Raw genomic sequence first — 71,189 nt, forward strand, 5'->3', positions numbered from 1 at the left:
TTGGAGGAATCCCCGTTGTCATCGCTGTCGATGGAGGCCTCGGATGGGGATGATGAGGGTGAGGTGGGGCGAGGTCCCATAGACCATCTCCCTAGCATAGTGGAGGTGGTGCTTGGGGCATTGGCAAGTAGCCCGGCACTCCCGGGAGGAGGAGGAGAAGTGGACCTAGGGTCAGCGATTGCCTGCTCCGGGGCCGAGGCCGACACTCCTAGGGCACGGGTGTTGGGTAAATGCACCATTAGCCCGGTGGGCTTGATGGCGATGGTGGAACAAGTGGCGGCAGAGGCGACGCAACCGCCCCCGTAGAGGACCAACGGGGCGCCGGGGTCCTTTGAGGACCGACCGGCGCCGATGGACACGGAGGCGATGGCTCTACCACCGCCACCGCCTTTGCGGACGAGGGTCATCATTGCAAAGCAGTTGCTGCCCCGTTCGAGGTAGGTGTATCTTTGGTGGGGTCAAAATGCCTTCTGTTTGCTCTTTGGTCCCGTGCTAACCCTATAGGTGATTTTTCCTTAGTCGGAAGCGGCCTACGGACGAGCTTCCCTTGGCGCCCCTTAAGGCGCTCAAGGCGAGCCCCAGATCCTTCGTGCACTGGGTGGCAGAGGCACAAGCTGCTATACAACACGGCACGGCATCGGCAAGGGCCAACCCAAAGGAGCCGGCCACCCAAGGAGGGGCCGCCGAGGCGACCCCGACACAGACGAGGGAGGGAGTCCTTCCGTCCTGCGAGGGCGAGGCTCACGAGTCGGATGGGGCCAGGGTGCCCTTGGTTGCCGAGGCCCCCAGGGTCTCCGAGGCTGAGGCGATGGAGGTCGGGGCGCCCAAGACCGCAGAGACCTCAGTGGCCGCGGTCGGTGTTTCTGCGACCACCGAGGCCACGATGGCGGAGGTTGGAGCCCCCGAGACCATCGAGGCCATAATTGCAGAGGCCGAAGCCCCCAAGATCACCAAGGCCGACATGATGGCGGTGAGGCCATCTGTCCAGGAGGTGGAGATGAAGGCGGTGGAGGCCTTGGTGGTGCCCTTGGTTCAGGGCCCGCCATTATTACGAGAGAGTGCCCGGGAGGCGGAGGTCTATCCGATCTCATCCGACGATACTTCCTAGGCGCGAGAGGTGGTCGATGCTGAGGAGATTGGTGCCGTGGAATAACCTGTTCCAATCTTGGGCGAGGGAAGCTCGGCCCTCGTGCGGGCGCGACCCGAGCCTCACAGCTGGGATCATCCGCGGGTACTGTGGCGGAGCCGGGACGACCCTGAGGGGGAGCCTCTGTTCGCCCTCGAGGATGCAGCCGAGGGCAGGCACTAGGGCACCTTCGAGCAATACCGCCAACTGGCAGAGTGGTCGCTACAGACAGCGCTGTCCGTGGTGGTCGACGAACTGCCTAGAGTCGCCCAGGTTCGCGTTTTCTTTTCTCGCGCGACGTTGTCTTTTTCTCAGTTTTGTTGCAATCAATGACCCTTGTTCTGCTTCCCCAGGAGCTTGAGACCCGGTCCCTTGGGAAGTCGGTCTTTCTCCAGTGGGAGACGGGCATCTAGGACCAGCTTTAGCGGCAGAAGGGCCTTCTTGCCGGCGCCAATGAGCTCCTGTCGGCACGGAGCGCTTCGGTAGAGGACCTCCGCCTTCGTTGTGCCAACGCAAAGGTTGAGGCAGCCATGGCCCAGAAGCAGCTTGCCCCTCTGGCGGTGTGGGTCAAGGAGTTGGAGGAGGAGCTCACCTACACGGCCAGCGATCGGGATGCCTTCAGGGCCCGAGCCGTTGAAGCTATGGCCTCGGCCATGGCTCTTGCGGGGCAGCTAGGGGAGGAACAAAATGCGCACCGGCTGATGAAGGGTGCTTTGTATGAGGCCCTTGCAGCGGCCGAGGCCTTGTGAACCAAGGCTGTGGTTTGGAGGGGGACGGCCAAGGGTGAGTCATAGTCCCCTCGTTTTATTTTCTTTTCCTTATGTTCGTTCCCTAACTTCCTCATGTGACGCAGAGCTGGGGAGTGAAGCTTCCAGGGTGGCAAAGGCTTCTCGAGTCAAGGCCCAACATTTGAAATAGAAGGTCGAGGCTTCCCGGGCTGAGGCCCTGCGCTGGAAGGAGAAAGCCGAGGCCTGTCAGGTTGAGACCCGACGCTGGGAGCAGAAGGCCAAGGGTGAGTTCCGTGGGCTTCCGCCCCTAGTTTAGGTTGTTTTTTCCCTCGCTCAACCTCATTCTATTTTCCATGGTGCAGAGACAGAGGCAGAGGTTACTCAGGCAGCCGAGGCTTCCAGCATAGTGCAGACGGTGCTCGAGACCGAGATCGGGGAGCACGAGGCGCTGAAATGTGCCACCCTTTCTACCTGCGAGGCCTTGGAGGTCGAAGAGGTTCAGTCAGGTAGCTCCCTTAGGAGCTGTTTGATCGCACTGAGCAGCCAGATGCATGACTCCGAGGAGCGCTGCACATGGGTGTCAAGCGTGCGTTGGCTATCATCTCCTCTCACTACGTTGGCGTCGACCTCCCGGCCATCAGTGATGGCTATGTCTTGCCTGATGATGACGAGGAGGCCGATGCTGTGGTCACGAAGCTAATGGAGGCGGCGGAAGGCCCTGGCACAGCGCTGGCGATGCTCTTCGAAGAGGAGGTGGTCCCTCCCCTACCATCTGCCGTTGCTGGAGGCCCTGAGCCTTGACCTGGGCCCCAGGGGCCATGTAAAAACAGAGTAGGAATTATCTTTGTATCGTAACGCTTGTGGCCATCGAGGCCTTTCTTTTTGAAGTATTTGTGTTTCTTAGTTATTTTTCTCGTGTTTCCGAGCCTCTGCCCCCTGTTGCTCCTGATCAAATTTCGTTTGCAAAACACCTCCTTGGAGCCTAAGCCGTCCCTTGGGCGAGATGTAGTGAGGGAGTGCCGTAGCCCGGAGGCGTGGGCCGTCTCGCGACTCTACCGGCCTCTTGCTTAGGAAACAGACTTTGGTCCGAGGGGTTTTTACAACCGATTCGTTAGAGCATGCTAGAGACTTGGCATAGGATTTTTTTTGAAAAAACGACTGAAGAATGGTGCGTGGGACTTAGGGGGATTCCCCCATCTAGCCCCTGAGGGAGGCTTGGTTCTGCCGAGGCAGAGCCGAGTCTCCCTTACCGTGTTATTGTATTGCCAAGACCCACGATGGGCTCGGGGGGGTTTCTCGAAAAATTAGACCAACTAAAGAACGCTTTTTAATTGTATTCCGAGAAACAACATATACAATGCTTGGAAATTTAGGGATAAAAGCGACATAGCTGTTCTATGTTCCAAGCGTTGGTGAAGATTTTGCCCTTCTCGTTGGCCAGCTTGTAGGTCCCGGGCTTCAATACTTGGGCGATGATGTATGGTCTTTCCCATAGCGGGGTCAGCTTGTGGCAGCCCTTGTTGCTCTGTGCTAGCCTCAACACCAGGTCGCCTACTTCAAGTCTCGTCCTCAGACACACCGGGCCTGATAGCACCGTAGGCTCTGCTGGTATTTAGCTGAGTGTAGTAGCGCGATGTCTCGGGCTTCCTCCAGTTGATCGAGGGCATCCTCTCGGGTGGTGCGGTTACTTTGTTCGTTATAGGCTGGTAGCCTTGGGGAACCATATTCCAAGTCAGTGGGGAGGATGGCCTCGGCCCCATAGACCAGGAAGAAAGGCGTGAACCCCGTGGCTTGGCTTGGAGTGTTCCTCAGGCTCCAGATGACCGATGGGAGTTCGGCGAGCCATTTCTTGCCAAACTTTTTCAACCGGTTGTAAATTTTTGGCTTGAGGCCTTGTAGGATCATGCTGTTGGCATGTTCTACTTGGCCGTTGGTCCTTGGGTGTCCTATGACCGACCAGGCCACACGGATGTGGTGGTCGTCGCAAAACGTTAGGAACTTTTTGCCGGTGAACTATGTCCCGTTGTCGGTGATGATGGTGTTAGGAACCCCAAACCTGTGGATAATGTTAGTGAAGAATAGCACTGCCTGCTCAGATTTGATTCGATTGATCGGGTGAGCCTCGATCTATTTGGAGAACTTGTCGATTGATACCAGTAGATGGGTGTAGCCTCTGGGGGCCATTTGCAGAGGCCCGACCATGTTGAGCCCCCATACGGCAAACGGCCACGTGTTGGGGATGGTTTGGAGGGCCAGGGGCCGGGAGATGTGTTTGTCGAGCATATTACTGACATCCTTCGTAGGAGCGTATTAGCTTGGTGGCATCAGCGACCGCCGTCGGCCAGTAAAACCCTTGGCAGAAAGCATTTCCTATTAGCGTCCAAGGCGCCGCATGGTGCCCGCAGGCGCCTACGTGCAAGTCCCAAAGCAGGGCTCGACCCACCTCAGTAGTGATACATCGTTGGAGGACGCCAGAGGGACTTCGCCTGTATAATTCATCATTGTAGAGGACGTAAGTCTTGGCTCAACGCGCGAGCCATCGGGCTTTGGTTCTATCGCTAGGGAGCTCCCCCCGATCAAGCCAAACGAGGAACGGGATTCGCCAATCCACGTCCTGGTCGGTCTGCGGAGGCTCGGTGTTGACTTCCACGACCTCAGGCTCAGTCGAGGGGGTCTCGGCAATAGAGGGGGCGTCGAGCCTCATCGTGGTTTCCACAAGCGGGCCCTCCTCCGTTACCAAGGTGTAGTCAATGGAAGGTTTGTGAAGGTCTCTAGCAAATATGTTTGGGGGATCGGAGCCCGTGCCGAGGCTATCTTTGCCAGTTCGTTGGCGGCCTCATTGTACTTCCACACGATGTGGTTCAGTTCGAGACCATCGAACTTGTAGTAAGCCTCTATTTTGGGGTCGAGGCAATTTGACTCCTTCATGACTTGATCGATGATGAGCTACGAGTCGCCCCGAACGTTGAGACGTCGTACCCCGAGTTTGATGGCGACTTGCAAGCCATTGATGAGGGCCTCGTACTCGGCCATGTTGTTGGAGGCAGCGAAGTGGAGCCGCACCATGTAACGCATGTGTACTCCGAGGGGCGAGACAAAGAGGAGTCCCACGCCTGCCCCGGTCTTCATCAGAGACCCGTCGAAGTACATGGTCTAGCATTCTGTCTGGACTTGAGCAGGTGGTAATTGGGTGTTGGTCCACTCAGCCACAAAATTAGCCAAGACCTAAGACTTAATCGCTTTCCAAGGCGCAAAAGTCAATGTTTCCCCCATAAGCTCGACAGCCCACTTGGCTATCCTGCCTGAGGCATCCCGGTCATGGACTATCTTTCCCAAGGGGAAAGATGATACCACGGTCACTGGGTGAGACACGAAGTAGTGACGCAGCTTGCACCGAGCCAGGACTATAGCGTAGACCAGCTTCTGGACGTGGGGGTAACATGTTTTGGTCTTGGAGAGCACTTCGCTGATGAAGTAAATAGGTCATTGGGTGGGTAGGGCATGCCCCTCTTCCTGCCTTTCTACTACTACGGCAGCGCTGACCACTTGGGTCGTTGCGGCGATGTAGAGTAAGAGGGCCTCGTCCCTGGTTGGGGGCACTAGGATGGGAGGATTTGTGAGCAGCGCTTTGAGTCTGTCGAGGGCTTCTTTGGCCTCGGGGGTCCAAGAAAAACACTTGGATTTTCTCAAGAGTCGGTACAGAGGCAAGCCTTTTTCACCAAGGCGCGAGATGAAGCAGCTCAAGGCCGCAAGGCATCCCATGACCCTCTGTACTCCTTTGAGGTCTCTGATTGGTCCTATGCTGGTTATGGCCAAGACCTTTTCTAGGTTGGCTTCGATGCCACGTTTGGAGACTATGAATCCCAAGAGCATGCCTCGGGGGACCCCAAACACACACTTCTCAGGATTGAGCTTGATGCCCTTCTCTCTAAAGCATTTGAAGGCTATCCTTAAGTCGTCGATGAGATCCTCGGCCTTTCTAGTCTTGACCACGATGTTGTCCACATAGGCCTTGATGGTCCACCCAATGTGGTTGCCAAAGACCTGGGTCATGCACTGCTAGTACGTGGCCCCTGCGTTTCTGAGGCCGAAAGGCATAGTCACGTAGCAGTACATGCTGAATGGGGTGATGAAAGAAGTCGCAAGCTGGTCGGACTCTTTCATCTTGATTTGATGGTAACCAGAATACGCATCAAGGAAAGACAGGGTCTCGCGCCCTGCAGTGGAGTCAACAATCTGATCGATTCGGGGTAATGGGAAGGGGACTTTTGGACAGGCTTTGTTCAAACCGGTATAGTCTACACACATCCTCCATTTCCCATTTTTCTTCCTAACTAACATGGGGTTAGCCAACCACTCTGGGTGGGACACTTCCTTGATGAACCCGGCCGCCAAAAGTTTCTGCACCTCCTCCCTGATGGCCCTATGCTTTTCCTCATCGAAGCGGCGCAGGCGTTGCTTCACAGGTCTAGAGCTGGCTCAGATGTCCAAGGCATGCTCGGTGACCTCCCTCAGTATGCCCAGCATGTCTGAGGGACTCCATGCGAATATGTCGGCATTCGCACGGAGGAAGTCGATGAGCACGGCTTCCTATTTGATGTCGAGGGTGGCACTGATCCTTAGCGCCCGGTCGTCGGGGCAGGCGGGGTTGACCAGGATGAGCTTGATGGCCTCTGCAGGCTCGAATGTCCTTGTGCGACGCTTGGAGTCAGGCGCCTCGCCACTGAATTGGTCAAGGTTGGCGATGAGGTTCTCGGCCTCGGTGAGGGCCTCGGCATACTCGATGCACTCGATGTCACAGTCGTATGCATGTTCGTACGTGGACTCAATCGTGATGATACCACTGGGGCCTGGCATCTTGAGCTTGAGGTAGGTATAATTGGGAACTGCCATGAACTTGGCATAGCACGGCCGCCCCAAGATGGCGTCGTAGGTTCCTCTGAATCCGACCACCTCGAAGGTAAGGACTTCCTTACGGTAGTTGGAGGGGGTGCCAAAGTAGACGGGAAGGTCGATGCGCCCGAGGGGTCGCGTGCGTTTCCCTGGCATGATGTCATGGAAGGGTGCGATGTCGCCTTGAAGCCTCGATCGATCGATCTCCAAGAGCTCTAGGGTGTTGGCGTATAGGATATTGAGGCCGCTGCCTCCGTCCATCAACACCTTGGAGAGTCGGGTGTTGCCGATGATGGGGTTGACAATAAGTGGGTACTGCCCCGGATTCAGAACATGGTCGGGGTGGTCGTCTCGATCAAAGGTGATTGCCTCTCAAGACCAGTTGAGGTACCGGGGAGTGGCCACCTTGACCGAGAAGACCTCTCGGCATTCCCTCTTTCGCTGCCACACCGTAAGGCACACCGAGGGTCCACCGAAGATCATGAAGGCATTGTGTACCTCGGGGAACCCATCGTCCTTGTCATCGTCTCGGTCGCCGGTGCCCTTCTGCTTGGCGTCGTCGTCGGGGGGCCCGAGCCTAGCGTAGTAACGCCGCAGCATGGAGCAATCCTTGAGGGCGTGCTTGACCGGGCCTTGGTGGTAAGGGCAGGGTTTCTTAAGCATGTCATCGAAAGGTCTGGGACCCCTAGGGCCTTGAGGATTCTTGCGTTCTGTGGCCGCAACCATATTGGCCTCGAGGACGGCCCGCTTCCCCTGGTGATCCTTCTTCTTTCTTTTGGGGAGGCGGGGACCTGAAGCCTCGAGGGCCTCATCCCTCTATTTCCCCTTAGCATCATCTGTGGGGAAGATGGGCCCTACAGCCTCCTCGCCTGAGGTGAAGTTGGTGGCGATGTCAAGGAGCGTGGCGGCCGAGCGTGGCATGTTTCGGCCTAGTTCTCAGACCAAGTCTCGGCAGGTGGTGCTAGAGAGAAAAGCCTAGACAATCTCAGAGTTGCCGACGCTGGGCAACTCAGTGCATTGTTTCGAGAAGCGCCGGATGAAGTCTTGGAGAGACTCGTCTGGTTTCTGGTGACAACTCTTAAGGTCCTAGGAGTTTCTAGGGCACATGTATGTGCCTTGGAAATTCCTGACGAAGATCTAAACCAAGTCGCGCCAGTCATGGATCTGAGAGGGAGGAAGGTGCTCAAGCCAAGCTTGCGCTGAGTCTGACAAGAGCAGGGGGAGGTTGCGGATGATGAGCCGATCATCGTCCGCACCGCCTAGCTGACAAGCTAGGTGGTAATCGGCAAGCCAGAGCTCGAGGTTGGTCTCGCCGCTATATTTTGTGAGGTTGGTCGGCTGGCGAAACCAGGCTAGGAACTGAGCGTTATGGATGGCTCTACTAAAGACCCAAGGGCTAGGTGGTTTAGGAGAGGGACTGCGGTCTTCCTCACTATCATAACGGCCGCCCCGATGTGGATGGTAGCCTCGGGCGGGCCCCTCACTATTGTGGCGCCATCGTCGGCCGACCACCTCGTGGTCACCCTATGCCTCGTGTCGGTTATTGAGGCGGTCGTGGACTGGGGGGACCCTATTAGTTGCCGGCAACCGAGCGGGCTCAGGACAAACCACGGCCTCGCTATTCTACCAGCATGGTGCTAAGGGGAGGTCCGAGGCGGCTCCACACCGCCGAGAGGCGGAACTCTCTGCCTGTTGTACCGTGGCGGTCTCGTGGAGATCTCGGACCTCGCTGCGAACCCGTTGTCCTTCCATGGTGGAGGGCTTGGGCATCGCCATAGCCGCGACATTCTGGCTAGCACGATTGAAGATTGGGGGATGATCGTCCCCTTCGTCGTCGTTGATGCGATGGTGCACGTCACGAGCCCATTGCCGGGCTCCTCCTCCATCACTGCGGCCTTGCTGCTCCTACTCGAGAGTGGTTCGGAGTTGTTGCAGAAGGAGTTGATCTTGCTCAACCTTGGCCTGAAGCTCACGGAGCTGTTCCAGGTCCGGGCGTTGAAATGGTCCGAGGGCAAGGTTCTTGTTCCATGCTATCGGGGGGACGATGCGCGAAGGCATTGCATCGCCCGTTCCCTGATGAAGCGGAGTGCGGTCGTCCACCCCCTCATGTTCATCGCCCATGCTTGGCATCCCCAGTCCGACGTGGAAGCACTCACGAGTGGGATCGTAAGTACCTTCATCGTCAGAATCGGAGTAGCCAAAGCAATAGTCGCTTACGGCCAAGAAGCGACGCACAGTTTTGTGGTCGCAGAGGTTGGAGAAATCCACTCCGACCCACGCCTCGTACTCCTCCGAGGAGTCAGTGTGGGCGTGAGTCGACGCTATGGTGTCAAAGTCGAAAATGAAGCGCTGGTAGCGCTCCGAGAGATCCATGTGAGCGGAAGCGTAGGCGTAAGCATAAGATGCGGCGGCATTTCTCAACCCGAAGGGGTATGGAGACAGTGCCGCCATCGGGCTCTGTTCTGCCAGAGATAGCTCCTCAAGGATTGGTGGAGCGGAGCTTGATGTCGGGGCGTCGCCAGGTGCCACCGGCGTTTTTCCCTTGTCCATGCTTAGGCCAAACAGATCTGCAACCAGGGACCCTATGCCAACAGCTGGTCATGAGGTGCCAGCAGAGAGCGGCAAGTCACCCTAGGTTTGCGTGGCATCGGGATGATCTTGCTCACACCGTGCCTAGTGAGCGTGGCAAGAACGGCCGCTCAGGCGCCGCCTGCGCCTGGGCTACCGATGCGTGATGTCGTTATCGGTAGGCGGGGCTCGGGGTGTGAGAAGTACCATGTCGTACTCGTGCCCTAGGGACATGAACTCTAGGCTCCCAAACCACACCATCATGTCGAGACGCAGTGGTCGTGCGAGGTCTGCCATCCAGAACCTGTTGGGATGATGAAGCTGACACATAGATTCCCCTACCTAGCACGCCAACTGTCGGTGTTTCGGACCGGGGGTCCTCAACCAACCAGTAAATGTGAACTGCATGCCCCTAATCCTGGATGGTGATGCAAAGAGACACAAGGTTTATACTGGTTTAGGCAATCGATGCCCTATGTCTAGTCTAAGAGATCGATCTTGTATTCCTTGCACCGAAGTGCTTGTAGTAGGGGGTTACAAGCTAGGTGAGAGAGGGAGCTAGTCCCAGGTCTCGGCGAGGTGTCGTGTGGGCTGCTTGAGACGTTGCTCTCAGGTGGCTGGGAAGTGTGTGTGTTACATGGTGTTATTCTTCGTCCGTCCCCCCTAAATGGCCCAAGTCCTCTCCTTTTATAGTTGAAGGGAGGACAAGGACAATACATGTGCTAACTATACGGCGTCGTGCAAACAGAGGTGGTGCGTCCGAGCCCTGTGGTGGTGTGGTCATTGGAGTGGTCCGTCCTTAGAGCACTGGGGTGGCGTGCTGGTCACATTCGATCCTGTGCGTCATGGGAGCTCTAGGACTACCTCGGAGTGGGTGCGGCGGTGAATGTGCGAGCCGTTGTGGACTGACTGTGCGTGAGGCCGAGGCTCAGTCGGTGCCGAGGCTGCACCGCAGTGGGGGGTCTCGGCGGACACGAATCCCGAGATAGCCAAGACCTTGGTGCATAGTGCCGAGGCCCTGAGAGGGCGGTTGATCTGGTGCGCTGGCTCAGAGGTGGTGATGACCCAGGCCAGGTTGTCCGTGTAGTGTTGTTTTCGAGGCCGGGATCGCGGGGCACAGTGTAGTGTGGGCGCTAATCATGGGCACATCGTCAGAATACAGTGACAGGTAATCCCCGCCGTGCCCTGTCTCAGTCGGTATGGCGCCGATGCGACCTCATGTCCCGTCGGCCATTTCGCAGTGTCGAGCTGTTGTCCGGCTGAGATTGCGGGAGTGGTTGATGTATTAATGGGACATAACGTGCTGTTGGGAAGACCGACCGAGGCGGGAGCGATGGGCTATGGATAAGCTGGCCTCGCGCGAGATGGAGAATAAGGCCTCGCACGAGACGGAGAATAAGGCCTCGCGCGAGGCGGAGATTACGTCTCCTTGCCGAGGCCTTCCGCAAGAGGTCTCATGCGAGGCGGAGCTCCTTGCCGAGGCCTTCCGCAAGAGGCCTCGCGCGAGGCAGAGCTCCTTGCCGAGGCCTTCCGTAAGAGGCTTCGCGCGAGGCGGAGATCCGGGTGGGCTTGGACGGGGCTGGTTATGAACCCATGGCTTTCCCTCTAACTTTGCCGTTGATGGGATTTTTAGTGCCTCTTTTGGTGTACGCTCGGGGTACCCCGTTTTATGGTACCCGACATATAGGTTGAACTGAGTCTACCCACGAAAAGATCCAAAATGGTGTCAAACTTTTACACAATCTCTAATGTGCCCTAGGGATAAGAATTTTGTGGGGGTGGATGAAAAAATCTATTGGGTCCAAGATGAAATTCACCCTCTTTTGTCTCATTGGGCACAGAGAAAAATATAATAAATAAAAAAAATGATCAGAAAAACCTAAGATCCTGTGTGGGGTCTTAATTTGGGTGTACAAGCTTGCCAAAAAATTTTCAAACCATATCAACATAGGCGGTGTATACATGCTTCACAGAGGTACATGTGCTCTTTCATCGAACCATGACTATACACATAGGTTATCAAGGTTTCTTTGGTTCATATGCATTCCGATGTCATATTGGTCTCTAACTTTTTCTTAGGCTTGCACGTGCCACGTGTGAAGGAAACACCAAGTTTTGGATTTTCCGGAGATGGTTTGCTACTTTCTGAGGTTTAATTGAATTTCCACGCGACGGGACCATTTAATTAAAGGTTGAACTGAGTCTACCCACGAAAAGATCTGGAATGGTGCCAAACTTTTACACAGGCTCTAATGTGCCCTAGGGATAAGAATCTTGTGGAGGTGGATGAAAAAAATCTATTGGGTCCAAGATGAAATTTACCCTCTTTTGTCTCATTGGGCACAGAGAAAAATATAATAAATAAAAAAATGATGAGAAAAACCTAAAATCCTGTGTAGGGTCTTAATTTGGGTGTACAAGCTTGCCAAAAAAATTTCAAGCCATTTCGACATAGGCGGTGTATACATGCTTCACAAAGGTACATGTGCCCTTTCATCGAACCATGACTATACACATAGGTTATCAAAGTTTTTGTGGTTCATATGCATTCCGGTGTCGTATTGGTCTCAAACTTTTTCTTAGGCTTGCACGTGCCTAATGTGTGAAGGAAACACCAAGTTTTGGATTTTCTAGAGATGGTTTGCTACTTTCTGAGGTTTAATTGAATTTTCGCGCGACGAGACCGTTTAATTATAGGTTGAACTAAGTCTACCTACGAAAAAATCTAAAATGATGCCAAACTTTTATACAGGCTCTAATGTGCCCTAGGGATAAGAATCTTGTGGGGGTGGATGAAAAAATCTATTGGGTCCAAGATGAAATTCACCCTCTTTTGTCTCATTGGCATAGAGAAAAATATAATAAATAAAAAAATGATTAGAAAAACCTAAGATCCTGTGTGGGGTCTTAATTTAGGTGTACAAGCTTGCCAAAAAAATTTCAAGCCATTTCGACATAGGCAGTGTATACATGCTTCACGGACGTACATGTGCCCTTTCATTGAACCATGACTATACACATAGGTTATCAAGGTTTCTGTGGTTCATATGCATTCCAGTGTCGTCTTGGTCTCAAACTTTTTCTCAAGCTTGCACGTGCTACGTGTGAAGGAAACACCAAGTTTTGGATTTTCCGAAGATGGTTTGCTACTTTCTGAGGTTTAATTGAATTTCCACACGATGAGACCGTTTAATTATAAGTTGAACTGAGTCTACCCACGAAAAGATCTAGAATGGTGCCAAACTTTTACACAGGCTCTAATGTGCCCTAGGGATAAGAATTTTGTGGGGGTGGATAAAAAAATCTATTGGGTCCAAGATGAAATTCACCCTCTTTTTGTCTCATTGGGCACAGATAAAAATATAATAAATAAAAAAATGATCATAAAAACCTAAGATCCTGTGTGGGGTCTTAATTTGGGTGTACAAGCTTGCCAAAAAAATTTCAAGCCATTTCGACATAGGAATACATATGCTTCTATTTATTCAGTATGTAAAATAATTTTTTTAATATATATAAATATCACTGTCGGTTTCAATAAACCGGTAGTGATGAGAAAAATCCGACAGTGATGCTTGTTATCATTGTCGGTTGATTTTAAAAACCAGCAGTGATATATAAAAAATTAAAAAATAATTGTGCTAGCCCTCGGATTTGAGCTCGGGTCTCGGACTACAGAGTTCAAACACTTAACCGCTGTGATAGTATAGGATGTGTGTCTGGTTTATTTATTTTGTCTTTTTGACCTTTACACCGCTTAATAAATAATAAAATTATACCAAAAAAATTGGGGTGCCCGAGATTCGAACACGGGTATCGGGGGCTAAGTTGTGGGGTCTTAACCGTTGTGCCAATAGGAGGTATTCGAAAGGAGATGAAAAGATAATTTACTTATGCTGTAACCGCTATACTGAAATCACTATCAGTTTAAAGAATGGCCCGACAATGATGTACCCCCATCACTGCCAGAACATAGACATGCTGCAACACGGTATTTCTCAGCACCAAGGTGAAGATGATCAAATAAAGGATTCGACGATACGGTTTTTTGAGCACCAGTAAATTATTACATTATCCTAAGACATAGATTAATCACTAGTGCTACTAATTATTGCCGATGCTGCCTGCGTCATCGTCCCCCTGCTGCCGGTGCTCCTCTCCGCGCTTCTTTCGCTCAGCCCTGTGCCATTCCGCATCCATCGCGAGACGCCGCTCGGTCTCCTCCTCCTCCTAGTGGCGGCGCTCCTCCTCCTTGGAGATCTCAATGACGCGCTTTAGTATGCAGTCGTCGGTCTCCTTCTGTGTGATGGCACGGAGGTGCCAGTCCTCCTCCTCCTTCCGAGCCGTCTCCAACGAGTTGAAGATAACCTCCTCCACCGGAAGAGGTTTCAGTTCCTCCTCTGATGCGGTCTCACGGTCCGGATCGTCCTTGAGGTTCGCCTCGTGGTCCGATTCGGATGACGGCATCGGTGGAGGCGTTGGGGGGCGACGTGAGGACGACGAGTTCAGCATCGCCCATGTTGTCTTCAAGCAGCGAGGCATTGTGGCGATGGGTGGTCGTCGAGGGCCGGAGCGAGGTGTGCGGGTGGGAAGGGTGTGCTTCGCTTTCTAGACGCGCGGTGGTGCAATGGCGGCCAACTGCGTGCATGGTGGCCTGGCTTATATAGGCGTGTCTATGGGTGGAACTGATCACGGTGCAATAACTCCCACCCCTCGGAAGACGGAGCGCGCCTGCGTTGGGAACGCCATTGAACTGCCATTGCGCATGCGTTGGGAAGACAGAGCGCGTGCGCCTATGTTTGGGAACCAGCGCGAGCAGCGTGGCCAGGGAGTCAACGCGGCGTCTCTTCATGGGGAACTAAAGGGCCGCGACCAGTCCAAGGACGGTGTCTCTTTGTGGGGACTCCTCGGTAAACAGCGGCTCTTCAATCTTCATGGGAACCGCACAACCAGTGTGGCCAGGGAGTTGAAGGGCCTACGCGCAAAGCAGGGATAGATAATCACTCAAAGGAATAAATTCCTTCAAACTCTCCGAAATCAGGTAATAGCTCAATGGTTTGTCCGCTGCTCTGGAACTTGTAGGCTTCGGTTCGAATCAGGGATGCAACACAATTTTTGTGCATTTTCTTTCAATTTATATTCCTGCATCACTGCCGGTTTAAAGAATTGCCCGGTAGTGATGTATCCATAACACTGTCGGTTCCTTGTTAGAACCGGCAGTGATGGGCATACATCACTGCCGGTTTTAGTTAGAACCGGCAGTGATGAGATCTAGTATAAAAGGCTGTCGCGGGTTGAAATTATCCAAATTTCAACCTCGCGCCAACCGTTCCCCGCGCTCCTCTTCTTCGACGCTGACGCCCATGCACCGCCCCACGCCGGAGCACCCGTCCACCGCCTCCCGTGCCGCCGTTCCCAGCCCCGCGCTCCTCTTCTTCGATGTCGAGGCCCTTGCACCGCCCCACGCCGGAGCAACCGTCAACCGCTCCCCGCACCGCCGTTCCTAGCCCCGTGCTCCTCTTCTTCGACGCCGACGCCCGTGCACCGCCCCACGCCGGAGCACTCCCCACGCCGTCCACCGCCCGATGTCGGAGCACCGCCGAGGCCTTCAGGAGCGCCCGCGGACAGCTGCTTTACCACCCACACGGTGAGTGCGTGGCTCACTGCCCGCTAAGTGTTAGATGAAATGCCCGCTAAGTGTTCTGTTTGTGTAAGAGTTATATAAGAATTTCTAGCTGATTTATCCCACAACTGCTTACTTGAATCAGTAGAGGCTTTTCATTTACCAAGTACTACAACTTATTGTTTGATATGATAATTTACTTGCCATAATCTATGTTACTGCTACTTTATTGCAATGCTAGCATACAGTTTGATCATGAATGTCTAGTCTGTAGTGCCACCGATGCTCAATGTTTTTGGATGTGAGGATGGAGTATATATATTTGAGACCTATAGAACTAATTTTTTAAAATAGTTTTAAAGATGAAGAATGTATGCAACTCTAATATTTTGATAGGGTCCTACTTTATTTGACTGGTCATGTTGGTTAATTACAATGACTTGCCTATTTCCTTTCTGTTGTAGATGTTTTGCTTTGACCTTTCATCTAATATTTTCTTATATATACTACAAGAAATTATTTATTTCTTGTATAAGTTTTAGTATATTTTAAAAATAATGCTATTTTCAGAGACTTGTTGTCACAGTCCTAGACCGCCAAATTACACTATAGCAATATTTGATTGTTTGGGGATTCAATCTTAGGGGGAATGTATAGCATGCTTAAAAAAGGCATTTATAGATGTTTGTTCTAGAAAAAAAGTTAAAAACAACTTTTAAAATTGGCTCGGCAGCAGCAGCAAGTATGATTACTAAACCACATTGATCTCCGAATAATAAATAGTCCAATTATTGAGGTAATTTTTTATCATGTCAAGGATAAAGAACATTAAATAGAATTAGTTTGGCCATATAACTTGAATAATAACTCTTGTTCAATGAGTTACCATTACCGCTTACCGCATGCCTAATTTACTTAAATGTATAGGCAACCATGGCATGGTATGTAGTGCATGTTGGTCACATGCCTGGGATTTATCGAACCTGGAAAGATTGCTATGCTCAAGTCAATCACTACCCGGGTAATTTGCACAAAAAAATACAACATAGAAGCTGAAGCTTTGAGGGCCTACTATAGTCATCCAGCCTACCTTGCAAACCATGGGCAACCGGCCTACTATGGTCCAATGAATGTAAACCATGGGCATCCGCTGGCACTGGATATCGAAGAGAAGCCATCCGCCGGAGGTGTGAAGATTAGGAGAATTGCTCATTGGTCTTGGAAAGATGTCATGCTTTTATTTATGGTTATGGTCATCGCTTTTCTTATTTGGAAGTTGATGTAGGCTTAGTTTCATAGAAGAGTAGGTGGACCTTGTTGTATGTGGTCAATCAAACAATGAATTTGTTCTAGGTGAACATATGCTATTATTTGACTTTGTTGTATGTGGACTTATTATTAGACTTTGCATTAAACATATTATATATATGAGAACATATGCTATTAGTAGTTGTCCATGGCCAAGACTAACCACGATCATGTCACAGCCATGACTCATCGTCGCCTATTACCCCATCACCGAAGAACTGATCGGCAACAAGAAGCGGTAGATATCGCTAGGACAGGAGAGCTGCATGATCCGACAAATGGTGACGGTGTCAATTAGGTCGGTGAGAATGAGCAGCCATGGACCCCGTCCGGCCTGCTCGATCTAGGTCAAAATGACCAAGATGGCCAGGTAACTTTGGTATCATGTCACTATATAGCCACACACGCTAATCAATTGAGAGGGTCATAGCTTACTTGGTGTCTCTAGCAGGAGCCTCCACTGGCCGAGGAGCCAGAGGGTTCGGGTAGCAGGAAGGCCAGATCCAAGCGAGGCATGTCAAAGGTTCCTGTTGGTAGGAATGCGCACTGGCATATTACTGAGTTCGATGAATTCGGGGATCCACTCTCACTGCCTATAGCTTTGACCAAAACAAGACCATCCTCGGGTTACTTGTTAGGGACTTCATCCCGATTAAGTATAGGAAGTGGATTGGGAAAGATGATGACCGGTGGAGGGTTCCCGAAAGCGAGAAGGATTACATATGGGATGTCAAGATCCCAGAGTATTTCACTTTCCCAGCCGAGTATGACAGGGAGTTAGTCAAGAAAAAAGCAAAAGAAATCATGGGAACATGCTTCAAGAATTTCAAGGGGACATTGTACAAGAATTTTGTCCTCCAAAATAAAGAGCCAGATTTCGATGGTGGACAGTTTAGCAAGCAGAAGGACTTCTGGAAGGCTTTCAAGGAATACAGGTTATCCGAGGACTACTTAGAACTGAGCAGAAAGAATAAGGAGAATTCGCAGAAAGCGATGAATCCTCATCATCTCGGTTCTCGTGGCTACGCCAAAAAGATGCTAGAATTTGAAGCAGAACTTCAAAAGATAGATCGCCTTGCTGAGGAAGGCGTTCAGGTTGAGACCACCGATTAGGAGTCCAGATCGGTAATATACTGTATGGGGAGGAATGTACGTCACGCCGAGGATGGGAGCTTTAGCTCCTCACCATGAGCGAACTCATCCAGAGGATCTCCTAGGTAACTGAGGAGGTGAGGCAAGGGACTCGCACTTCTAATAGGGAGAAAGACGTGCTCACCCAAGCACTTGGAACCAAGGAGCACCCTGGTCGCACTAGAGGAACCGGTGTTGTTCCTTGGAAACTAGCATTCTCCCAAGAATCTAACACTTACCGGAGCCACTCGAGGGGTAGAGAGGAACATGAGGCGGAGTATTTGAGGAGACTAAAAGAGATGGAAGATAGAATGGAAGCATGGATTGAGGCGACCATTGAAGCGCGAGTCAAGCAAATTTACTGTCCAATGGGTCAGCAGTACCACAAAACCCTACTCCTACTGCCTTTAGCCCACAGTTTAGGGGTCGCAGCAGCTACAGATCGATCCCGCTCGACGAAGAAGAGGCGAATGTGCCTCATTCGGTGGACGACATCACTGAACCCGTCAATGTCAGATTGTACATTCGTCAGGAATGGACAAAGGGCAAGGTGACGCTTGGCCAGGCCTAGCCTATGGGAGACGGGACAATTAATGGCCGACCGGAGCCACTCGAGGGGTAGAGAGGAACATGAGGCAGAGTATTTGAGGAGACTAAAAGAGATGGAAGATAGAATGGAAGCACGGATTGAGGCGACCATTGAAGCGCGAGTCGAGCAAATTTTACTGTCCAATGGGTCAGTAGTACCACAAAACCCTACTCATACTGCCTTTAGCCCACAGTTTAGGGGTCGCAGCAGCTACGGATCGACCCCGCTCGACGAAGAAGAGGCGAATGTGCCTCATTCGGTGGACGACATCACTGAACCCGTCAATGTCAGATTGTACATTCGTCATGAATGGACAAAGGGCAAGGTGGCGCTTGGCCAGGCCTAGCCTATGGGAGATGGGACAATTAATGGCCGCCCAATTCCACTGGGGTACGCTCGCGTCACCATTGACAGACTACTTGATAAGAAGTATAACAAGATACCCATTGAGTACCCTGTAGCAGAAGACACGCCGAAACTTGGTCATAACAAGGGCTCTCAAGTGGCCTGACGCAAGCGCTTCATTAAGCTTGACTACCGATTGTCCTCTGATGATGAGGACGACTATGAGTGTTCGCCCACCTACGATGATAACTCACCATCTCCCAACAGAGATCACTCCCCTCCTCATCCGGAGCCATCACCCCCAAGAAGACAGAGGTCTCCTTCTATTCCTCCTCGTCTGACTCCATCTTCATCAGCCCCGAGAAAAGAGACTCCTCCTCCTCCTCCTCCTCGTCCGACTCCATCTTCATCAGCGCCGAGAAAACAGAATTCTCATCGTCATCCTCCTCCTCCACCTCAGCCCAAAACAAGATCAAAGACATCCTCGCAGTCGCAGAAAAGGTCCTTGGATTCGGTCGCTAATGCTCCCAAAGTGGACCAACAGAAAAGAAAAAGGACGTTCAGTGGCAGCGTTACCTCCTTGATGGAAGAAAAATTTACAGCACACGTCAAGAAGGAAGATTGTATTAGTTTCTTCAATCTCTGTGCCTCACTGCCTTCGTTTATGTTGAAGTCCGAATTTGAAAGGCAAACATAGAATAAATACGCTATAACAAGAGACGAAGACATACACAATAAAGATTTAAGGAACACACAGAAGTACGTCGAAGACAACCCAGGATTAACCATGGAAGAGGCCGCGACCATCTATTATGATGTACAAGGGACGGCAACACCAGCAATGAAGTATGTAAGGGGCATTTTTTTGGTTCACGATCATGAGTATAAAAATCTGTCAACATATATGCGCCATTTACATGAATATTACATGGCTCAAGCAACAGAGACGGACAACTTTGGTTTTGAGGTTATTATCCGTTCGCCACATGTTTTCAATTATCCTGAAGAAGAGAAGTTCGATGTCGAGTGGGAGTGCTTGTTCCAGCAATACCAGAAATGCGATCTCGATGTTCAACTGTTGACGCTGTGGACTATGTAAGTACCCTACACGCACGATATTGCAATTAACTACTCTCTCGATACACAAATTGATAACTTTTGAGCACTTCCTATGATTTTATGTAGGTGTATAGCAAAATTTTGCATTCTAAAAAGCAAATAGGATTACATAGGCTTCTTGGACCCCATGCGAGTCAATGAGAGGACATGTCTAGGCCTCTATGGATGTGATATGGAAGACCTGAAACAGAGATTGATTGTTGTTTTCGATGAATTCACGATGAAAAAGAAAACCCACATACTTCTAGCCTACAACTGCGAGTATGTGTTCTCAGCTTTTAATTTTATGCTTCTTTTTTCGTTAAGATTATTCGATAATTAGGATTCTGTGATTGCAACAACCATTTCGTCTTCATTTGTGTTAATCTTGCCAAAAATCTGTTCGAGGTGTGGGACTCGAAGAAAAAGCCATTTCATCATCTAGATACACTGGTGTCAGTGCTGAATTAGTAAGCGATCCTAATAACATATTATTTTCTAATCACACATACCCGCTTTCTAATGTTTCTCCTTTTATTGTTGCTCAGTGTCCGAAGAAGACATATCGGTGGGAAGCCGGTCCCATTCAAGGTTGTCGAAATGGAGGGGAAGTACCTATCACAGCCGGCGGGAAACAATGAATGCAAGTTTTATGTAATGTGGGCAATGCTTCGCTACATCGGCAGGAAATCGGAAGAAGCCGATAAGTTGGTGTGTATAATCCCCATTTCATTTATGTCTGTTAATAATTCAACAAAATGATTTACTGTTCCTCTTTGGATATCATCTTTTTTGAACGACGGCGCAAGAAATTTAAGCACGAAAGGCTGCTAGAGATGGAGATCGTCGCACTACAATCAGAGCTGTCAAAATTCATCTTAGCCGAGGTATTAAAAAAAGATGGACTATTTTCCATTGCATAATCCGTGAAGTACAAGGACCAGTATGGTCCAGAACGGCTCGCCAGATTATTGTAAGAAGTCTAAGAACATTTCTTTTTTGTTTTGAGGGATCGAGATCTAGATATAACATTTGAACTGTAACTGTAACATTTGTAATGTTTAATATTTATGGACCTGTCGTCTATGTAGCATATATAAAGCGAAACCCGATCCCACAAAAAAATATAAATTAAAATAAATTATAAAACAATAAAATGCGAATTGGCCATCACCGCCGATTAGCAACAAACCGGCAGTGTTATCGTAACCATCACTGCCGGTTAGAGCCATAAACCAACAGTGTTGGACTGCTCAACACTGCCGGCTTGAGCCATGAACCGGCAGTGTTCTCTTGCTCGACACTGCCGGTTTGAGCTATGAACCAACAGTGTTGGACTGCTCAACACTGCCGTCTTGAGCTATGAACCGACAGTGTTCTCTTGCTCCGCACTGCCGGTTTGTGCCATGAACCGACAGTATTGTCTTGATCAACACTGCCTACATCAGCCATCAACCGACAGTGTTGTTTGCTCAACACTGCCGGCTTGGGTCAAGAACCGACAGTGTTATCTTAATCAACACTGCCGGCTTGAGCCATAATCCAACAGTGTTGGCTTGATCTACACTGCCGGTTTGGGCAAGAACCGACACTCTTGAAGCAAACGTCACTGTTGGTGGGGACTACAAACCGGCAGTGTTATTCAACTAGACACTGTCGGGTGAACCTATGAACCGACACTATTGTTTGTAGATCAGTGTCGGTTTTTAAGAACCGACAGTGATGTTAACCCCACATCACTGTCGGTATGCCACTGTCGGTTCAAAATCCGACAGTGAAGGGGGTTTTTGAATCGACAGTGATGTCCAGATCTGGGATAGTGTCGGGAAGAAAGAACTCGACCCGATTTGGGATAATTACTTGGTCCATGGCGAGAGACGACAAGGACGACGTCATAAAAATAAGCATTATTCCGCAAAAACGCAAAGCTTTGTTTGATCGACACGAATCTGAATTCCATGTCAGCGACGAGCGAGAGAGGCGCATTGTTTCATTGTTTGCGTGCGTTCAGACTGTACGTACACATTAGCTCGCGCGAGCCACGGATCGAAGGGACAGGCCAGCAAGTGATTATTATACTAGTTCCAGTACTAATTAACAATAGCTTGGCCGCGCGCTGATGGATTACAGTGAGGCAAAGCATCCGATGGCCGGCCGGCCGGCTAATTTAAAATCAGTGGCGGGCTAAAGACTGATTAAAGTAGCTAGTATAGCTAGCTCGGATGCAAGTGGGGAGGCGATTATTAGATTAGATGGGGATTAAGATAACCCCGAGCGGCGCGCTGTCTCTTCGCCGGGCATGTGCTCGCCCCCGCGCTTGTCGCGTTGCGATCTCCATCGACCGACGGCCGCGGCCCGGGCTCATCGATCAGCTAGCTCCGATCCGGCCTCTCCGTCCATGGCGCCCGGCCGGCCGCCCTCGCTCGTCGACAGCTAGCGATGACGACTTTTTCTTTCCTCGACGGCTGGGGTGGGGGGCGTCTGACTTTGACGATTATTGTTAATGACCCAGCCAGCCAGCAGCCGTAAGCAGGCGACGACGACGTCCGTTGCTTTATCGGATGGGAGTCCATCGGTCGAAAGGATGATATGATGCGCTCGCCTAGTTGTCTGCCGCCGGGCCGGCGGTCTTAATCTGCGGTGACCCAATCCGGGCTAGGTGCGCGCAATCCGGCCGCAATCAGAGGCCGCATTATTTCGCAACTTGTTGCCATTAGTAGTGCTTTGGCATTTGTCTAGCCCATTTGCAGCCTTCAGGGTCGTCGTTTCATAAAGTATGTTGTTATCCTTCTCTGCCTGAAATGTCAATGTTAATTTAGCATCACATATTGTACAAGACTTGGACTAATAGTTTACTTATAGTACTTTTATTCATTGCGATATATAGTCTATATATATGTACACGCATAAAACAGTGTAGCTAATCTAATCGAGGATACCCAAACCCGGCAAAGAAAATCCACTGATACAAAGGGCCAGGAAAAGAAAAGAACATGCAATGATGCGCCACGCTGTAAAGGCAAAGCCACGGGGCACACGTGTCGACCGGAGAAGATGAGCAGTCGGTTGCACCAGCTAGCGACGCGGCATGCAGGTGAGTGGGTCCCGGCCAGCCACGTGGGAAGGGGAGCGGGCCGTCCGGAGGGGGCCGCGCCGACACGTGGGCGCCGGCCCCCGCGAATCGCAGCAGCAGCCAGCGCTGGGTTCCGGCGGGTCCTGGTGCCCGTGCCCTGCCCGGGAGACGTCGCGTCGAATCTTTGATGATGCTGCCATGGGCCGTGGGCCAGCGACGCGCCGAGGCGGCCCGCGCGGCCACGTGACGGTGCCGGGAGACCTCCGCGCCGCGCCCTTCCGTTCCGCCCGAGCCCCGTCGCGTCAAGTGACACCGCTTGCCTCAGTGCGGCCCGGAGCGCCTCTGGTGTTAGGGTGCTGAACCCGTTCGGCCGTCGCGTTCGGATCAACTGCACCTGCACTGGCGTGTGGTGCGGAAAAACTGGTTACTGGTCGGAACGCCGGGGATCACGCGTCGCAAGCACGGATTGCTGCTGATCAAATACGTGCTAGGGCATTATGGATTCTTTCGAACCCGGAATGCGCCGGAATTTGGAATTTGGAAACTAGTAGCAGCTGTAGCCTGTAGATCGCGCAATCGCGTTGCTTGCCAGCTTCCCAGAATCCCAGGAGTAGGAGTCGAGCTTTTTGTTGGGCCCTTGGTCCGGCTCGCTGCGAGTGGAGAGAAACAGAAGCCGTTTGAGTCGCGAAACATGGGCCGTCATACTTGCTTCTAGAACGGCATGACAATTCTCGCTAGCGGATAGATCTGACTGAGCCTTCTGCCTTTCGGTGCATTTTGAAGTTACGCGCACTCCTGCTGGTCACTTTTATCGTTCTTCTCCTTTAAAAGTAAAAAAAAAAAACAAAACAAAACAGAAGGATCGCTCAACTTGTTCATTGTGCTGCTTGATATGGAACACAGACACTGAGAAGTGGGGAGTATATTCGTTGACGGAGACAGGAAGCATCGAAATGCTGATAAGATTTCTTTTGAATTCTGCGAGCAGAATGAACAAGACCACGTTTTCCTATTGAAATCCGTGTGCTGAAGTAACGGGGGCATGTTCGGCTTGTCTCGGAAAGCAAGCGCCTGGCAAGTGGCAACAGGAGTCACTTCTGTTCTTCAGCCTGTTCGCTTGCTCGTAAACGATCGTAAATTTCCAGCCAGGAACAGTGTTTTTCTCTCACATCAAACCAGCCAGCAGTAAATAATTCACGATACGATACGGCCTCCCGAACAGGCTGCTTATCCTTGAACTCACATCTCATTTCAGGAAAACAGCGTCTGGAACTGGAAGCTTGAAAGTCAGGGATGGAGCCAAAAATGCAGATATCGTGCAGAGAATGCACACCGATTCTCAAGCTCTTCGCGATATAAACATAAGAGTTAAATGCACCAGAGATCCATTAACTTGTGTGGAGGTTTCAGTTGGGTCCATCAACTTTCAAATTGTCTTTTTGGGTCCATAAACTTTTAAAATGGTTCACTGCAGTCCATACCTATTTATTTAACCTTAAATTCAAAACACATTTATAGAAAACCCCTTCCCGCACCACACGTACGCGGACGGCTCCGTGGCGCCCGCCGTCGCTGCTGCGGGCGCGCTGGACAAGCCCATGCCGGGGCAGGTGCGGCGGCCGCTCCCGAACGGCATGAGCTGCATGTGCTGCCCCTTGGGGTCGACGCCGGCCCCCGCGCCACCGGGCATGATGCGCTCGGGCAGAAACTGGAGCGGCTCCTCCCAGCACCACGGCGTCTAGCTCCACGCGCAGCTTCTCCATGCAGTCCGGGTGGTTGAGCGCCAGCGCCAGCGCCCACTCCACGCTAGTGGCCGTGGTGTCAGAGCCGGCCGTGAAGATGTCTAGCACGAACGCGCGCTGTGGAGCCCGTGCTGCGCGAGCTGTGGGAGGAATCCCGGGACCTGCTGGGCCACCCTTCCCCTTCTCTAGGCGACACCGCCGCCGCCGCCGTGCCGCGCGTCGACCTGCCCTCGACGCCACTCGCGTTCCTCCACGACCACGTCTCCCCGGGCCGCCCGCTCCTCGTCTCCGCCGCGGCCACCCGCCACTGGCCCGCTGCATCGCTCTGGCCCACCGCCTCCTACCTCACCGACGCGCTCTGCTCCACCGCCGTCTCCCTCCACCTCACCCCCGACGGCCACGCCGACGCGCTTGCCTCGCACCCGCACCCACGGCGCCTCGGACCCTCGAGGTTCTTTGCGTCTGCGCACGTCCACCGCGTCGACTTCCCTACCGCGGTCCGGCTCATCAGGGGATCCGACCCGGCCACCGGCCTGGTAGCGTATGCGCAGCAGCAGGACGATTGCCTCCGCGGGGAGTACACGGCGATCGCTGGTGACGTGGATGCGCACGTGCCCTGGGCCAATGAGGTGCTCGGTTGCCTCCCCGAGGCCGTCAACCTCTAGAGCGGCAACCATGCGGTCAAAAACCACGGCGATGGTCTGTCCCGACGTCTGCGCCCCGTGATGCTGCAGTGTGGACACTAGCGAACAGCCGAGCTCCGATCGCCGACCTCCATGCCTACCCCGAACCACACCACCGTTTTCGTAGACGCCTACTACTTCCAACATTGGCCACGGCAACTTCGGATGTGCCCACGACGCCGCGCCATCTTCCTCAGCCTCACAGGCCCCGAACGCCGCCGCAGACCGCCCACGACGCCAACCTCACCACCGGACACCTACCTCCTTGCCGTCGTACTCTACCGGTTGCGCCACCTAGACTGGGACCACGCGCCGACGCGAAGAAAGCGCGGCAGGGCAACTGAACTGGTGCTGGCCTGGCCATCGACGTCAGCCGCCACCTCATCAGCATGTCCAACAACACCATCATGCGCATGGTGGCTAGCGCGCTGCCGGGCCACATGACGGAGGCGGCCGGGGATTGCGCCAAGCACGTCGCCGAGCTCATGGGGGCCTTCAACGTCGAGGACTACGTGGGGCTCTACCGGGGATGGGATCTGCAGGGGCTCATGCGGAGGACGCGCGAGGTGCGGGACAAGTTCGACAAACTGCTGGAGATCATGATCACGGGCAAGGAGGAGAACCGGAGATGGCAGCATGGGCTGGGGCAGACCACCACCACCGCCGACAACAGCAGCAAGGACCTGCTGGACATCCTCATGGACGCGGCGGAGGACATGAACGCCGAGGTGAAGCTGACCAGGGAGAACATCAAGGCGTTTGTGCTGGACATCTTCACGACCGGCTCCGACACCACAGCCACCAGCGTGGAGTGGGCGCTGGCGCTGGCGCTCAACCACCCGGACTGCATGGAGAAGCTACGTGTGGAGCTGGACGCCATGGTGCTGGGACGCCATGGTGCATGGAGAACCACCCGGCCCGAGAGCTTCATGCCTGGCGGCGCGGGGGCCAGCGTCGACCCCAAGGGGTAGCACATGCAGCTCATGCCGTTCGGGAGCAGCCGCCGCGCCTGCCCCGGCATGGGCCTAGCCAGCGCGCCCACAGCAACGACGGCGGGCACCACGGAGCCGTCCGCGTACGTGACGTGGTGCGGGAAGGGGTTTTCTACAAATGTGCTTTGAATTTAAGGTTAAATAAATAGGTATGAACTGCAGTGAACCATTTTAAAAGTTTATGGACCCAAAAAGCCACTTTGGAAGTTGATGGACCCAACTAAAACCTCCACACAAGTTAATGGATCTATGGTGCATTTAACTCTAAACATAATAATAGGCAAATTATTGTACTACACAAAAGGAACACAGATTTAATCTGATCTGCTGCTATCCAAAGCAAAGTGATGTTTCAACGGTTACAAACAAACATTAATATACGAAGGCTCGCACATAAACAAAAGTAACAGTCAGAAGCTGCATAATCTGTTAGGTGTTGTATGATCGCTAACATAACGTCCACAATGTTAGCCCACAGAATCATCGACTCAGGTGAGTGAACCACTCACCAGTCTTGCTGAGCACCCGCTAGTGTTGCCGAGCACCCACTAGCTAAGCCGACCACAAACGAGCATTGTCCGTCCCCACACACTATGGCTAGAGATTGAAGAAGAGGGAGAACAGGGCATACACATAGTACAAGACACCAGCGTTGGCTGAATCCCTGTATGGGAGATGATAAATCTGAACTCTATCTATCTAGTCCTACTACAACACACATGTTGCAACAGTAACTAGATAACACAGCAGAACTGACTTCTACGCCTATCCTTGCATGTGGCTACAGTCCGATAGGTGAGCCGTTCGGCGCCTGTCTCTAACAGCGGCATCAGTACCACAGCAGGGGGCCTTTTTGACGTCGCCTTCCCTTGTTGTGTGTTCAAACAAGGAAGCAGTAGTTCATTCTAACAATTCTTCCCCTAAACCTACTGCTATCCTTTGTACCTCCGCCATGCCGATCATCTTTTTCACCTCCGTGAGTCGAAGACGTCCAAGCGGCTTGGTGAGGATGTCCATAAGTTGCCGACCAGTTTCGACGAACTCGATGACGATCTACCCTCCATCGACACAGTCCCTGAGGAAGTGGAACTTCAACTTTACGCTGATGTGTTTGCTCCGATCGTGCAGAACTGGATTCTTTGTAAGGGCGATGGCGGGCTAGTTGTCCACCATCAGTGCTGGTGGGCGAGCTTCCACGCTGGTCAGCTTGCCCAGCAGCCGGCGCAGCCACACAACTTGGCACGCCGCTATGGCCGCCGCTACGTACTCTGCCTCGCACATAGATAGCGCCACCACCTTCTATTTCAGCGACAACCATGAAATTGGGTCCGACCCGAGGAAGATGAGCACACCAGAGGTGCTCCGTAGTCCGTCAATGTCCCCTGTCATGCCTGTGTCGCTAAACATAGTGAGTTGCAGCCTACTCCCGCCGGTCTTGGGAAAAATGATCCCTTGATCCACCATCCCCTTGATGTAGTGCAGTAGCCGCTTCACCGCAGCCCAGTGATCCTCTCTGGTATCCTCCATGAAGCGACCGACGTAGCCCACGGCGAACGCAATGTCTAGCCTCGTGTAGACTAGGTAGCGCAGACCGCCGATGATGCTCCAGTAGAGTCTTGCATCCACCTTCACCGTAGTGCTGGCCTTCGTCAGCTTTAGTCGCTCCTCCATCGGAGTCACGCATGGCTTGCACTCAGCCATGCCACTCCATTCCAACAGCTTGGAGGCATATGCGCTCTGACCAAGCATGAGTTCCTCCTTCCCCTATCTCACCTCGAAAACGAGCCGCCATCTCGCGCTTGAAGCTGTTGATGTCCTCTGTGCGCGCACCGGTGACGATTAAGTCATCCACATACACATCGATGACAAGCTCCTCCTTCCCCTATCACCATGTGTAGAGCGTGTGCTCTGTTGAAACCCAAGCTCGCCCAATGTGGCGTCAAGCTTGGCGTTCCATGGTTGTGGGGCCTATCGCAGCCCATAGAGCGCCTTGCGCAGTCGGAGCACCCTATGCTCCTCTCCCTTGATGGTGAAACCTAGAGGTTGCCTGACGAAGACCGTCTCTGCCAGCTCGCCATTAAGGAAGGCTGATTTAACATCCAAGTGATGGACGCGTCAGTCATTTGCAGCTACCAAGGCTAGTAGCAAACGGACCGACTCCATGCACGCAACTGGCGCAAAGACCACCTCGAAGTCTATGCCCTTGCGCTAAACAAAGCCTCGAGCAACGAGACGCACCTTGTGCTTGACAATGGCATTGAGCTCGTCCCGCTTGACCTTGTACACCCACTTCAGGCTGATCGAACAACATCCTAGAGGTGGATCGACGAGCTACCTTGTCTTGTTTTCCTCGATCGCCTTCATCTCCTCCAGCATCGCCCATCGCCAGTTTCCATCCCGCTCGGCCAGCGTGAACGTGGGTGGTTCCTCTACACTGATGAGCAGCAGCTCTGCATCATTGAGCAGCTGACCAGCTAGTCCTAATGGTCCTGTGCCACCGACGATGTCGTCCAGCCTACGGAACCGCACCTCCTCACCTTCGTGGAAGGCATCCACGAACTCAATGATGTCACTTGGAGGTGAGGCGAACTCGATCAGCGTCGATGGAGTTCCCTGTTCTGCTGAAGTGCTCGGCACAGCACTTGGAGTGCTCGACACCCTGGTTGCAATGCTCGGCACTACTTCTGGATAGCTCGTCACTACTCCTATAGTGTTCGGCGACACTGTAGGAGTGCTCAGCCTCAGTCTTGGAGTGGTTGGCACCACTGCAAGACCTCTTGGCTCCACCACGGGAGTGCTTGACACCCGTCCTGGAGTAGTTGCCACCACTGCAGAACCTCCCGGCGTCACTCCTGGCATGCTCGGCATCCCTCTAGGAGTGCTCAGCACTCCTCCCTGAGTGCTCGACATTCCTCCCGAAGTGCTCGGCACTGCCCCAGGAGTGCTCGGCTCTACCGCTAGAGTGCTTGGCACCTTTTCCCCAGTGTCTCCACCACCATGGATGACCAAGTGCTTGATGACAAAGGTGCTGGTGAAGCCGCCAGCTTCCCTCGTGCTCGGACTGCTCTAGTCCCAAGCTGCCTTCTCGTCAAACATGACATCGTGCAAGACAAGCACCTTGTCTCCACATGGGTCGTACAGTCGGTATGCCTTAGTACCCTCTGCATAGCCTAGGAACACCATGGATGTGCTCCTGTCCTCTAGCTTGGTGAGGTTCAGCTTCGTCTTCCTAACGTGGCCGATGCAGCCGAATGTTCGGAGGAAGGACACGCTCGGCTTGCGCCCATACCAAGCTTCGAACGGCATCTTGCCCGTCATGCTTTGGTCAGAGCGCGGTTGAGTATGAACACTATCATGGTCACCGCCTCTCCCTAGAACCTTGTCGGCATGCCTTTGGCCTTCATCATGGATCGGGCCATGCCGACCACTGTCTGGTTCCGCCTCTCCACCATGCCATTCTGTTGTGGCGAGTACGGCACGGTGTGGTGTCGCACCACACCCTGATCCACGCAGTACGCAGCGAACTCCACCGAAGTGAATTCGTCGCCACGATCAGTCCTCAGCACACGGAGTTTCTTGTCGCTCTCGGCCTCCGCACGCATCTTGAACTTCTTGATAGCCGTCGCCGCTTCGTCCTTGCTCATCAGGAGTTGCAGCCACATGTAGTGACTGCAATCATCCACGAGCAGGAGGAAGTACCGCTGACCACCGTTTGTAGCAAGCGTGATTGGCCCATAGAGGTCACTGTGGACAAGCTCGAGAGCGTCCTTCATGCGATACTTGGCCTCCTTTGGGAATGGTAGCCTCCTCTACTTCCTGGCTAGGTAGCTGTCACATAGCTCGCCTCCGTGCTTGATGTGGGGTAGCCCTCGGACCATCTTCTCTAGCCGACCAAGCGCGTCGAAGCTGAGATGTCCGAACCGGGCATGCCACATCCACGGTTCCTCAGAGTGCCTTGCTGCCAGGCACACTGGCTGCTCTACCTTTAGGTCGAGTAGGTACAACCAGTTTAGGGACCTCTTCACCTTAGCAAGAAGTCACTACTCCCGGTCCCTGATCCTAAGGACTCCATCCTTGATCAGTACCTCGCTACCATGCTCATCCAGCTGACCAATGCTGATGATACTAGAACGTAGCTATGGGATGTAATATACATCTGTTAGCGTGCGGTGCTCCCTGTTCTGGCACCTAAAGATGATGGTGACGCGCCCTTGGATTGCCACCCGTGAGCCATCACCAAACTTCACCGTACCGGTAATATCGTCATCGAGTTCAGAGAAGGATGCCTTGGAGCCCGTCATGTGGTTGTTGGCACTAGAGTCCAGATACCATCGTTGCATCTGGTCGACGCCCACGCATCCAAGGTGGACTTAGGCGCGTGGTTTATCGAGGTTGACAGTCTTCAGGGCCCTCCTAGGTCCTTCCACCATCGTCGCCTCTTCCCTCTCCTCAGCCTCAATGTCATGCAGTGCATAGAACGTCGCCATCAGGATAGTGGCCTCATCCTCCTCATCAGCTTGCGCCAAATGAGCCTGAGCCTTCTTCTCCTGCTTGCGATTTGGGCACTTCCGTGCCTAATGGCCCATCTTCCCGCAGCGCCGACAGGTGTTGGGGTCAACCTACTTCTCTTTCCCTGAAGAAGCCTTACCATAGCGCTTGTAATCGCCACCAAGCTAGAGGAGGCTATCTTCTCAGAGTTCCTCCGAGCAGCCCACTCCTCTGTTAGTAGTAGTTTACCGCTGTCCTTCATTGCTGTTGCCTGCTCTAGGCGCTCGTCCACCACCCGTAGATGGCCTGTCACATCCTCAATGGTGAGGGTGGATAAGTCTAGCATCGTCTCTATGGAGAGAGCATTCTGGATGTACTTTGCCGACATAGAGTGGAGGTACTTGGAGACCACCTCCTCTTCATCGATGGTGATGCCATGGCTCTTTAGCTTGCTGATGAGCGTCTATAGGGGGAGGGAGAAGTCCTCCACCATTTCACCATCCTTGAACTTGAGGTTGACGTACTCCTGCTTCATAAGCTAGGCCATCGCCTTCTTTGGGCGGTCAGAACCGACGCGCATCACCGCAATAGGCTTCCATGCCTCCTTAGCCAAGCTCTTCGCCCCAACGGCTCCTTGTACTTTGCCGGTACAGCAGCGAGGATAGCCTCCAACGCTGGCATGTCATCTTCCTCATTGTCGGTGCCCTTATCAACAGCGTTCCAGAGCCGTTGGGCTCTGAGCTCGACCTTCATGGTCACCGACCACTCTCCATAGTTGGTGTGAGTCAGCGTCGGCCAACTGGTGCCGCTGTCCTCCCGCACCGTGCGAACAACGACCTCCGGTCGTGGCTGGGCAGCCACAGCAGTGCCACTGCTGTCGCCCATCTCTGAACCGTCCATTATCGCCAGCGGTTAGTCTGGCGACTATGCTTGTACGACTTTGATACCACTTGTTATCCCACAGGATCACCGGCTCAAGTGAGTGAACCACTCACCAGTCTTGCCGAGCACCCGCTAGTGTTGCCAAGCACCCGCTAGCTAAGCCGACCATAAACAAGCGTTGTCCGTCCCCACATACTATGGCTAGAGGTTGAAGAAGAGAGAGAATAGAGCATACACAAATAGTACAAGACACCAACGTTGTCCGAAGCCCTGTATGGAAGATGGCAAATCTAAACTCTATCTATCTAGTCCTACTACAGCGCACATGCTGCAACAGTAACTAGATAACACAGCAGGACTAGCTTCTGCGCCTATCCCTGCATGTGGCTACAGTCCAACATGTAAGCCATTCGGTGCCTGCCTCTGATAGTGGCAACAGTACCATAGCAGGGGGCCTTTTCGGCGCCGCCTTTCCTTGTTGTGTGTTCACACAAGGGATCAGTAGTTCATTCTAACATACAGAACAATCAAACAAGTTGCGCTTGCTGTTAGGACCTGCTCGCTTATCACTCTATACAATCGGTTTCTGTTTATCCCATTTGTTTGGTGACGATCTCACTTGGGCCATTGTTGTCTAATTATGTGTTTGGTTGGAGGGATTTGTAGTGGTAGGATGGGATGGACCTGGGATTTGGGCTATTTGGATGGGAGTCAGCCCAAGGACAGGGACATCCCACCTAAGCATATTCCTCTCAAATTCCTTGACTCCCATCCCACTTTTTTGCCTCATTTCTTCTCACCTCTCACCGACAGCCTCACTCGGTTCTTTCTTGGAAAAGGCATGAGCAGGCGAGAGCTTGGCGGCGACGCATCCTTCACCGATGCGGGACACGGGGCCACAGTGCTTGGCGGTGGCGTGGCACCAGGCGGTGCGTCGGCGGCGTGGCACCGGCCCCCACGGCGGCGGCGCAGCACCGACCCTCATAGCGATGGCGTGGGCTGTGGTCGGCAGCGGCGGCGTGGCCTGTGGTCGGTGGCGGCGGTGCGGCACACGTCCGGCAGCTTCGTCCTCCTTCTCCATTAGCAGATTTGTGATTTGCCCAAGGTATACAAACCCTAACACAATGGATTTGCCCAAGATTTGTGATTTCCATTAGTAGATTTTTGTTGTTGCCTCCAGTAGTTCAACAAGTATGATGTGATTTATGCTTGAGACATGTTTGCTTCTGCATATGGTAAAAAATAAGCAAAGTCCAATGGGAATTTTTTCCCTACGCTGTAGCGCTAGTAAGTAGATGAGTGTTGTTGCAAGCCCCTGAGTACATGTATCTGTTTGCGCTAAGCCGCTGAATTCAGTTTGCCTGGATTTGTACTATCGCCATGCAAGGATGTACCCTTTGTATGATGATGTTCAGTCCAACATTTGTTTATGGATTCAGGCTATTCATTCATTTGTGCTCCTAGCCTCCTGTGGATGCTTAAGAAATATTTGCAATTTTTCTATTTGGTATATAGTTCTGGTAACATCCAAAGAAAAAGTTTTGGTTACAAGTATATGTTACTCATCATATTCAGTATGACATTGAAAAGAAAAAAAAATATAACGACAAATACCAACAAATTTATTAGTGACAAACAAAACACTCTCTATCAGTTATCAGACCGAAGTAGTATCCAGGTTAATGTAGTATGCGCTATGCCCACAGATTATTAACTATTTACCACTTTTTATCTACTGAATGGCAACACATCTGCTAGTCTGCCACAGTAGCAATGGCTCATTGGTATTGACTCTGGTGTTCCCAGATGTTAAGTTGCCTTATGTTTCTGATCTGTGTTTGAGCATGACATGACAATATTGTTTTTCTTTCTTTGATTGTTGCATTGTAGATGGATCAGAGAACCAAGGTTCTAATTTGTTCAGCTACTGCATATATGTTCTTGTTCATGGTGGCCACGGTTATTCAGTCTAGAAGAAGAAAAAGACGTGCCAGTAGAGTTGGTATTACTTATGCGCCAATTAAGGAAAGGGATAGAATTAGACAAGAATACCTAGACACTTGCATTTGGAAGGATGGTACAACTCGTGTAAACATGCTTAGACTTAATAGAGCATGTTTGTATCGATTTTGTAACCTTTTTAGAGATCGAGGGTTGCTTCAAGATACCACTCATATGTGTGTTGAGCAACAGGTGGCTATGTTTCTAAATACAGTAGGGCACAACCTTAGAAATAGGTTAGTTGGCACTAATTATAAAAGGTCAGGAGAAATAGTAAGCCGCTATTTCAACAATGTCCTTCATGCCATTGGAGAGCTACGAACAGAATTTATTAGGCCCCCATCATTGCAAACTCCGTCCAAAATTGTCGGAAACTATCGGTGGGATTCTTATTTTAAGGTGTGAGGTTTATCCCTACCTTTGTTTCACATTTAAATTATGTAACCTTGTGTTGGCCCCTAATTAATTTTTACTTTAATGAACATAAACTAGGATTGTATTGGAGCTATTGATGGTACACACGTAAGAGCATCTGTTCCTAAAGATTTGGAGCATTCATTTCGTGGTAGAAAGTCCTTTGCAACTCAAAATGTAATGGCAGCTGTAGATTTCGATCTACGTTTTACTTATGTCTTGGCTGGTTGGGAAGGCACAACACATGATGCTTTAGTTTTGCGAGATGCTTTAGAACGCCCTAATGGCCTTCGTGTTCCACAAGCTAACAAAAAAATCACTAACTTAATTTCGTTATGCCAATTTTTGATAACTTGAAATGTGACATCCTTTTCTACAATATGCTAGGCAAATTCTATCTTGTTGATGCCGGTTATGGAGCCAAACCGGGATTCTTGCCTCCTTTCCGTGGAGTTAGGTACCATTTGAATGAGTGGGGGAATAATCCGGTCCAAAATGAGAAGGAGTTATTCAACCTTAGGCACTCGTCTCTTTGTGTGACTGTAGAGCGTGCATTTGGTTCACTTAAGAGGAGATTCAAAATTCTTGATGATGCAACTCCATTCTTCCCTTTTCAAACTCAAGTAGATATTGTTGTAGCTTGCTGCATGGTCCATAATTTTGTCATAGCAGATGGGATTGATGAGTTCATCATTCAAGATTCGAATTGGCCAATGCAAACCCATGCTACATCGTATACTGGACAAGCAAGTGAGCATGCTGCAACCATTCAATTTAGACAAACATTTGCGGATCAGATGTGGGTAGACCGTCAAAACCATTATGCAAATTAATATATAGTATCTCTATGTATTTTTATGTATTTAGACAAACAATTGTGGATCAGCCGTGCTGAATTTAATTTGTATGGACATATGGCTTGCTGAAATGTATGTACGGCTCGCTGGAATTTGTATGACATATGCCTTGCTGAAATTTATTGGTTGAAACATGCAACTTGAGAAGTTATTTATTAATTGTTTCTGGCTCTATTTTCTTCCTTGCAAGGTGCGCAATTACACGATATAGTGACAGGTTCAATATATTTCTGCAGGCTAATAAGCACTGCTTTGTGTGCTTATCTGTGTGAATTAACAATATCGTTTCCTTTGCAAGCATTTGAATTACCGATATCACTTATCAGCTTATATACCGTTTCTTGACCTTGCTAGTTTTTGGAAGAGTTTTGTGTGGTTTCTGAGGAATTTGAAGGAACTTGTCTTAGATGCCAAGTGAGGCATTTGCCTACTCTGTGTAGAGCCAAGTTGTAGGTTTGGTGGCTGTATACTATGCTTATCTGAGCCCCTTGCTTTATGCATAGCACATATCCATGCAAACATATTTGGTAATGCAAAATTACTTTCGGCTTGCCCCATTGTGAAGTTGAGCTTTTGTTGGGTTGTGCCTTTTTGAATTACCCTTTGTTTTTTCTTAAAGCATTGGTTGGAACACATGTTGCATGACAGTGTGAGATATTGATGGTAGTTTGAATCTGGCAGGTATTTGTCCATGAAAATAAGCTTTTTCTTAGCCACAATTTTTGTGGCATTTGTGTTTCCTGGTTTTTTGTATATAATAGCTTCTTCCTAGTTTTTTTCTTAGCTAGAAACAATTAATAAATAACTTCTCAAGTGGCATTTGTGTTTCCTGGTTTTGTATATGATAGGTCATGGCAGACCTAAACGAGGAAGTTGGGGGAACAAATGGACATGCTGTATGGACAGCACCAGAGACCGCTTTTATGCTGACTCACCTAGCCAATCTGGTGGCTAGTGGCACAAAGACATGTTCTGGCTTTAAGAAAGTCCATTTGAACACTTGTGCTAAAGCTGTCAATGAAAAGTTTAGGACCATGAAGACTCGAGAGCAAGTTAAAAATCATTTGAAGACACAACAAAGGAAGTTTGCAAAGATGACCAAGCTTAGAAAAGTGAGTGCTACTGGTTGGGATGATGACAACTCCATTATCACTCTTGATGAGGAGCACTACAATGACTATGTTAAGGTATAATTGCAAAAAAATTAACCAGCATGTTAAGTTTTAATTGTTTGCTTCTAACTAAACTTCCATTTATCCATTGTAGGATCACAAGGCTGACGCTGAATTCTTGAACAGGCGCCTTCCAAACTATGGTAAAATGCGGACAATCTTTGGAAATAGTATGGCAACAGGAAAGTTTGCCAAGGACTCAAATTCTGCATTAGGTATTGAAGAAGCTAACACTAAAAATGAAGACCTGAATGCAAATACTGTGAGTGAGTCGAATGCAAATAGTGAGAGTGAGGCCACTCCCTCTCCTTCTAATCAAGCGGCTACCTCATCAGCAAGCAAGCCAAAGAAAGCTAGGATTGGTGGGGATGAAGAGGATGGGTTGATTGCTGTAATCAGTCGTGTTGGTGACAGACTTGCTGAAGCTATAGAGAAGGCCTATGCTGCACCCCCACCACAGCCCACCAATGATTTACTAGATGATCTATTCAACATGTTGATTAACCTTCCAGGTTTCGATGCCGCCCAGTTAAATCTATACTACCAGTATTTAGTGGCCAACAAAGACATGGGACGCACATTCTACAACCTTCCTTTTGACCACAAGTTGATGTGGGTGGCTATGTTTGTCTTTGAGAGGTTCTCAGGATAGTGAAATAGGGGCTTCAATGGTTCTTTTGCTTGCAAGGTTCTTAGGACAGTGAAATAGGGAATTCAATGCTTCTTTTGCTTGCACCACATGAGACAATTAGCTGTGGTTAACTAATTTCAAGGCTCGAACTATATATTGTGATTAGCCTTGAATTTACTATCATGTGTTTGTATATTATGTGGTAGGTTAAAACTTATACTATTTGTAAGGCTTAGAACTGTTATGTATAAGCCTTGAACTTCTATTGTGTCCAAGAACTTGGCATGACCTGTAGTTAGGGATGAAAACGGATCGGATACGGACGGATATCACCGATATTACATTTATTTTCATATTTCTGTCCGGATTCGGATTCGAATACCACTACCGGAAACCGGCGATTTGCCGAGTGCCGAGGCTTTGCCGAGTGTATTTTATCGGGCACTCGGCAAATACCGTGTTTGCCGAGTGCCAAATAAAATACACTCAGCAAACAAAAACACACGGCAAAATACGTCTTTGCCGAGTGTTTTTTTCTGGCACTCGGCAAAGAAGCTTTTTGCCGTGTGCATTTTTTTTGCCCTCGGCAAATCATTTTTTCGAAGCAATTTTTGAGGCCCTAAATGAATTCAAATGAAAAACTTTTCAACTACAAAGTTGTATAACTTCTCAAGATCTACAAAGTTTATTTTGGTCATTTCTTCATTTGATAAAGCGACAATAACGTTGTTCATAAAATCTACATATCTCATATCTCTCATATTAATTTCATGAAAGTAGAAGATACATATATAAGATTTGTGAACAATGTTACTACCACTACGTCGGATGAACAAATGACCAAAATAAACTTTATAGATCTTGATAAGTTATGAAATTTTGTAGTTGGCAACATTTTGATTTGAAATCATCTGGTCATGCAAAAACGACGTTTGAATTTGAAAATTTTAAAATTTGAATTTTTCAAACGACCTCGGATGAAAAAACTTCCTAAATGAAAATTGTAGATCTCCAAAAGTTATGAAACTATGTAGTTGACAACTTTTTGATTTGAAATCATCTTATCATGCAAAACTATGTTTGAATCTCTCAAATTTAAAATTCAAATTTTTCAAACGACCTCGGATGGAAAAACTTACTAAATGAAAATTGTAGATCTCAAAAAGTTATGAAACTTTGTAGTTGACCACTTTTTGATTTGAATTCATTTAGGGCCTCAAACAAGCAATTTACTCTTAGTTTGCCGAGTGCCTTTTTTCTAGCACTCGGCAAAGCCGTATTTTGCCGAGTGCCTATATTTTGGCACTCGGCAAAGAGGTATTTTGCCGTGTGCATTTTTTTGCCCTCGGCAAATCAGTTTTTCGAATGAATTTTTGAGGCCCTAAATGAATTCAAATGAAAAACTTTTCAACTACAAAGTTGTATAACTTCTCAAGATCTACAAAGTTTATTTTGGTCATTTCTTCATTTGACAAAGCGACAATAACGTTGTTCATAAAATATACATCTCTCATATTAATTTCATGAAAATAGAAGAGAGATATATATGATTTGTGAACAATGTTACTACCACTATGTCGGATGAACAAATGACCAAAATAAACTTTGTAGATCTTGAGAAGTTATGAAATTTTGTAGTTGGCAACATTTTGATTTGAAATCATTTTTCATGCAAAAACGACGTTTGAATTTGAAAATTTTAAAATTTGAATTTTTCAAACGACCTCGGATGAAAAAACTTCCTAAATGAAAATTGTAGATCTCCAAAAGTTATGAAACTATGTAGTTGACAACTTTTTGATTTGAAATCATCTTATCATGCAAAACTACGTTTGAATCTCTCAAATTTAAAATTCAAATTTTTCAAACGACCTCGGATGGAAAAACTTACTAAATGAAAATTGTAGATCTAAAAAAGTTATGAAACTTTGTAGTTGATCACTTTTTGATTTGAATTCATTTAGGGTCTCAAATAAGCAATTTACACTCGGTTTAGTATAATATATTGGGAACTAAAACGGAATCTAGACACAAGTGACAGTGTAGTGTAGTGGTAGAGGAGGTTTGTGCGCAGCGGGAGGTCTTGGGTTCGAATCCCGTCGGCCGCGTAGCCGTGAAATTTACGCGAAAAAAGCCGGAGATGGATGGGCGCTGACCGGTGGGGGCCTCCACCAATTAAAAAAAAATTTCATTTTTTTTGGGTAAAAATTCCCATTTTTTCGGCTTTTTTCGGTTCCAACTTTGCCGAGTGTCGGCACTCGGCAAAGGCTTTGCCGAGTGCCCGACAAAAGACACTCGGCAAAGACGTCTTTGCCGACTCTTTTTTTGCCGAGTGCAGCACTCGGCAAAGCCTTTGCCGAGTGCAAATTGGGCTTTGCCGAGTGCCCCTGGCACTCGGCAAATTCACTGAGTCCAGTAGTGTACGGATAGTGTCAACTATGTCGGATAGGATACGATTGGATATCGACATCATAAATATGCGATTTGAGTATTTGGATACAGATACGGTATCGGATGTTGGATATCCGGACTCGGATACGGACAGATCTCAACCCCTCTAAACGGATTCGATTTCGAATACGGTCGAAAAATATCCGTACCGTTTTCATCCCTACCTGTAGTCTTGGCACTTGCTAATATATGTGAGTTAAGACCTTTATGGCAAACTGTGCACTTGAATGTTACATATGTATTTATCTTTTTTAGATATATTTGTGGTGATTTTAGATGGCAATGTCTTTTTTTAGATATATCTGTGCTGATTTCAGATGGCAATACATGTGCGTGATGCTAAGAGATAATTTAATTTTGAATTAGTCAATGCAATGGTGAGACAGTAGTTACGGAATGCAATAGCAATGATAAGCCATTCTATTTATTAACAGTATGTCCTCAATATAAAAGGTGGTAAGTATAGCTACATTATGAGGGAGGTGATCATATGGAGATATCCTATCTCTATCCCTTCATCCAAATATAAGACAGGATCACTCCGTCTCACTTTATCCTCCCAACCAAACAGAAAACAGGGATCATCCTATTCCACTAACCAAACAGAAATAGGAACCATCCTATTCCAGAAAACAGAGTCAGGACCATCCTATTCCATTTCGCCTCTCAACCAAATGCTACCTAAACATGTCACTTGGAACCTTGAAGTACCCGACGAGCTGCTGTAAATACTCAGGAAGCAGCACCTGCCACATCTTTGCTTGATCGGTTGTACTTCATGTGGCTCTTCACAAGTTGGCCAGAAGCAAGGGCTGCCATGAGAGACGGCTCGCCAGCGAGCACACTGCCAGCGACGATGGTAGCCAGAAGCTTAGCATTTTCCCAGTTGAGTCACGATTCGGACCCTTGACACCAAGCAGGTTCAGACATGCGGCCTGTGAAGCAAGACAAGTGCCACCCCCAATAGTGCCTACCTGAGAATGGACAGATTACGAAGACAAATTAGTGTCACAAAATACCGCATTCAATCAAATCACAGATATAAAAGCACGAGGAATAAGTAAATGATCTGGAAGGATAATGGGGCTATTGATTTTATAATTCCAACAAAACTTGATAGTACTAACCATAAGCCTGTAACCTTACACAGCACAAAAATCGTAGTACCTCAATGGAAGGTATGGTCACAGAGATGTGAAGATCACCTCCATCATTCACTGCCTCCATCATGGTGAGGCACTGTGAGCTTTCAACATTTTGGGCAGGATCCTGCCCCGTAGCAATGAACAGGGCAGTTACGATATTGCTTGCATGAGCATTGGAACCTCCGAGAGCTCCGGCTACAGCTGATCCAGCGAGATTTTTTACAATGTTAAGCTCGACAAGTTTTTGCACAGTGGTCTTAAGAACACTCTGCACAACTCCCCCTTTGATTATGGCCTTACAAACAACAGATTTCCCACGACCTTCTATCCAGTTTACGGCTGCAGGCTTCTTGTCTGAACAATAGTTACCTGGCATTAAAAAAAAAAGTCAACGTGCATACCATGACTGGGGAGGGGGGAATGCTGATGGTCGCTTCTTTTTCGAACAATAATGCTAATAATAGATCATGATTATTACAAAGAATTTGTTCTGTGTCAAATTGAAACCAGCCAGTAAACTCACTACTCACTGCTGTTTTTATAAGAAAAGCAGCTTCTATTTATGCTTGAGCTTGAGAGTGATAAAACAATATAGATAGCAACATGAAGATTCCAGATTCAGCATAATCTGATACAGAGACATACTTTTCTCAGGTTACAGTTGCAATGATGAGTAAGAAAAAGTGGCGATGGTAGCTGAAGATGCTCAGCCTCAGAACAAGTTTGCTCGGGGGCAGATGCAATGTAGCAAACCATGCATTGTGAGAAGAGCAGCTTGTATTCTACACATTGAGCTCTTGAGTATGCAGAGCAAAATGAAAACTTATCAAACAATCTGGTACACACACTTTCCTTGGGTAACACTGGCACAGAACCAATAAAAAGTATGCATTTTCCATGCCTCAGTCAACAGTTCCTTCCGCAATTCATGTGTAAAATTACTAGCAAGTAAAGAGTTCAAACTTACACTGTGTTTAATTGTCTGATATTTTTTTTCTCGAACAGTTGTCTGATAAAATAACATGCAAGTTTTATTGAAAGAGTGCAAAACTAGCAATTCTTTGCTATAACAGAACAGAAGGGAAGAAACAAACCAGATAGGCTGATGGTATCCATGTCGGGGAAATCAGTTTGCAGGTAGCCCAAGACATTCTCAACACCTTTTGACACCATATTCATTCCCATAGCATCTCCAGTACTACTAGTGAACCTCATGTAAAGGTTCCTACCTGCTAGTGCACACTGAATACCCTGAAGCTTCCCAAATCTGCTGGACATGTGGACATGAAAAAAATTACATGTCACCTCTAACAGATAAAACAGATAGCATTTTCTATGAATTGTATTGATTTTATTAAGAAAACAATCACTGAGACATAAAATTACAAAGATACAAAACAAGTGTGCACAATTAAAGAAGAAACTAATCGTCTCCTGTTTCTTTCTGAAAAAAAACTGACCAAGAAATGTGTCCCTCATACAAGCATGCATATGATACATGTCTAACTGGAAGTCCGGAATGAAAATTAGTTTGATGAGATATGCAATACTACTAACAGGGGAATAACAGCAGCTAGTCTTGTAAAGGAAGTACCAAACCAGCAAATGCCATATAGGAACAACCGCGTTATCCAAACAGGTTGTCTGCCAATCGCTACGGCCACAAATGATATTGTAACAAGTCTCAAATGCACCCGAATTTTTTATTTTTTAGCCCTTTTTTGAAAAATTTTCATAAATATGGCCCTGGAGGAAAGATTTCAAAATCTGGACCCTTAGCTTGGCGCCATCGTTGCTAGAGCCGAGCTTACACGTCTCGGCGCCATCGTCTCTGGCACTGAGATCTTGGGCTCGAAGTAGACGTGGCGGTGACATGGCAGGCATCTCGGCGCCAGTAACCCTGACGCCGAGCTCGGCGCCGTAGATCTTGGCGCCGAGCTCGGCGCCAGAGTTCCTGGGGCCGAGCCTTTCTTACATATGAGCCCTAATCCTTTCTCTCTTCCTCTCCCTCTCTCTCTCGCACCTCCCTCGCCCGAGCAGCGCACCGTCGCCGCCGCCAGTGCCCTCTACCGCCCCCGATCACCCTCGTCCACGCGGCCTCGCCCTCGCCCGGGCCCGCGCCACGCCGCACCCCGCGCCAGCGCCGGCCGCCCGCGCCACACCGGTCTCCTTGCCCGCGCCCGCGCCCGGCTGCCCGCGCCCGCCCCATGGCCGGCCGACCACGCCACGCCGCCACCGCGGCCGCACCGCGCGCCGCGGCCTTGCGCCCTTGCCGCGTCCTCACCTCACCCGGGCCGCGCCGCCACCGCTACCGCGCCGTGCCATCGTCTGTCCCTGCGCCCTAGCCTCCCCATCGCCTCGGCCAATGTGCGGCCCGCGCCCGCGGTCGCCTTGGCCGCTCGGTGCTGTGACCATGTCGCCCGCACCCCACCGGCGGCCTCGACCATGCTCGCTATGCTGCCCGCGCCCGTCGAGCCGACCTCGCCGTGCGCCACCGCCATCGTCGGTCGCGCCCCTGCCAGCCCCGACACCTACAGCGCCCGGCCGTGCCATCGCCGGCCTAACACACGCCCGGCGTCCGCTGCGACTCCATCGACGTCCGCGACTCCGTCGTCGTCGGACAGGTAAAAATTATGAATTTGCAATGTGCGTACTTGGTTTTGATTGTAGTGTAGTAGTTTTGATATTTGTTATTTACTAGTTAATGTGATGACTCAGGTAGTTGATTTAGTTTGTGATCTAGTGAGATAGATATGTAGATAGATAGAAACATAGATACATAGATACATAGATATAGTTAGATAGCTACTTAGATAGGTAGTTACATATTTAGTTAATTAAATAAGATCTAGCTATTTAGTTAGTATACTGTATCTATGTATATAGTTATTATCTTATTTACTTAGTTTGTACTTAGAAAGTACTTGTTAGGTACTATCTATCGTCTAATTTTGACTAAAGGGCATGTGTTTCGTTATGTGTTTGAACTAGATGGACAACCTAGTAACCATATATCATGGAGGCACCGTTTAATACGATCGCTATGGATATGTTGAGTTTATTGACATGCAAAGTGTCGGTGTTTCGAATAAACACCAACTAGTAAATTTGTATTTGTTGCATGTTAGGCCCGAATGGTGTGCTAAAAGACACAAGGTTTATACTGGTTCGGGCAGAATGTCCCTACGTCCAGGTTGTTGCTGCTGCTCGTGTTATTAGCACTGAAAGGTTCGTAGTAGGGGGTACAAATGATCGAAAGAGGCATAGGTCCTAAGTCTCTGATAGAAAAGTCGAGCGAGTACTGAGAGCTCGGTTGCTACTCAGCTGTGTGCTATGTGGTGTGTGGTGTGTAGGATTGATCCGTCCCCTTAGTGGGGTGCCTTGCCCTCCCTTTTATAGACCAAGGGGGAGCAGGGATTATAGATGGGAGATAGAGGAAAAACCAGAGGTATAGAAGGTCCTTCGAAGGTGCCGGGTCTTCCTTTTCCCTTGAGCCTACCCTGCTGACATGGCAGACGGTGCTAGGGATAGCATGTTCATTGATCCTAATAGGGCCATGCTTTGGCTTTGTTCAGCAAGTGGTCATGTCCCATCCTACTCCGGCAGACGGTGCGGCGTGCCAGGGTGCCGAGCCGTGACCCTACGGGGAGCAGACGGGGTAGTGACTATACGTCCGTTACTGTAGGTGATGTGAGTTCCCTTCTGGGTCATAGTGGTTGTCATATGCTTATGTTAGGATCCGCGTCCGAGGACTGATGGCGGCGCCCACAACACTGTAAGACAAAAGTTGGCTCCTACGACACTGTTCGGGCTCTGTCATGCCTGGAAGGGCTTAAAGCGCCTGTCCTATCGTATCCTAACAGTACTTTCCCGTAGTCATGTAGGGTATAGTCCTCAGTACTGCGGTTGACTCAAGTGTCCTGTCTTACCCTGTGCTCATCATTATGAAGGAGCAGGGTGCAGTCGTTGAACGAGGCAGAGCCAGCTCTGGGACGTCAAGCGAGGCGGAGCCTGCCCTCGGACGTCGGGTGAGGCAGAGCCAGCTCTCGAACGTCGGGCGAGGCGGAGCTCGCCCTCGGTCGTCGAGCGAGGCAGAGCTAGCCCTCAGCCATCGGGCGACGTGGAGTCTATCCCTAGACATCAGGCGAGGCAGAGTCCAGCCCTTGGGGGTCAGGCGAGGCGGAGCCAACCCTCTAGGGCTGGGCAAGGCGTAGCCAACCTTCGGTCATATGAGCAAGAAGTGTAGTTGCGTTCTTGTCTGTTCGAAAGCATCAACGTTTGATGGTTATTAGATCCACCTCTTTGGGTACCCTAGTATTTGGTCGCTGACAGTAGCCCCCGAGCCCTAGGTGATTTGGATAGAATCACCTGGGGGTGATTTGGATAGAATAGGGTGCACACGAGCGCACCCGACGAGCGTAGCCCCCGAGCCCCTGAGTGATTCAGATAGAATCGCTCGGGGGGTATTTCGATTCGCTAGAGGGTGCGCATGAGCGCACCCATCGGGTGTAGCCCCCGAGCCCTCAGGTGATTCGGATAGAATCACTTGGGGGGTAATTCGAACCCTTCGTGGGTATGGCTGTGAGATTTGGTGTTTTAATAACTGGATAGTTTAAAGGGAACCCTGGTATCCTATTCGCGTGGATTCATCCAAGATTAGACCGGTTGAGACTTGATTGCGGATCGAGATTCCCTTGAGGCTCATGCGCCTGAGTTTTGGCCGCTCGTGGGCCCATCCTTCGTTGGGATGCCATCAAAAGCATTGGGCCAGCCCTCGAAGTCCTGGGCCCAGGCGGGCCGGAGAAACACTTTTTGACCTGTATCCCTTCTGTGGGAAAAGAGTCCTGGTCTGTACGGGTAGGCGAAACATCCGATGCGACTTTGGTGGGAAAGGATAGGGATTAGGGGCGTATATCCCGCATGGTGACATGGTGGTGAATCATGGCAGGTGCGAAGATCCAGGCAGATGGTTGCCTTCCTCGCATCCATCACCCCTATAAAACCAAAGGGTTCGCCCCCAGGGTTTTGTACATTACCTCCTTGCCTTTGCATCTACAACCTCCGCCGCCAATTGCCTGAGCCTTCTACACCCGTAGCGCAGCCGCCATCAAGCTCGCATCCATCCACCCCAATCATCCAATGGAGCCATGGTGCAGATCTGATATTACCCTCCAACGGCTAGAGGGCCTTGTTCGCCGTGACCTTCTTTGCACACGGACCGTCGCCGAGAAGTGGCGATTGCCCAGCAATGAGGACGTGTCACCGCCGCCCGATGGCTATGTCATGTCCTTCGCTCACTTTCACGAGTAGGGATTCGCCACCCCCGCCCACAAGTTCCTTCAGGGGTGGCTGAACTACTACAATGTGGAGCTATAGCACCTCACTCCTAATGGGATCCAGCACATTGTGGTGTTCATTGCCCTGTGCGAGGGGTTCTTGGGGATCAGTCCCCACTTTGACCTATGGCAGCATTTCTTCACCGTCACCCTCCTGAAGAAGTGGGAGAAGAGGCAGGAGCTGAGCATGCCGATAGGATGCGCCGGCATTTAGCTCTGCAACAACCGGGTCAATGAATACCTATCGATGCATCTGTCAACCTCCAACAAGGGGTGGCATTTGCATTGGTTCTATGTCAAGAATGATGCAGCCACCCCCTTGCCAGCATTCACCTGATACCTCATCGAAGAGGCCCCAGAATCGTGGAGGAAGTGGGGATCCCGGATAAAGACAAGAAGAAAATCTAGGACCATCCCACCGCCATCCAAATTCTGAAGGAGAGGGGCGTGAAGGGGTCGAGGATCATTGGCGCCTACCATACACGGAGGGTGGCGCCGCTGATGAGTCATGCGCTTCCCCTATACCTGATGGCGCCCGGAGCATCACTCGATGGGACGGCGCTTGCCAATGGAGCGCTCCCCCCTCCAAAGTGGTGCAGCGCATCAAGGAGGCGATGGAGCCTTCGCAGGATGATGCCGACGTCGCTCTTGATTTTGTGTATCAGGTGCCAGGGCACCCCCCCCTAATGCAGCTGGAACCAGGGTACATTGACTTCGTAAGTTCTCTTTCCCCATGCCTCCTTTTTAATTGAGCTCCTGACTCCTTGATGCTAAGATTGAGATAGCAGGACCAGCCGAAGAGGCTCATCCTTATGGACCATGCGGCTCCACTGCCGAAGGACCCATTCGTGGTGGTGGCGAATCACACCACGGCCGAGTGGCAGAAGAAGACGAAGGAGGTCGAGAGGAAAAAGAAGTAGAAACTGTAGGCATAGGAGCGAGGAGAGGAGACAGACAGTGATGATGACCATGACGACAACGATGAGGAAGATGATAAGGTAGTTGTAGACACCGAGTGGGGTGACCTAGGAAGTGAGGACGCGCTGATAGGTACCCACTCATCAATGTAGGGACCCTTCCCATTCCATGCAAGGGAAAGTGTGGCCATGAGGCTAAAGGAGGCGGGCTAGACCGTCGGCCCGTCCTTAGAACCACCAGGGGTGGGCGGATCTGCCACCGCGCCTGAGGTGCTAGCGAGGGGGAGTGGCCCTACCCGCCGTGCCTTAGGAATCAGCGAGGGCGGGTAGATCTGTCACCGCTCCCAAGGTGCTAGCAGGAGCAGGCGGACCCATCACCATGCCCCAAGAGCCGGTGGGGATAGGTGGATCCACCGCTGTGCTCGAGGTGTCAAGAGAGGGGAGTGGTGAAAGCTCTAGTTTGGTTTTGGTGAATTGATGAAACCCTAAGTGCTAACCTAGTTTATCAAGTGATCATGACATAGGTAGCACATTCCAAGTGGCAACGCAAATGAAGATCATGACATGATGATGGCGATGCCATGGTGATGATCAAGCACTTGGACTTGAAAAGAAGAAAGAGAAAAACAAAAGGCTCAAGGCAAAGGGATAAATGGTAGGAGTCATTTTATTTTGGTGATCGAGACACTTAGTGAGTATGATCACATTTAGGATCGATAGCCATACTATTAAGAGGGGTGAAACTCATATCGAAATACGGTTATCAAAGTGCCACTAGATGTTCTAACTCATTGCATATGCATTTAGGATCTAGTGAAGTACTAACACCCTTGAAAAATGTTTGTGAAAATATGCTAACACACATGTGCATAAGGTGAAAATATGCTAACTCGGGTGAACGTGGTCACTGTAAGTGACCGGACGCTGGTCTCTGAAGGACCAGCATGTCCGGTCAGTAGCAGCAGAAGAAGCGCAGCGTCGGTCGTCGACCGGACGCTGGCGTTGAAATGATCAGACGCTGGCTAGTTGAGTCCGGTCACACTGACATGGTCATGCACAGGGGAAACGCCAAGTGACCGGACGCTGGTTGAGTCCAGTCAAGCATGACCAAACATGTCTGGTCATGAAAAGTCATCTCTGGATGCTTACTGGAAACGAGCGGACACTGGGGTTCAGCGTCTAGTCACTTTGAGCTACAGCGTCTGGTCATCACTTGACCGTTGAGATCAGGTGATCAATATTTGAAGAGAGGGGACATGTGGCATGCATCGCGTGACCAGACGCTAAGGTCCAGCATCTAGTCAATATGACCGGAGCGTCCGGTCACCCCGTGTTGTGCCCAGTGAAGGGGTACAACGGCTCTATTTCGTGGGGGCTTCTATTTAAGCTCCATAGCTGGCTCAAGCTCACTCTCTTGGCCATTTACATTGACATAGCAACCTTGTGAGCTTAGCCAAAGCCCTCCTACTCATCTCCATCATTGATTCATCATCTTTGTGAGATTGGGAGAGAATCCAAGTGCATTGCTTGAGTGTTTGCATCTAGAGGCACTTGGTGTTCGTGTTTCGCTGTGGGATTCACTTATTACTCTTGGTGGTTGCCGCCACCTAGATGGCTTGGAGCAGCGAGGATCGTCGAATGGAGGGTGGTGATTGTCTTTAGCTCCGATCATGGTGATTGTGAGGGGTTCTTGACCTTTCCCCGGCGGAGAGCCAAAAGGTACTCTAGTGGATTGCTCGTGGCTTGTGTGATCCTCATCTTGTGTTAGTTGTGTGGCACCCTATTGAGGGTTTGGTGTGTGATGCCAATTAGCGCGTGAACCTCCAAGTGAGTGAATCACCACAACGAGGAGTAGCTTGCCGGCTAGCAAGTGAACCTCGGTAAAAAATCATCGTCTTCATCATTTGATTCTGAGGTGATTGGTCTTCATTGACATTCATTCTTGTGATTGATTGACTCCTTCCTCGACATGACGGTATAAACAAATTGCTCACTCTCTTTACATTACCGCAAACTAGTTGTCAAGCTCTTTAGTGTAGCTAGTTGTGAGAGCTTGTTAGTTTGGTTAGTGTGACTCTTTAGTTAGCCTTTGAGAGCACGCTAACTTAGTGTAGTGATATAGTTATTGTGTGGATAGAAACTACATAAACTAGAATTGTGGTAGGTGGCTTGCATTTTTAGTAGGCTAGCGCAACACTCGCTTCGCCTCATAATTGTCTAACCGGTTTGTTAAGTGTTGTTGTAGAAATTTTTAAATAGGCTATTCACCCCCCCTCTAGCCATTAGGACCTTTCAAGTGGCTCCATCGTCGTGCCCCCAGATACAAGGGAGGTGAGCCCCTCGGCCTGAGAGCAGGGGACAGGCTCAAAATGGTCCCGCCCTGGCAAGGTGGAGTAGGGAACTAGGGGTTCATCCCCCAAACGTCTCCACCGCCCAACAGCGCCAATGTAAGTTGCTGACTCCTCTGTTATCTCTATTTTTTTCTATTTTTCATAGTGACTCACGCCTTTTGTTTCTTCTACGACATTAGGAGATGGGTCAGACGGGGCACTTCTTTGGCGTTGGCGCCTAAGAAGACCGTCGCCCTTTAGGCAAGGCGGGGGCCACTGCCTAACGTCACTCCCATTTTAGGCAAGAGCGGAGCCGGTGTCATAGCCTCATCGGTCGGTCTAGCATCGCTTGCAGTGGTGCCCATGCCCTTGGCAGGTCAAGCGGTCGTTGAGGCTGAGAGGGCAACCTCGAAGGTTGCTGTGTAACCGGCAACGGAAGTGATTCCGCTGCCGATGTCGGAGCAGGCAGAGCTATCGGCCGCACCCGTTGCATCAACCATGGTGGGCATGGCGTAGCCGGACGAGGTCCCACCAACGGAGGTAGAGATAATGGTGGCTACGATGGATGGGTCATAGCCAGAAGCTATGGTGGTGGCGCTCAAGGCAGCGACGTGTCCCGTGCTACCGGTAGCCCCAGAGACGACATCCGCCATGGGTAGGACGGAGGGGGTCATGGCCAAGGGACCCTCGGACACCATGGTGGTTGCCAAGGAGACCGACATAGAGTTGTCCCTAGTCCTGACATTAGGGGGCTGCCACCCACCCACATGGGATGAGTCCCCGCTCCGGTGGGTGAGTCTGTGGGACCCGTCATCGGAACTCTTTACCCTCGATGATGTCACCGAGGGCATGGAGCGGGAGAATCTCAACGAGGGGTTCACAGTCATGCTGGAAGCTCTGAACTAGGCCAGGGGCACCCTTCGAGATGTAATCGTTCCCACCGGCTAGGTATTCACTTGGTCTTGCCTCTCGATCCTTTTTTCTTCATCTATTTTTGTTTTCTAACCACTGCCTTTTTTTAGTCTCTTATTTCTCACAGCTAGGAGAAATCCTAGTTCCTTCATGAATACTAGGAGGATTGGGACCACCTCATTAATGAGGCACGGCTACATAGGGACGTGACTGCCTAGCTCTGCTAGAGGGTGGCCAAGTTGATGCCCCTTGCCGTGGAGGCGAACGATCTTCGACGATGGGAGGCCGAGGCCTACCGGGATGCGGAGGACACCGAGAAGTCTTTTGATGAACTATCAGAGAGGGCATGGTGGGATTAGGAGGAGACCATTAGAATGCGAAAGGAGTAGGACGAGCTACTCCAGTGGGATGCCGAGACCCGCCAGCGGATCATCGACCTCCTGGCCGAGGCCGAGAAGGAGCGGGATCTTAGGCTAGGAGCCAAGGATAGGTCTGCGGCCCTAGAGCAGAGGGCAAAACTAGATGCCGAGCTAGTCGCCCGACTTTGCAAGGAGCGAGATGAGCTATGCCAGACTGTGGAGAGGCTCCGCTTGAAGCATGGTATGGCCCATGGGGAGCACGACTAGGCCATCCGAGAGCACGATGAGGCGCAGCAGAGGATCAGCTCCCTCTAGGCCAAGCTCAAGACCATGAAAGCCCAGAAGCTAGAGGCCGAGGGCGCCACTGCCAAACTAGCCATGGATCTCACTGAGGCAAGGGGTCTTCTTTAGGCAGAGAGTGATGAGCTCGATGTCCTAAAGGTTGGCCTTGGCATAGTCTACGACGACCTACAGGTGGTGCAGGCGGAGAGGACTAGCTCACTCGCGGCCCATGCCGTAGATATCATGGCGTGGGTGCACCAGCTGGAGAAGGAAGCTCTTCGCTCAGGGATCACCCTAGCCTTCACCATCGCCCACTTGCATTATGATGACAACATCGACTTGGATGCGATGAGCCTTGGTTTCACGCCTGGCTACGAGCCCTCTGAGTTGGATGAAATAGAAGCGGCAGTGACTCCTCTTGCGGAAACCCTAGCGAGCAAAATTGAAGACATGGTTCTCCACCGGAGGGGTAGTTAGTCGAATAAGTCTAATGGACATTTATCTATAATCTATGGACAAGTGTCGGCACTTTTGTATTTTGAATATAGATTCACAACTTCGTTTCCTTAAACAAATTCACAATTTTGTTTTGTTTGATTGAACTTGCTTTCTTCCCTTTTTGCATTCGAGAAAAAAGTTTATGCAATCTAAACCCTTTCATTTGTTAAGACCATAGGGCTCGAGGTGTATAAGAGGTAAACTTCGATTATGCTAGTGAGCAAATTTACCATAGTCATCCGGGCATGGGTTTTTTGTTGTCTGACCAGACACACTCGGTTTATTTGTTCCCACAAACCTTGCTACTAGCCTTAACATGAGGAAGAGGTCCGATGAAGTGACTATTTTGAAAAAAGAGGGTATTTATACCTTTATCAGCCCTCGAGTGAGATCCGACCCCTTGCGGTTGCTGGGGTCGAATGTCACTTGAGACCGAAGAGAAGATAACAAAACTACTCTTGTATTCGCACGTATCCCTTCCTTAGGATTTTAGCTATCATTCTATGACCGTGCGTTCGGTCTCATTACAAGTCCGACCTTCCCCTAGCCCCCACGCGTGGTGGGGATTCAGTCATGGGTCGACTCATTTTTGTGACTGTCGCCCTGTCTGTGGTTTTCACAACTAGAGGGGTTGAGGCGACGTCACTTACCTCAATGGCTCGAGTGAAGTGCTTGATGAGATTGCTGATGGGGGCTGTTCGAACGGAATCTGGTCCAGTCGCTCATGACAGGGTCAGCAAAGCCCTCGAGTGGCATTCCATTGCTCTTTAACCCGCCTTCCGACAGATTCCCCCTCAATGGGGATTCTATGGGCTCAGTTAGAGGCTAGATCAAACAAGAAGGTTGAGCCGACCCTATCCGCCTCTATGCGGGTTGGGCGAAGGCCGCTAAGGCTCATCTATGTTTTCTCCCCAAGCTCTTGTTTGACGTAAGGCGACCTCAGGCCCTTAGTGGGCCAGCCTTCGAACCTTGGTCTCTAGATATATCATCAGGCGGCTTGAGCCCCTGAGCCCCTAGGGGTCTGATAGGGGTCGGTCGTGTTTCACGTGTCACCCCATCCTCAGTTTCCACAACCGGAGGGGCTGAGCTAACAAAACTTGCCTCGATGGCTTGAGTGTTGCGCTCAATGAGCTCGCTAATGGGCACGTTCATGTGGAATCCAGGTCCATCATCCGCTGACGGGGTTGGCAGAGCCCTCATGTGGCATTCCACTACTTCTTAACCCGCCTCTTAGCAGATGCCCAAGCCATTCGATAGGCTTGGGTGGCCCATTGGCCTCACCTCGATGGAGATTCTGTGGGTTTGGCTCGAGGTTAGAATCAAACAAGAAAGGTCAAGATGTCCCTGTCCACTTCTGAGCGGGGTCAGGCAAGGCTACTGGAGCTCATCTCAATTTTTCTCCCATGGCTCTGTTTGACATGAGGTGGCCTTGAGCCCTTCGTGGGCCAGCCTTTGAACCTTAGTTAGTTGCCACTCATATCAAATGAGGTGACTACCGCTTCGTGACGCGACGTGAAACATTGAGATGCGGCAATTGCATATGCAATGCTTGAATGTATGGAATGAATGTACGATATAATGGAAACAAAAGCGAGGGTCAGTGATGTTACCTTGGTAGCATGAGCGATGAGAAGCTCTTACCGTGCGAGGTTTGGGTCCGATGTTTGCGATGAGGCCGATGTAACCTGCATGAGTATCGTAGTTTTTTGTTTCTATTTCTCAGAAGCGATCTGAGCTGTTTGATCAACTTGGGTGACCTGACAGCTTCTCCTTGAAGAAGATTCCACGGGTGGACCCCTCCGAACCCTTCTCGAGAAGGCAGATGCTAAAGCTTGGGGTGCAGGGACAAAGAATTCGATCATGCTGGTGAACAAAAATGCCATAGCCGTAGGGGCATAGGGTCTAGTGGTTTGACCAGTTTTACTCAAAGTTTACACCCACACATCGTGCTTCTGATTTTTAAGCGTAAGGAGAGATCAGGCGAAGAGAATGTCTAAACAAGTAGACTCTCTTGATAGCCCCCGAGCGATGTCCGCGCCCCTACCATTGCTGGGGTCGGAGGCTCGGTAGTGAAATTGATACATAAAGTAAGTAAATAATGGTGCTTATCTTTCGGAGGCCGTTTGGTTTCTCAACCTCATTTGTAACAGAACCGATCAATTTATAAGAGCACAAGTACGAAAGCAATCACTGGAGTGATAAAACCATCATACTTGAACTCATATAAACCCGGTAGTCAACCAAAACCACAAAGGATTTCAAACCAACTTGCATACAATCAAGATCATAGTGATTCACATAATAAGCCACATGTTACATCCATTTCACAAGTAGTTCACAAGTACCTCATACATCGGAGTTCACATAGTTATTATAACACGAGTTCATAAATAGCGGAAGCAAAGTAGTTTGAGACCCTCACACACACTTAGTTCAAAGTACAAGCTAGTTCCATAGTCATATCCAGTAAAAGCAACATGATAAGATAGCATAGACGATCATGCCCCATGATCTAGTCTTCATCCCCCGTAGGGTGGAGACAATACTTGCAGTAGCCGTTATAGAGCACGTCATCTGCAACAAGGGGGAATAAACCCTAAGTACGAGAATAGTACTCAGCTAGACTTACCCGTCATAAACCAAAAATAAATGACACTAAGGAGTATGCAAGGCTTTATCAGTGGATCTTGCTAGACAACCTTTTTGCATAAAAGCTTGAGTAATCATTAGCATCATTCACCTTGTCCTAGCAGTGACTTTTAGCCATTACCTACCATCTATATTAGCACATGTACTAATCAATCACTTGATTAAGTTGCAAACAATAATAACCATATTAGGTATTTCATGGCTCATTATCATCATCATCATCATCATCATTTACCCATATCTTTAAATTTAGTGAATCTACGTTGCCGCTGCTCAATCAAGTTCTCACTATCTAGGAGAGACGACAATTTGAATCGATTCCTATCCAACTAGAGGTGTATTCCTAACACAAACCCTGCTTCCCCCATCAGGGTTGCAAACAAGTCACCTTTGGTACAACTCAGGAATAAAAAGAAAAGTCACAGGTACGATTAGCACTGCACAATTAGAGAACCACTCTGCCAAGGGTGATTGGGACTCTAACCCACCCTTGGGCTTATGCCAATGGCTCTCCGCACATCCTTACTGCCATCCAGAGTGAGCGCAACTGCTCGTGGTCCCGGCCTAAGTTGAGCTACTCAGCTTCGCGGTCAGAACGACTTATCCGGCCAGCTAAGTGTTAGGCTGCATTCAACATGACATGAGGACGTACAACAAATCGGTCCTTAAACGACACAGATAGGGATAGATCCACACCCAAGACCTCCTTGCCTTGTTGCTTCTCTATCGATATCCCGCCCGGTCTCCATTCATTATTAACACATTGGTTATTTCCATGATAGCAAATATAGCCAACCATGACCAGACATCATCCTAACTTGTAGGTGATAGGAAATCACCTGACTTTTACCGGTCTAAGCAAGGCTAAGCTTTGATTTGCCTCTAGGACCTAAATAGGATTCAGGGTACGTTTACTGGACAAGGAATAGATATATGCAACAAGTGTTTGCATCCAATTCCTATCACTTAATGCATCAACAAATAAAGATACTCAAAGTAACCATTTTCAAAACATAGGAAGACTTAGAATGCTCTGGGGCTTGCCTTTCAGAAAAGATGAAGGTTAGTGATCGGGACACTCAAGAACTTCTTCGTTGGCTCCTTCTTCGGGGGCCTGCACCTCCTGCTCCTGAGCTTGCTGTTGTTCCTTCGAAAGTCCTTGCTCGAATTCTAGAAGCATGACTCTCTCCGAACACCTATTGCATGCATATGCATAGTATAAGAATCATGCATGCACAAGAGATTGAAGATGATGATGAAATGTACAGACATGTATAGATGGACGTATGAAAGACACGATGATACAAGATTAACATCTATTTTATTGAGTAGGTGAATATCTCTTCTAGACAACAAGAACTACACACTCACCAAGCTCTAACAACCTAAGATAAGGTTGTTCATCTTTAGTAAGAGGTCTAGCACCTGCAACTAACAAGTTATCTTAATTAGCCTAGCATCTAAATCATCACATCAACTCATAGCAAGCAAACAAGTTATTCACTGCAATCACAGAGTCAAGGCTACAAACAGCAGCAGCTAGTTTTACTCATAACTGGAGTTGTACTAATCCAAAAGACATGCAACAAGACAATCTGGAAATCTTATGAAATTGTCTACAGATTCATATTTAAATCTCTAGTATGATTCCCAAGTTAACAAGGTCAAACAGGCACATTTATCAAATCTGGTCCAGAAATTTCCAGAGAGCTATAATTTCTGAAGGCCAACTTTGAACAGGCATAACTCAAAAACTATTTGGCCAAATGCCATGAAAATTTAACACAAGCTAGTTAAGTGAGTTATATACAACTTTGTTTTAGACAAGATTCCTAGCAAATCTCATCTTCACCAGTTAATTTGCTTATCTCTAAAATCTGTCCAGAAACTCACCGCGAGTGAATTATAGTGAAAATAATATTTCATTACATACAAGAATAGTACTAAGAGCACTACCAATGTTACCAATAGTTAACATACATCAAATGAACATTAGAAAATATAGTAGCCATTCCTAAATAAATTCTTTTCATGCCTTTATTAATTTATTAGATATTTAGGTTAAATAATAAACACTATATCCAAAGTGTACAGAAAATTCCACAACAATTACAGTAGCTCATACATGTCCCCAATAGACTACTGTATAACTTTCACATCATTTGAACAAATATAACATCCTACACAAAAATGAACAAGCCACTAGAGCTGAAAATAGCATAAATAGGAAACCCTAGTGAAAAGTGTCAAGCAACAGATTTTATATTTTTCTTAGCATCCTCAAGGTACTAGGACAACCTCCAATAAGTTTCATGAGCATTGGATTCATAGATTAATTATTAAAATTCACACAAGGATCACCTAATTATAAAAGGGAAATTAATAACTCAAAAACTATTCATGCACTGACTCTAAAATTTTTACCTAGAGCTTCTACTCATCAAGAACAGCTCACCATACAAATTTCATAATTTTTGGAGCACTGGAACTCTAGATGAGTTAAACAAGTTTGCATTCATTTAAAAACACATTTTAAGTTGCAATTTAATTCTTCCAGAAACTTTACTATAAGTGGTCATGTTATATTTTTCCTAAATACTACACTTCATGAGGAACACCACAAAATTTTGGTTCACCAAAATTGGATCTCTAAAACTCCACTTATGATTTTCCAAAGTTACATGCAAATCTAGAAATAATTAGCTATCTTTCAGATCTATGTCGCTGACAGCTGGGGCCCATCGGTCAGACGGACCCACATGTCATCGGCACCAAAAGTAGGGGACATAGCGTGGGATGGCGCGGGATCGACGGAGCTCGCCGACAGGTGGCTTCTCCGGTGATGTCGCCGGTACCAAGACGATCACCAAGACATTGCGAACACAATGAGCTAGCTAATTGGACCGATTGACGGAGCTAAGCATGATGGCGGCGATAATGGCAGAACGGCGGCATAGCTCGATGGCGAGGCGCTAGAGGCAACCGTGACGACTCGATCTAGGGCTCGGCCAAGTTTCAATGAACTACGGTGAACCTATTGCACACTCTATCATGGCACACGGTGGTCGGAGGTGACCGGGCCACGGCGACGTACCACGGCGGCAAAACGCCGGCGAGGGTGTGCACGGCGCTGAGGCCTTACCAAGTGCGGCTAGAGAGCAATATAGGCGCGGTGATGCAATGGGATGATGACTAAGCTACTATGGTGGCGGAGACGTGATGCGGTGCGAGCTGGCACCGACAATGGCGATGGCGGTGAGCTTGGAGCTTCGGCGGCTGCTGCTGGAAGCGAAGGAGAGGACAGGGAGTGAAATGAGAGAGCGCGGGGTCACGGGCGAGTGTTGGCGCTCGAGTTGGTGAGCAACGGCCCGACATGGCCTGGCTGGGCAGCGCAAACGCTGACACATGGCCTCCACTCGGCGGCCGATGTCTGAACTGGTCGGTTACTGTGGACCACCATCAGAGCTCCGATTTTGGCCTGACAGCGAGACTTGGCGACCTTCAATCTTCTAATCCGTGATGATCCAGGTTAAGGTGTAGTTGACAAAGTTGTAGTACCAAGTGAGATCTTTGACTTTTCCAATTGGATCTCAAGCTGGTTTGGCTTGGTTTAGGAGCTACAGGCCTGACAAGTCGAGTACATGAAACTGGTTTTCAGAGTTAACACTTAGAAATTTTTTGTCTCTGAAATCAGGGGTAAATTTCGTGTTGTGATCCCATTTTGAGCATGTTCTGCACATTTTCATGACTTGACCTCTAAACAAAGTTTGTTCTACATATAATTTCTACAACTTTACTTTAGGTTGCTCAGCCTATGCAAAGCTTCTAACATGCAGTTCATAAAAGGTCAAACAAGTTGGTTCCCTAGATCAAACTAAACTCAACATGACTTAGGGGCTTAATTAGGTGAAGTAACCTTCATGAACAATGTTCCACTATGTACCCTAAGTGTAGTTAAGGTGTTTTAGGTGATATTAACCACACCACACATTGATCACACCAAAATCAAGCATCACATACATTGAAACAAGGAAAAACAAGTGAATTACTACTTTTGTTTCAAAGCCATGTTTCATATGGTTCATGAGTTTGTTGCATAGTACTAACTAACCATGTTTCACTAAAGTATGTGACATGTTTCAAGAGTGAGTTGCACATATTGCACTTGAGTGTTGCACACTATCCATTTCACTAAAACAAACACACATGGAATATAAATATATGTTGCAATGTTTCAAAAGCATGTTCCAAACTAATCTAAGGTCATGAATGGGTGAATGATGCTCATGTTTATGAAATGCAAGTGCAAATGTGGAAGCCAAACACCTGAGGTGTTACATCATTGCTCGACATTCGCCTAGGCCGTCCAATCGACTTAGGAGGCCCGTTGGGCTCCCCTTGATGGAGGTTCCGTCGTTGGGCCCTTCCGGGTCTTGCCTGGGAAGGCGGAGAGCCGCCTGCATGCGGCTTGCGCCTTGTTTCTCGCCCCTGGCATGTGGTAGTGGCGGGCCATGCCCAGGCCACTGTCCTATTTGACCAGACACCAGTCTCATCGAGCAGGGCGAGTCCCGTTAGTCAAGACACATCCCCTCTAATTCCCATCAGCATCAAATTCCCATCTACATTGAATAGGGGAAGGGAGAGGGGTTTTTGCCCCAACCCTTCGCCTTTCTCCAACTGCTATGTCTCCTCCATAAATAGGGGGAGGGAGAGGGTTCTTGTCCCATTCCTCTGCCTATTCTTGAGCTGCTACTTCTCCTCCTTCTTCCTTCTCACCGAGTGCATTTATGCATCGCGGCGATTCCTAAGTGGGAGAGGGTAATGTGAGGGAGAGGAGAACTCACAGATCCATTCATGAATCCAGAGCGCGATGTCGAGCTAGAGGTCATCCAACATAGATGAGATGGTGCTAGCCGCCTTCACCGAGAAGGGGCCTACTTCTGCCAAGGGAGGAGGCGCACTGGAGGATGCTGCGCGTCGTCGGCTTTATCGCCGTCTACGAGGCCTTCGTCGAGATGGAGCCGTACGTAGGCTTCTTCTAGTGAATCTTCTCTAGGTGAGCCTTATCGGTGGAGAAGCCGCCTAGGACTATGTCGATAGGGGGCTTTGCCCTTGCAGCTACTAAGATCGGCTAGTTCATGAAGTTTGATCAGATATCGGAGAATCCACCAGTCATGGCGGCCATACTTTGACGGGCAGCGTCCCCGTCGAGGTGCCGTTGTCAGGGTTGCGGCTGATCATGATGGCATAGTCCCTAGACACCTTGATGAAGACACCATGGTCACCAACATGGTGCCTGACATTGCAGACAACGGCACCCTCAGGGATCCCACGGAGCGGTAGGGCATTGTCGATGGAGAGCGTGGCGCGGCGGCCATAGTAGTATTTAGAGTAGAACTAGTCAGCAAATGTAATCGTTTAAGTTGTGGAGGAGCCCCCATATGAATAGTTTTTGTATTCATGAATACATCAGTCCCTTTTCATGATGAAATTACTTTGTAAGCAATGAATTTGTGCGAAAATGAACAAGTTCTCAAATTTTGTTATGATAAACAGCTTTTCAGCTCTTCTCCCTCTTTTTTCAAAAGAGGTTTAGTGCCTTCCGACCCTATCCATAGTTAAGGTCACAAAAGCTCGAAGTGTGGGCGAGCTAATTCTGATCACACTAGTGAGCAAAGAGACCGTAGCCATCGGGGCATGGGTTCCCATAGTCCTACCAGTTATACTCAGGAATTATTCCCGAAGTCCTAGCTCTTAGGACTTACCGTGAGAAAAGAGGAAAAGCACAGAGAATTTTTGTAAGATAAATGTACTCATACCAGCCCCTGAGTGAGGTCCGACCCCTTGCACTTGTAGGGGTCGTATGTCATGAAAGATCAGGGATCTTGATGACAAAACTGATAAGAGAAAGTATGTGTTTATTTAGGGGTAAAAATGACATAGCTGCTCGATGTTCTAGGCATTGGTGAAGACCTTGCCATCGATGGTTTTTAGCTTATAGGTGCCTGGCCTGAGTACTTCTACGACGACATATGACCCTTCCTAGGGTGGGGAGAGCATGTGGTGGTCCTTGTTGCTCTGTACAAGATGAAGGCTCGACCGCGCACCCGTCGGTCATGGTACCGTCGCAATGCCTGCTGGTACTTGGCTAAGCGGAGGAGGGCAATGTCGTGAGCTTTGTCCAGCTGGTCCATGGCATCTTCGTGGGATGCCTCGACTCCCTGTTCATTGTAAGCTCTTATCCTTAGCGCTCCATAGTCAAGGTCGGTTGGGAGGACGGCCTTGGAATCGTAGACCATGAAAAAAAGTGTGTGTAGCAAATGGCTCGACTGGGGGTTGTCCTTAGGCTCTAGGGCACCATGGGGAGCTCGGTGACCCACCGTGCGCTGAACTTGTTCAACCGGTTAAAGATCCTAGGCTTGAGGCCCTGTAGAACCATGTTGTTTGCGTGCTCGACCTTCCTGTTTGTTCGGGGGTGCACAACGGCGGCCCAATTGACCTAGATGTGGTATTCATCGTAGAATTGAAGGAACTTTTTTCCGGTGAATTACGTGTCGTTGTCTATGATGATAGAGTTCGGGACTCCAAAGCGATGGACGATGTCGAGGAAGAACAGCATGGCTTTCTTGAATTTGATCATGGAGATCAGCCGAGCTTCTATCCACTTTGTAAACTTGTCTATGGTGACAAGTAAGTGGGTGTAGCCCCTGGGCGCCTTCTTTAAAGGTCCAACCAGATCATGCCTCTAGACCATGAAGGGCCATGTAATGGGGATCATCTAGAGTGCCTGGGCTAGGAGGTGAGTTTGCCAAGCATAGTACTGACACCCTTCATAGGTGCACATGATCTACTCGGCATCGGCTACTACACTAGGCTAGTAGAAGCCCTGTCGGAATGCATTTCTAACCAAGGTTCTAAGCACGGCGTGGTGACCATAGACCCCACCATGGATATCACTTAGTAGATACTTCCCCTTTTCGATGGGGATGCAGCGCTGTAGGATCCCAGTGTGGCCCCGCTTGTAGAGTTCGCCCTCCACAAGAACAAAGGACTTGGCGCGATGTGCGAGCCACCGAGCTTCCATCTTGTCCATCGACAGCGTGTCACAAAGGAGGTAGTCGAGGTAGAGAATTCTCTAGTTGATCAGAGGGTCGGGCTCTGTTAATGGATCTTGTTCAATCTCCATGACCTCGGGCGCAGATGGAGCCATCGGTTGGTTAGCCCCTGAGGCTAGATCGGGCAGACCATTGTGGGCCTGCTCTGACCCATCGTAGCGCACTAAGGGTTTGTGTTGGTCACTGGCGAAGACACCTATTAGCACCGGCTCTCGGCTGGATGCCACCTTTGCAAGCACGTTGGCCGCCTCGTTGAGGTGCCTCGGGATGTGATTGAGCTCGAGGCATCGAATTTGTCCTCCAGCCATTAGACTTCTCGATAGTATGCTGCCATCTTGGCATCATGGTAGCTTGACTCCTTCATGACTTGGTCGATGACTAGCTGGGAGTCGCCTCGAACATCGAGGCGTCAGATGCCCAACTCAATGGCGATGCGTAGGCCATTGATGAGTGCTTCATACTCAGCCACATTATTGGATGAGGGGAAATGGAGATGAACCATGTACCTCATGCATACCCCAAGGGGTGATACAAAGACCAGCCCTACACCGGTGCCCTTCTTCATCAGCGATCCATCAAAGTACATCATCCAGTACTCTTGGTCTACGACCACTGGGGGCATTTGGACCTCGGTCCATTCCGTGATGAAGTCTGCCAACACCTGGGACTTGATCGCTGTTTGGGAGGCATACATAATGCCCAAATCCATCAACTCAAGTGCCCATTTTGTGGTTCTTCTCATGGCATCCTGGCTTTGGACGACCTCGCCAAGGAGGAACAATGTCACGACCGTCACTGGGGGTGACTCGAAGTAGTGGCGTAGCTTCCTTTTGGTGATGAGGATGGCATATAGGAGCTTCTTGATTTGGGAGTAGCAGGTCTTAGAGTTGGATAGTACCTCACTGATGAAGTACATAGGGCGCTGCACTTTGAGGGCATGCCCCTCTTCCTCCCACTTCACTACCAGGGCGGCGCTAACCACTTGCATGGTGGCCGTGCTGTATAGCACAAGGGATTCTCCATCACTTGGAGGGACCAAGATCGGGGCCTTTGTCAGAAGCAGTTTGACCATGTCAAGTGCCTCCTGGGCCTTGGATGTCCATTCGAAGCGGTCGGCTTTCTTCAAGAGTCGATAAAGGGGGAGACCTCGTTCGTTGAGGCATGAGATGAATTGGGTGAGTGCGGCGAGGCACCCTATGACTCGCTGAACTCCTTTTATGTTCTAATTCGGGCCCATCCTTATGATGGCTGAGATTTTCTCTAGGTTGGCTTCGATGCTGCGCTCAGAGACGATGAAGCCGAGTAGCATTCCCCTTGGGACCCCAAAAACACAATTCTTGGCATTGAGTTTGATGCCATTTGCTTAGAGTTTTGTAAAAGTCTGCTCAAGATCGGCAACGAGGTGGTTAGCCCATTTGGACTTAACCACGATGTCGTCAACATTGGCCTCAATGGTCTGCTCGATGAGGTCCCTGAAGCATTTGAGCATGCAGCACTGGTATGTAGCCCCAACGTTCTTCAGACCAAACAGCATTGAGATGTAGCAGAACGATCCAAAGGGGGTGATGAAAGATGTCACGAGCTAGTTGAACTCTTTCATTGCGATTTGATGGTAGCAAGAGTACACATTAAGGAAGTAGAGGGTTTCACACCCTGAGGTAGACTCGACTATTTGGTCTATGCACGGCAAAGGAAACAGATCCTTTGCGCATGCCTTATTGCGACCTGTATAGTCAACACACATCTTCCATTTCTCGCTCTTCTTTTGTATAAGGATGGGGTTGGCTAACCACTCTAGGTGGTATACTTCTTTGATGAATCCGGCCACCGAGAGGTTTGCTATCTCCTCATCGATGGCCCTACGTTTCTCCTCATTGAAGCGGTGCAGGCATTGTTTCACTAGCTTGGAGCCTAGTCGGATCTTCATGGTATGCTCGGCGACTTCCCTCAGGATGCCTGGCATATCTGAGGGTTTCCACGCGAAGATGTCTCTGTTAGCGTGGAGGAAGCTGACGAGCACACCTTCCTATTCAAAGGAAAGCAAGGTACCAATGCGCACCGTTTTACCCTCAGTGCTCTTGGGGTCTACGAGGACTTCTTTAGAGCTTTATGCTGGCTCGAAGGACCCGGTTGACTTCTTGGTGTCGGACACTTCTTTGGTGACCTCCTCCTTGAGGGCGGCGAGCTCCCTAGAGGCAATGATTACTACGGCGTGACCGCATCATTCGACCTCGCACTCATAGGCGCGTTGGAAGGAAGTGTCGACGGTAATGACCCCGTGGGACCCGGTATTTTTAGCTTGAGGTAAGTATAGTTGGGGACAGCCATGAACTTCACATAGCATGGATGTCCTAGGATGGCGTGGAAGGTTCCAGGGAACCCAATCACCTCGAAGGTGAGGGTTTTTGTCCTATAATTGAACTAATCCCCAAAGGTAACGTGCAGATTGATCTGCCCAAGTGGCATAGCCTGCTTCTCGAGCACGATGCCGTGGAAAGGTGCTCGGGTTGGGTGGAGGCATGTCTGGTCGACACCCATTTCGTCGAGCGTCTTAGCGTATATGATGTTGAGGCCGCTGCCTCCATCCATTAGTACTTTGGTGAGCCACTTCAGGCCGACGATCGGGTCAACCACTAGTAGCTATCTCCTTGGATGCGGGACACTCTCTAGATGGTTAGTTCGATCAAAGGTTATGGTGGACTCTGACTACCGGAGGAAGGGAGGTGTAGCCTATTTGGCCGTATAGAACTCTCAGCGCGCAACCTTCTAACGATGTTTGGAATCATAGATCGCTGATCCTCTAAAGATCATACGACAGCCATCTGGTGTTGGAAAGTTGTCGTCCTTCTCCTCAGTGTCGTCCATGGTGGGGGTAGGGTCCTTTCCATGCTCCCCTTTATTGGAGCCTCCGGACAAGAATTGCCGCATGAGGCTATAGTCTTTGAACATATGCTTAATCGGGAAGGCATGGTTTGGGCATGGCCCCTCGAGTAATTTTTCAAAATGGTTCAGAGTGCCCTCCGTGGGCTTCCGACCACCCTTGTGGTTAGCAGCGGCCACAAGCGAGTCCTTGCACCATTGCTTCTTGTTCTTTCTTTTGGCAGAATGATTGGAGGCACCTTCGGTGACACCCTCGTCCTGCCTTGCCTTGGCATTGAGACGATCGAAGATTGCTCCGACCGCCTCTTCTCCTGAGGCATGGCAGGTGGTGATGTCCAAGAATTCTTTGGTTGTTTGTAGGCCCTTACGTCCCAGCTTATGAACCAAAGACTCACAGGTAGTCCCAAACAAGAAAGCTCATATAACATCTGTGTCGGCAATGTTAGGAAGCTCGTTGCACTGCTAGAAGAAGCGCTGGATGTACCCACAAAGGGTCTCATCGGTCTTCTGTCGGTAGTTCTTGATGTCCTAGGGGTTCCCAGGGTGCTTATATGTGCCCTAGAAGTTCCCTATAAAGATCTCCCTCAGATCTGCCCAACTCTAGATTGTGTTGGACAGCAGGTGTTCCAACCATGTTTATGCCAAATTGGCCAAGAACAGTAGAAGATTGCGGGTAATGAAGTCATCATTATCTACCCCACCGGCTTGGCAGGCACGCCAATAGTCTTCGAGCCATAATCCAGGGTTTGTTTCCCCAGAGTACTCTAGGATATTGGTTGGTGGCTGGTACCTTGGTGGGAAGGTAGCATTGAGGATGTGCCGGCCAAAGGCCTAAGGGTCCAGTAGGCCAGGGCTCGGGCTTCGGTCCTCGCCGCTGTTGTAGCATCCATCACAACGAGGATGATAGCCACAGTGGGCTCCCTCTCTTGGGTCGGCATAGGTGCGTCTGTGGGCGTCGAGAGTGTTGCGTGCGTTGTGGTTATGATCGAGACGCTGATGCACCAGGACAGCAGCATGCTGCCCACTGCCCTGTGGTGCCTTGTGGACTGACGCATCCCTACCAGGACACCCAAAGCATGTGCCTTGGTTGGCATTGAGCTCGTGTTGCCAAGACAACAAGCTCTTTGCCTGTTGCGCCGCCGCACGCTCGAGCAGCGTGTGAATCTCGTGGTGGGCCTGACGATCCTCGGGCAGCGTGACCTCTAGAAGGCCATGGAGCAAGTCCGTCACGGCGGTGATGTTCTGGCTTGCCCGAGCGAAGCGAGGAAGGGCTTCATCATCGTTGATGATCCTTCGGTTTACATCACAGGCCATGGCACGTGTGCACCCGCTATCTCTACAGCGCTGGATCTCCCGATTGTGCCCCATGCATTCCTGCACAAGCTGGAGTCTTGCTTCTTTGATCTCCCGTTGTCGGGCTTTTAGCTGCTCCACCCCCATGCGAGGTGGGGCTGCTCTCTCCCCTTTGGTTTTGTCACTGAGGTTGCCCGCCGTGGTAGCCTCCTCCGTGGGGACGCTTTCGACATGTCCCTCGGGGGTACCTGTCATGAAGCATTCTCAAGAGGGGTGATGGCTCCCCCTGCTAGAGTCAGAGCTAGAGGATGACCCCAGCTCCTCTATGAGGAGGTTGTGGAGAGATTCCGTGATGTGTTCGATTACCCCCACGAACTCGTTGTTCATGGACAGCAGGACCATGCGTCATGCAACAAGGTGGCTAACGGTCGCCGCAGCGTTGCGGAGACCGAATGGTAGTGTAACATCCTAATGGGCCAAAGTGGGCCCAATCCAAGTCAGTCATGGAATGGTACTATAGTAGAACGGGCCGGTACTGTAGGACGAGCACTGTTCACCCAAAAATGGTTCGTCCAAATTCGGGGGTACTGTTTACACGGGGTTACTGTAGCACCACGGAAAAACACTGCGCAACCAGTTAGTACCATACTAGAAACTCTGAATTCACCGGATCGACTCAAATACCAGGGCTAGGGACGCGTAGTAACCTTCGGTTAACCGTTTTGAACGAAGCGAGGACGAAAGTTCAAGCGGGTTGCTACGCAGGTGGGACCACTCCTAGGAAGAGTGAGCCTAGGCCATGTATGTCGGGACTGGACGTTACATTTGGTATCAGAGCTGACTCTCGAGGTTTCACGGGCACGTGGGGACGACGCGTGGGCATGTTGTGTGTGTGTGCGTGGGCCCATCGTGGACACGGCATGGCATACACATGCACGGCACGGGGCCACACAAACGTGTTGAAGAGAGGAGAATCCTGGATTAAATGTCCCAAAAGGGTAAGCTGATCTGGCATTCGACGGGGACGTCGAATCTTTAGGGGGATGATTGTAACATCCTAATGGGCCAAAGTGGGCCCAATCCAAGCAGTCATGGGGCGTACTGTAGCAGATCGGGCCGGTACTGTAGCATCCGAATTCCGGGCACTGTAGACCGAGCTTTGGGGTACTGTTCACACGGGTTACTGTAGCACCGCGGAAAACACTATGCAACTAGTTAGTACCATACTGGAAACTCTGAATTCACCGGATCGACTTAAATACTAGGGCCAGGGACGCATAGTAACCTTTGGTTAACCGTTTTGAACGAAGCAAGGACGAAAGTTCAAGCGAGTTGCTACGCGGGTGGGACCACTCCTAGGAAGAGTGAGCCTGGGCCATGTATGTCGGGACTGGACATTACAGGTAGTTCTGTCGGGGCACTCCGTATGTGGTGTTCGGAGAGAGGGATCCTCCTTTGGAAAATCGTGCCATGTCATGGGCACCAGAAAGGTTGAGGCAGCGCTGGTCCTCCCTAGACTGCTGGGGTCCAAGGGAGACGTTGAGCTGGCACTCAAACTTCACATGGTTGAGGCTAATGGAGGGGAGAGATCGAATGGCGGCATGAGCCAATGCCAACTCTCCTCCCACCATGATGATGAAGTCTAGGTTCCCAAAGCACACGTGTGTGCCTGGGACCCAGCTGATACCACAGCTAGCCATCCACGGCTAGATGTCTAACGTTGGAACACGCAAAGATCCCCTACCCGGCGCGCCAACTGTTGGTGTTTTGAATAAATACCAACTAGTAAATTTGTATTTGTTGCGCGTTAGGTCTGGATGGTGTGCTAAAAGACATAAGGTTTATACTAGTTCATGTAGAATGTCTCTATATCCAGTTTGCTATTGTTGCTCATGTTATTAGCACTGAAAGGTTCATAGTAGGGGGTATAAACGGTCAAGAGAGGGACAGGTTCCAAGTCTCTGATGGAAAAGTCGAACGAGTACTAAGAGCTCGGTTGCTGCTCAGCTATGTGCTATGTGGTGCATGGTGTGTAGGATTGATCCATCCCCTTAGTGGGGTGCCCTACCCTCCCTTTTATAGACCAAGGAAGAGCAGGGATTATAGATGGGAGAAAGAGAAAAAAAAACTAGAGGTAGAGAAGGTCAGTCGAAGGTGTCGGGTCTTCCTTTTTCCTTGAGCCTGCCCTGCTAACATGGTAGATGGTGCCAGGGATAGCATGTTTGCTGATCCTAATAGGGCCGTGCTCTGGCTTCGTTCAGCAAGTGGTCATGTCCCATCCTACTTCGGTAGATGGTGTGGTGTGCCAGGGTGACGAGCTGTGACCCTACGGGGACCAGACGGGGTATTGACTATACGTCCATTATTGTAGGTGATGTGAGTTCCCTTTTGGCTCATAGTGGTTGTCGTATGCTTATGTCAGGATCCACGTCTGAGGGTTGATGGCAGCGCCCACAACACTGTAAGTCAAAAGTCAGCGCCTACAACACTGTTCGGGCTCTGTCATGCCTAGAAGGGTTTAAAGCGCCCATCCCGTCATATCCTGATGGTACTTTCCCATAGACGTGCAGGGTATGGTCCTCAGTACTATGGTTGACTCGAGTGTTCTGTCTTACCCTGTGCTCATCATTATGAAGGAGCAGGGTGCAGTCGTTGGGTGAGGCAGAGCCAGCCTCAGGATGTCGGGCGAGGCGGAGCTAGTCCTCGAACGTCGGGTGAGGCGGAGCTAGCCCTTAGTCGTCGGGCGAGGCAGAGTCTGTCCCTAGATGTTGGGCGAGGTAGAGTCCAGCCCTCGGGGGTCGGGCGAGGTGGAGCCAATCCTCAGGGGTTGGGCGAGGCACAGCCAACCTTCGGTCGTATGAGCAAAAAGTGTAGTTGTGTTCTTGTCTGTTTGGAAGCATCAATGTTTGATGGTTATGAGATCCACCTCTTTAGGTACCCTAGTATTTGGTCCCCAACACAAAGCGTGCCTGTGCTATTCAATGATAGGCCTTCATTTAGTGAGATGGTTGTAGGGGCTCGAGAGGAGCTGCATTACCTTGGAGATGATGGCATTGCAGTTGGGGGTGTACTGCACCTAGGTTCTCCTCCCATCATCCTTAGGCGAATGATCCCAATTGGTTGTGCGGATCAATGGGAGAACTATGTGAGATCAGCTATGAAGAGCCAGCTGTAATGTTTGGACGTGGTTGTGCGTCGGGTGTTAGTTGACCCTATCCCTCATGGGTTTTCCCCACCAATGGGTCAGCAGGCACACATCGACCCTCATATCCTGGAACTTGATAGGGATGTGGAGGTTACACCTATGGTTCCTGATGCTCAATCTACCCCAATGAGGTAGTTGGAGATGCTTGTCAAACTCATGTTGTTGTGGTAGATCCTCCTCATGAGATCCCTTTGACACAGAATAATCTGAGTAAGTGTCTTAACCGCATGTTTATTGGGAGCTTACCTCCTTCCTTATATCCATTTCTTTCATTCTTTCCTCATTTCTCTACTTATGTTGCAAGAGACATTCCTGAGAATGTGGATGTGCCCCCTGTTGCTGCGCAAGTGCACTTTGGAGATGGATTCCGTGGCTCCAATAGTGTTGAAATTATGCATGATTTGGAGCCATATAAGATGGCAAGGGCTCTTGATTTTGATGATGATTGCCCTGTTGGAGAGCTGACAGAGAGTGATGTTGAGATGTTGAGATGTATCTTTCTCGACTATCGTGATCCAAGAGTTCACGAGTTCAGCGATCTTGCTCATTCCTGATCAAGCGTGTGTAGAAAGACGTGATGATGAGCTCCTAGAAGCTCCTAAGGCCAGGTCCTAACATGGTAATTGAGAATGAGAGGGTGTTCAATGACCTCCCTGCATTGAAGAGGTAGTTGTAGGCTTTTACGGTGATACAAAAGAGACCTTACAAGGTCTTGCATTCATATGCGGAGCGCCGTTACATAGTTGTGTGTGACAAGGAACACTGTCCATGGAGGGTTTGTGCAAGGAAGCAAAAGGTCACTGGAAAGTGGAAGATCACAAAAGTTATCGGGCCACACAATTATGCTAACCATGAGCTGACACTAAGGCATCAGCAATTGACATCTACCCTCATTGCCAAGCGGTTGATGGGAATATTGAAGGGAGAACCCAACATGAAGGTTAGGACAATTATTAGGATTATTGAGGCGTTTTATGGAGGTTATGTGATAACTTATGGTAAAGCTTGGAGGGCTAAGCAGCAAACATGGAAGATGATATATGGGGACTGGGAGGATGGGTACGAGCAGCTACTAGTACTTTTCAATGCAATTAAAGCGGTGAATCTAGGCATGCATTATGAGTACATCCCAAAACCAAATACATGGAAGGATGGGAGGCAGATATTCTTCCATGCTTTCTGGTGCTTCCCTCTGTGTGTCAAGGCCTTTAGGCACTGTCATCTTGTCTTCTCCATTGATGGTATGTTCTTGATTGGCAAATACCAGGTCACACTTCTTATAGCCATATCATGTGACATGAACAACAAGTTGGTTCCTTTGGCAGTTGTTTTGGTTGAGAAGGAGAACAATGATAGTTGGGGATGGTTCTTGAGGCTAGTCCAGATACACGTGGTTGGGCCTGACAGGGAGGTTGGCATCATATTTGATAGGCACCAGAGCATACTTAATGCCATGCAAGAGCAGGTAGAGGGGTATGCACCTTTTCACCATCGTTGGTGTACTCAGCACCTTGCCAAGAATCTACTCCGAAAGGATGGTGTGAAGGGTAACTTTGATCTATTCCAGGAGGCTACTCGATAGCTTGAGGACAAGTACTTTTAGAAAAAGTTGGAGAAGGTTAGAACCACATCAAATGCAGAAGGTAGACATTGGCTCATAGGTTTGATGAGGGATTTAGAGAAATGGACAAGAGCTCATGATGCTGGTGGATAGAGGTATGAGTTTTAGTGCAGCAACATGGCGGAGTCATTCAATAAGTTGCTATTGGGGATACGTGGTATGCCCATGAATACAATCAATCAATTCACCTTCTATAAGCTTGTTGTCTGGTTCAATGATAGACACGCCCATGCATTGAAGTTACGGAGTGATGGGGAGATATGGGCTCTAAAACCAAAGGCACACTTAGAGAAGGCAAATGAAAGCGCTGGCAGGCATACATGAGGTTACATGCTTTGACCATGCCATAGGGACATATCAAGTTAAGCATAGGGGTGGTACAACGTCCGACGGCGAGGTTTGAGAGTCGAGGACGCATGTGGTTGTCCACTAAGATTTCAAATCCACTTGTGGTAAACCAAGGCAGTACCACTTTCTATGTTCCCATTTGGTGGCAGCAGTTAGGCATCATAACTATAATATCGAGAGCAGGATACCTCACGAGTTTAGTTGCGACATGCTTGTGCACATATGGAGCCCCCGCTTCGTGCCTTTTTGGGACCTGTCGGTGTTTCATACAAGCACCGGCAAGTAAATTTATAGTAATGCGCGTTAGGCTCGGATGGTGCGCTAAAGGGCACAAGATTTATACTGGTTCGGGCCAAATGCCCCTACATCCAGTTTGCTGCTGCTCGTGTTATTAGCACCGTGAAAGGTCTGTAGCAAGGGCTACAAACGATCGAGAGAGGGACTGGTCCCAAGTCTCTGATGGAAGGGTTGAAAGGAGGTCAAGAGCTTCGTAGCCGCTTGACTGTGTGTATGAGTGCGTTGTATTGTTCGGTCTTAAGAGTCCCTCCCTCTGATGGAGGAAGCGCATCCCCTTTTATAGAGGAAGGGGGTGGCTTTTACAAGGGCGAGGGTTTAGGATGTATATTCTACTTAGTCTTGTGGCTCACGTCTACTCAATCCGCCTCCTTCATTCTGGTGAGTGCGAAGGAAGATAGGCGTCTACAATACTATTGATGTCTCTGTAGAATGTTAGGTTGATTACAGAATGCTGCCCTACGTAGGGTGTGGGCTGTAGTACTGTGGTTTTGACTTATTGGCCTTTCCCAGCCTTGCTCCGCATGCCTTCTGGTTCCTGTGAGTCTTTGTCGGAGGGACGAGGGGTCGGGGTCCAGAGCGATGACGTGGTCGAGGCCTTCTGACTTGGCGGACCTGAGGGGTTGGGAAGTGGGTGCCGCTCCCTTGGGTCCATAGTATGATGACGGAATGTCTGTCGTGCGTGGAGATATTAAATCCTTTTCTAGAGCATAGCAGTTGTCGTATATCTTCGTCGGGTTGCATGTCCTAGGGTTGAAGGCGGTGCCTACAACTCTATAGGGCGAGGGGCACACACCTGTACAACCTTTTGGGCTCTGCGACACCCGGAAGGGTCTAAAGCACCTGTCCTGTCATCCCCAGGCAGTACTTTTCCTGCCAGGGCACAGGGTATGGTCCTTGGAGCCACGGTTGACCCAAACGTCTTGTCTGCCCTGTACTTATCATCTTGAGGGAATGGGGAGAAGTTGTCAGGGCGGATGAATCCAATCTTTAGATATGGAGCAGGGTGAGACTCGTTCCTTGCCGTTAGGCAAAACAAAGACCAATTCCTATCTCTCGGGTGAGACCGACCTCGCCCCTTCAGGGTCAAGCGAGGCAGAACCTATCCCTCAGCCCTCGGGCGAGACCGAGCCTGCCTTCAAGGCGTTGGGTGAGACGGAGTTTATCCCTTGGCCCTCGGGCGAGACCGAGCCTGTCTTCGAGGCGTCGG

General features: G+C 49.7%; 3 protein-coding genes and 2 pseudogenes across 3 annotated transcripts; 4 read left to right on the forward strand and 1 right to left on the reverse strand.

The window, feature by feature from the left end:
- The first annotated feature begins 13,942 nt into the window (after window positions 1-13,942).
- On the forward strand, window positions 13,943-24,889 carry LOC136466083 (uncharacterized). Its single transcript, XM_066464566.1, has 3 exons — window positions 13,943-14,225; window positions 24,001-24,127; window positions 24,322-24,889. The coding sequence occupies exons 1-3, from the start codon at window positions 13,943-13,945 to the stop codon at window positions 24,887-24,889; spliced, it is 978 nt and encodes a 325-aa protein (XP_066320663.1).
- A 458-nt stretch (window positions 24,890-25,347) lies between these two features.
- On the forward strand, window positions 25,348-26,048 carry LOC136466084 (cytochrome P450 93G2-like; annotated as a pseudogene).
- A 7,111-nt stretch (window positions 26,049-33,159) lies between these two features.
- LOC136464323 (protein ALP1-like) lies at window positions 33,160-34,517 on the forward strand. Its single transcript, XM_066463283.1, has 3 exons — window positions 33,160-33,669; window positions 33,763-33,986; window positions 34,070-34,517. The coding sequence occupies exons 1-3, from the start codon at window positions 33,160-33,162 to the stop codon at window positions 34,515-34,517; spliced, it is 1,182 nt and encodes a 393-aa protein (XP_066319380.1).
- Window positions 34,518-35,392: 875 nt separating this feature from the next.
- Window positions 35,393-36,365, forward strand: LOC136466085 (uncharacterized). Its single transcript, XM_066464567.1, has 2 exons — window positions 35,393-35,728; window positions 35,808-36,365. The coding sequence occupies exons 1-2, from the start codon at window positions 35,393-35,395 to the stop codon at window positions 36,363-36,365; spliced, it is 894 nt and encodes a 297-aa protein (XP_066320664.1).
- Window positions 36,366-39,493: 3,128 nt separating this feature from the next.
- Window positions 39,494-41,209, reverse strand: LOC136464325 (3-hydroxy-3-methylglutaryl-coenzyme A reductase 1-like; annotated as a pseudogene).
- Window positions 41,210-71,189: the final 29,980 nt, after the last annotated feature.

The sequence above is a fragment of the Miscanthus floridulus genome, chromosome 7 (assembly GCF_019320115.1).
Source record: "Miscanthus floridulus cultivar M001 chromosome 7, ASM1932011v1, whole genome shotgun sequence".
In the NCBI taxonomy this organism is placed as follows: Eukaryota; Viridiplantae; Streptophyta; class Magnoliopsida; order Poales; family Poaceae; genus Miscanthus; species Miscanthus floridulus.

Coding starts and splice junctions, on each gene's coding strand:
- LOC136466083 (XM_066464566.1), top strand. CDS start 13,943: ATGGCGGCCAACTGCGTGCATGGTGGCCTGGCTTATATAGGCGTGTCT. Junction 14,226..24,000: donor CTCTTTGTGGGGACTCCTCG/GTAAACAGCGGC, acceptor ACACATTTATAG/AAAACCCCTTCCCGCACCAC. Junction 24,128..24,321: donor CCGAACGGCATGAGCTGCAT/GTGCTGCCCCTT, acceptor CCGGCCGTGAAG/ATGTCTAGCACGAACGCGCG.
- LOC136464323 (XM_066463283.1), top strand. CDS start 33,160: ATGGATCAGAGAACCAAGGTTCTAATTTGTTCAGCTACTGCATATATG. Junction 33,670..33,762: donor GGTGGGATTCTTATTTTAAG/GTGTGAGGTTTA, acceptor AACATAAACTAG/GATTGTATTGGAGCTATTGA. Junction 33,987..34,069: donor AATGGCCTTCGTGTTCCACA/AGCTAACAAAAA, acceptor CTACAATATGCT/AGGCAAATTCTATCTTGTTG.
- LOC136466085 (XM_066464567.1), top strand. CDS start 35,393: ATGGCAGACCTAAACGAGGAAGTTGGGGGAACAAATGGACATGCTGTA. Junction 35,729..35,807: donor ACTACAATGACTATGTTAAG/GTATAATTGCAA, acceptor TATCCATTGTAG/GATCACAAGGCTGACGCTGA.